General features: G+C 34.9%; 1 protein-coding gene, 1 long non-coding RNA gene and 1 pseudogene across 17 annotated transcripts; all 3 read left to right on the top strand.

Annotated features, from left to right (window-relative positions):
• The first annotated feature begins 12,525 nt into the window (after nt 1-12,525).
• LOC127150825 (uncharacterized) lies at nt 12,526-16,806 on the top strand. The gene is made up of 5 exons (XR_007823416.1): nt 12,526-12,913; nt 12,989-13,942; nt 15,303-15,529; nt 15,880-16,030; nt 16,546-16,806. It is a non-coding gene; the product is annotated as an uncharacterized LOC127150825 (long non-coding RNA).
• Nucleotides 16,807-43,543: 26,737 nt separating this feature from the next.
• Nucleotides 43,544-49,234, top strand: LOC103503376 (pentatricopeptide repeat-containing protein At1g53600, mitochondrial). Of its 16 annotated transcripts, none has more exons than XM_051089511.1 (11): nt 43,544-45,753; nt 45,943-46,056; nt 46,268-46,354; nt 46,537-46,664; nt 46,737-46,796; nt 47,566-47,624; nt 47,707-47,856; nt 47,976-48,131; nt 48,266-48,477; nt 48,591-48,684; nt 48,759-49,234. In XM_051089511.1, exons 1-2 carry the CDS (start codon nt 43,571-43,573, stop codon nt 45,956-45,958), a joined length of 2,199 nt encoding a protein of 732 aa, XP_050945468.1. In that variant the 5' UTR covers nt 43,544-43,570; the 3' UTR covers nt 45,959-46,056; nt 46,268-46,354; nt 46,537-46,664; nt 46,737-46,796; nt 47,566-47,624; nt 47,707-47,856; nt 47,976-48,131; nt 48,266-48,477; nt 48,591-48,684; nt 48,759-49,234. The 16 variants fall into 16 exon arrangements, with proteins under 16 accessions (XP_050945468.1, XP_050945467.1, XP_050945461.1 ...); XM_051089510.1 differs by having other exon boundaries at nt 46,213-46,354; XM_051089504.1 differs by having other exon boundaries at nt 46,162-46,354.
• LOC103503377 (mitogen-activated protein kinase 18-like) lies at nt 46,192-49,849 on the top strand (annotated as a pseudogene).
• Nucleotides 49,850-72,089: the final 22,240 nt, after the last annotated feature.

The raw sequence follows: 72,089 nt of genomic DNA, 5'->3' as shown, positions 1-72,089 counted from the left end.
CGACTAAATAGGTGTATGTGATAAGAGGTGCCTTCGTATTCATGCGTTGCAAAATTTCTAATGTTCTGTATGTAATACAAGTTTTCCTTTATATTGTCCAAGTGTAAGCGAAGACAGGTTTCCTAGTAAGTCTAGGGCCAAATACATGGAACTAATGTTTCTAATAATCTTATTGCGCAACTAAATTCATACGGTATAATCTATATATCGTATGTATATATGAACAATATACTTTAACCTACTTATCTACACTAAGGTGCCTTTGGCGGTACAAGGTGAACATGACGATGAAATGAGATGGAAAGTGAACTCAGTTTGCAGGCATGGTAAGAAAGAATGCTTAATTAACTAATTGTGGTGAATTGTGCCTTAATAGTTCAAGGCGATACAAAGCATGATTAACTTCATAATTAAAGCGAGTGACCTTTTGACGCCTTCACCATAATTGCTCATCTTTCGGGATCAAAATACTCAAAGTTAAGCTATGATTTGCATCTAATCGACTTGTTTGTATACTAGTAATTTATCATTGATTAAGGCAGGCAACTTTTCGGTGCTTTCGTCGCACGCGTTAACATCTCTACAACATATATGAAGGATAAATTCGACGATAAGATTGTAGTGCTACAATCTCCTCACCGCTTACTTAGTTAAATACGTGCTCACACTTGTTAGGTGATTGCGATCAATACCATTGTCTTCCTCTCAAATACACAATGTGTTGACACTTGTGTTTAACTAAGCAAAACTTTTAAAACATACAATCATATTCTCTAGTATTAAAAATGATAGAATCGAGACATGCGCAGTGGAAATATAGATCAAATCTACTCTAATTGAATCTAACTAATTTAAGATTAACATGCATCAATCTACCATAATTAAACTAAATTCGGGTTAAAGTAAATATAACTTTGTAGCTTCCCTATTTCTCAATATCTCCTCATGAACACCAACTCGAGACCACCACTAAAGTTGACCTGTTATTCTCCAGACTTAGAACTGGGTTGTGTGACCCAATTAGAGGAAAGAAATTTAAAGAGGAATGGAAATTGGAGGTGAAGTTTAAGGGTTGAGATTTTTGTTAGAGAAAAAATAGTTTAGAAAATTTTTTAATTCAAAATTACTAAAGTTGCAAATTTTTTTGACAATTTAAAAAAGAACTTATTATAAGCAAATGACATGCAAAAATGTATGTAATTTGTTCATAAAATCTCGATACCTAATATTCTATAACAATTAGTGGAACTTAGTGGGCTAGTTGTTTACATTTTGTGTAACCACCTATCCCATCAAGTGTTAATGGGATTATCCAACAAAAAATTGGATTTTTCCACTAACTTTAGTCCAAGGGTAATATGGTCATTTGACCATTCAAGTCAAAGTCAAAATTTGACTTTTTAAAGCAAAAGTCAACATTATGAATTTTTACCGTTTTATTCGTCTTCACTAATTCCGACCTCAGTATGAATCCACACTTATTTTTTCAATATTCAAATCACATTTGAATATAAAGTCGGTCAAAGTTTGACTTTTCAAAGTAAAAGTCAACATTTTGACTTTTTACAACTTTGATCATTTTAATTAATTTCGAACTTTTGAATGTGAATTCGTATTCATATTTTTAATATTTAAATCACATTTAAACATAAAGCTCTATAACTGACAGCTATATCACATATATTCGTTGGTTTCTCTCTTTCTACCTAATTCGAACAATTCGAATTATTCCAATATATTGTTCTAAGTTAATTACATATGAGCTTGCAGGGGAACTTAATGGACTTATATATATGGTTAAATCCTTTTATATTGAGCTAATAATGAGTCATTTCACTAAAGTCCCTTAATTGCACTTCTCTCACTATAGATATATTTTTGTACATTTGATATAATCACGATCAGTATGTTAATCCTTCATAGGTTGTTTGTAACCTTGGTTGGGTCAAAATACAGTTTTATCCTTGAGATTACATCTTGTTCCTTAAGTCCCAGTGATCCACTATTGAACAATTGATTTAAAGTCCAACCTATAAAATGAATCCCTATCGCGCTAATGAGAGAGTGAGACCTCTTGTTCAAGACTTGAATTCAGTATTTAAAGGAACAACTTATCTACTAATCTTAAAGCGAGTAGAAGTGAATTTCTTTTTGGACCCTATGTCCCTAGTCATCCACCTAGTCTTACCGTTGAAATGGGAGGCTTGTAGGGCCATTGCCGTTAAGTTGTCCTCTCCTCTATACAAATCTAAGGATAATTCCATGTGAATAGAAATTCATAGTTAATTTAGGATTAAAATTAAGTTACCTCTAGGTTATCAATAATCGAAATAATCAGTTTTGTACATTCAACAGTGTTATAACTTAAAAGTGACTATTTCATGGTTCCAGTCTTATGTAAGCTCTTTACGTATAGGATGCACTCACTTCTATGTCTCTACATGAGCGATTCATGATCACATCATTTGTACTTAACTACAAAATGAGCCACATCCATAGTATCCATAGAATTAAGCGTCCAACCTTATTCATAAACTGTAGACCGTTTGGGCTATATACTTGAACTTTATCCACGTTTATGTCTCTATATAAAGTTCAACTCTACACTAGATAGCCTCGAGACCTTAGTTTATTGAATTCAAGATTATAGTATTCCATTTTCACTAATAAGTTCTCAATAACCACTTTATTAAATTGAATATAATTTTAAACTACAAACTATGAGTTTTAGGACATAAATTCCAACAAACTCCCACTTGGACTAAAACTCCTAGTGGGATAAAACAATGTTGAATTTAACCGTGAGAGAATTACTCATATGAGTACAATAAACATATGAATACAATAAACATATGAATACAATAAAATAGGGCATACACTCAAATATTCTCCCACTTGTCCTAGTGCACAAACTTCGTAGACCTAAACTATATAAGTGACCTTCGAACACTTTAGCTGTGAAAGACTTTGTAAACCAAACAACCACGATTTGCTCTACAAGTATTGGGGTTACGTCACTACCATGCAAAATTCCCAGATGAGGTAGTACGATTTGACTTACGCTTCTCACACTTATTACTCCTCCATTTATAGTGAATACTGATTCCGATGTTGACTTTTTATTATTTTGAAAATTAACCATGATTTGTAGCATGCGATATACAAGTTAATCAACTTCCATACTTTTTCCATGTTTTCTTCCATTCTTATGCGATAAGGTCTCATTATTTTGCATAAATGGCTACAATAACTTATATTTCTACAAGTTATCAACTTCATAGAAAGGAGAAAGATATCACCTTTCAGAGTGGTGTGGTGGAGGCAATGCACTAACAACAGAACAAAAGTTCTTCAACATGAAACATTTTTCTTCATGAAATGTGATTGAAAGATCGTTTTAGTTGTTGAAGGGTTGAGCAATTCTATGAGGAAAGTCATACTACCTTGTTCAAGTAAAATGTCGAACAATAATGGTTTGGTGTCTCTTGCACAACCTTTTAAATAGAAGTTGATTAACGCTAAAATCCCTGATGAAGTGGATGAGGGTGATTCAACCAACACTTCAACTAGAGGTGACGACATTCGCTACATTGAGACCTCAAAAGAATGGAGTCAATGGAGGGATGAATTGGTTCATCAAATGTTTAGTGAATGGGAGATGCGTAATCAATAGTGCCCTTACGGTTATTTAACTATTATGGGAATTTTTTTCATTCATTTTGAATTGCTAGTTTTTAATAAAATGTCTACAATAATAATGCAATTAATGTATGTTCATGTTTTGATGATCACTAGATAATAAATTTTGACCATTCTGCAATGGCCTTCAATTGATCATTCACAAATTCCATTACATTGCAAATGACCTCAACCGTTTTAGCCATATGTCCTCTCCATTTCCTCTTGCTTTCGATCGAAGCATTTCTCCCTCACTCGATGACCTGGTCGTGTATCGATGAGCTCATCAAGCGAAATGTCCAATCCTTGGCTAGACATCATGGGGATCTCTGAATCATTACCATCGTCAATGAGAAAACCATTAAACCATCAAACCCGCTTGGCACATTGGACCCTATATTAGCGAAGGTCTTTACTAATGGTCCTATAGCTCGATCATGCCCAAAAACATACGATAGGTCATCTTAATAAGGAAACGATTTGTTGAGGAGGCCCTTAGATGTAGGATAACTCTCTGTGCAAATATTTCAATATATTAGTCGTTGATTGTGATTATAGACCTAAAACAGTCGACAAAAGATACATACCTTCACCCAACTGTCGAATACACCGCATTTAGTGATGGTGTAATATTGTTCATCGTTCCAATCGAATCTACTGTATGTTGGGCCTCACATTTCTGAAATGGTCTGGGATGTTCTTTTAAGGGATTTTATCCGACAGTTTATTATTGGCGATCCCTGGACGTTTCAGCCCGATAGCTTTCATGCCATCATTCGTTCGAGGTACCCAGGTCTAAAAGTATCGTTGTCAAATTTCTAGCCACCTGTAGATACCAACTCTACAAGCATTCGACCATGCTCGCTTCTTCCTTTTTGGTCCAAATGTGTTTAGGTGCTTGGTTATAATGATAACTTCTAGTACAAGTTATTGTAGCCTTTTATGTAAACTACTGAAGTCTTAGCGCATAAAAATAATAGAAAAAAAAAGGAAAAAGTATATAATTTGATTAGCTTGTATAGCGCGTTTTGCAAAAGAACTTTATTCTTATTTTATCGTGCTTTTAATGTTTTTATTGCAGGATATAAGCAAAAAAGGTAGGGCTCAGCGATAGAATGCTAGGCGAGGAAACGTGTCCAACCAACACGGTGACAAACAATTAAGCTAGACGATCTGATGCACTAGCAGACAAATTGGGTTAACGTGTATTATCAAAAAAAGACTAAAGGATGTCTGAGCAGTGCTCATACATCCTATCAGAGGCATTAATGAAGCATGAGTTGTCTTGTCACATCAATCCTCGCATATAAATAGAGACCTTTACTTCATAAATAAGTGTGCAATCTTGGCTGGAGAGCAAGTCCATATCGTCCATCCTTTCTTCTTCCCTTGAAAGGTTAGAGCTTAGAACAAAAAGAGAGTTCCTCTTCCTCCATTTCCTTCTAAAATCAGAGCGAAGGATTATGAGAAATCAAACTCTGAGGATTGACGCATTTCTCTATATCCACTTTTTATTTATATTGTATTACTCTGTATAATGTAATCTATGGCCGAAAGGCCTAAAGTTTTATTTATAATAGTAATGAATTTCTTCTTTTATTCCGTCATTTCACTTGTATTATCTATGTTCAATCTGCTTAGTTAGTTCTTGAGTAATGAAATGTGTTTTTGATGCTAGAGAATCAAAGTGTATGCTTTATAAGTTTTGTTTATCTAAATACGGATGTTAAAGCATTGTGTATTCAAAAGAAAGAAAATGATGTTGATTGCAATCACCTGACAAGTGAGAACACGTAGTTAACTAAGTAAATGGCGAGGAGATTATAACAGTACAATCTGGTTGCTAAATTCATCCTTCGCAAAAGTTCAGAGATGTCAACGTGTGCAGTGAAAGCACCGAAAGGTTGCCCACCTTAATTAAGGATAAATTACTCTCAACGTATACAAGCTGATTAGATACAAATCATAACTTAATTTTAAGTATTTGAATCCCGAAATGTGATTAAGTATGACGAAGGCACTGAAGGGTCACTCACCTTAATTATGAAGTTAATACATACTTTGTATCATCTTGAACTATTGAAGCACAATACATTGCGATTAGTTAATCAAACTTTCTTTCTTTCCATGCCTATAACTGAGTTCATTTTCCATCTCATCTCATTGTCATGCTCACCTTGCATTACCAAAGGCACCTAGTGTAGATAATTAGGATGAATTTTATTGTGCATATTTTCATACTATATAGAGTATATGGCATGAATTTAGCTGTGCGATAAGTTCATTAGGAAAGTTAATTCTCTGTGTTCGACCTTAGACTTACCAGGAAACCTCTCTTCGCTTGCACTACACTTATATCATTAGAAGTTTAGCCACACATGAATAGGATTGCACCTTTTATCGCATTACTCTATTTAGTTGCCCACTAGTTGCTCAATTAGAGCCCCAATATGACTTATCCACGAGCTACTATACATGTACATAATTCAGAAGATAAAAAGAAAAGAACTTGCCATACTAGTAAATATACATACACATGTTAATGAAATGAGTAGGATAAGGCAGGAAATATGTAACATACAAAACTGTGTTTATTTTTATTTGTCAGTGATTGATCATAAAAAAATGCACATACAAGAATAAATAAATCAAAACCAATGAAAAAAAAGTAAGTGTGAATCATTAACTACCATTTGAGAAGGAACAAAAAAAAGAAAAAAAAAAGCTACGCATTTACAAAAGGTAAATAACCGTAAGGGTACTAATGATTTCGTAACTCCCATTCACTGAACATTTCTTCGGCCAGATTATTCCTCCATTGACCCGATTTGTTAGAGGCCATAATATAGTAAATGTCGTCACCTGTAGTTGTGTCGTAGGTCGAATCACCCTCATCGTAGTCCTCTGCTATTTCATCATTAGTCATCTCTTTGTTTATGGGGTTGTGCAAGAGACAACAAGCCATTATCGTGCAACATTAGACTTGGACTGGGGTTATGTGACTTTCCTCGTAGGATTTTTCAACAACCCTTCAATAGCTCAAACACTCTTTCAATCACATTCCGTTCAGAGGAATGTTTCATGTTGAAGAACTCTCGTGTTGTTGTAGGTGCATTACTCTTGCCACGCCACTCTTGTAGGTGGTATCTTCGCCTTTGTAGCCAGAAAACCCTCAATATTTGGGTAATCGACATCGCGTAGGTAGTAGTACCTTGTTGAGAGATATACTATTTCAAAGGCCTAATTGCAGAAAAAAAAACAAATATTTCCAAGAAACTAGACTATGTTGAAATGAGTTGAAATTGTCTCACTAGACCGCACGAACTTCCTTTGAATCATTCGATTATTCATGTCCTGTGCTAGTTTGTGAAGGAACATGACAACCATCTCCTCCGCATCTACGACTTTCGTTGATGATAATCTGTCAGTCGTCCTTAGTAGATGACATAGAATGGTGAAACATCTTCTATCCATTATAATACTTTGACGATAGACTAGGTCGGACTCATGGATTAGGTGGAAGTTATACACTTAACCTAATATCAATAGTTACGCGAAGCTATACAATGTTAAAAAATTTGTTTCTTTGAAAAAAGGTACAGACCAAATAACCTAACCTAATAGGACAAATTTTAAAATTTTTATTACTTTTTGAAATAAAAAATTATTAATAACCTAATAACCTAACCTAACCAAAAAATTATTAATTTGTGAAGTAACAACTTTTGAACAAAAGAAAAAAAACATAGAACTATATATTTAACTTAATATGAGAAAATTGAAAAAATATATTAATTTTATCAAAAAAAAAATTATAAAAAGATGTATTAATTTTGTCAAAATATATTTCTTTCTCTCTTATGTTTTGAGAAAAATAATGCTTCTCACCTCTCTTCTTCTCTCTTCTGTCTTGAACAAAATTGGTTCTTGTCAACTCTCTCTTTTCCTTTTCTATCCCTCACTCTTGTAGTCAAATTGTAATCATCCATTTTGTTAATTCTTTCTTTGTTTTGAATTTTAAAATACAATTTAGATGATGTCTTACGGATATTGAAATTGGATTGAAAACAAAATTAATTTGAAGCTTTAGAGTTTTTGAAGTACTAAACTACCAAAGCTATTTTTTTTCAGTAAAATTTTCCAACGTTATTTTTTCTAAAAAGCCACATTCCTAATTCATTTTTTGCAATTTACTTATTTCCTATTTTAGTATTCCTAACTTATTATCATCCATGCAAAGTCCTATCTCATGTTTCCGATAGAGTTTTGGTAATTTCAAAAGTAGCGCACCTTTTAAGAAAGTTACATTTTTGTTCTTATAGGAAAATCTCGGTTAAAATAGCTCCGAGATTTCATGTTAAATGACACAGTTTTGGTTTAATATTTTAATGTGCTTAGTGACTTGAGTTCCATTGTTAATTCATATTAATCTCAAGGGATCTCAGGACAACTTTGTCCCGAGCTTGTCCACATAAATCCTTACGTTTCCAATTTCGGGGAATCTCGAGGCAATTTTTTCCCGAGTTTGTCCACATTAATCCTTACGTTTCCAATCTCGAAGAATCTTGGGGAAACTTTGTCCCGAGTTTGTCCACATATATTCTTATGTTTCTAATCATGAGGGATCTCCAGAAAACTTGCTCCGGGATCATAATACATAATGCTTGGAATTGACAATATCTCTAAGGTACCAGTTTTGTCAATTTTCCAATTTTTTTTCCTAAGCTAATTTTGCATAGTTATTCTTCATACGAAAAACTTTGAAATTAAAATTTCATAAGTTAATTTTCCAAGGTTTACATCTAACAAAGTAATACAAAACATATTAATATATTCATAAGAAAATTATAACAATTCATTGAAAAATAAACAAGAAAAAGTCCACATATAAAGTTCCGGTACAATAATGGTTTGTTTGAGAATACTTATATAATACAGGAAAAGTAAAAGCATTGTAACATAGGAAAAAACTAATGTAATACATTGCAACCATATCACCTTATAAAAAGAAGATATTGAAAAGATTAGGAAAAAAAAAACAAAAGTAATTAATCACGTGGACAAAAGAAGGGATTTACAAAGGCGAAGGGAATATGAAATTGAAATGAATTAGCCATGTGAATGAAGAATGGAAACATACCAAAGAAGGAAAGATGTATGTTAATGTGCAGACAAATAGGATCATATTTATAATAGAGGGATGAGAGTAATTAATGATGCACTGTTAATGGAGATTATGCACAGTATACCACCAACAAAATTCCAAGAAAGAAGGGATATGATATGTGGTTGGAAACATTCGGACCTAGTGTTTAATGTTGTATAGTGTGTGTCTATATCTTATTCTATGTGATGAGACATGGTCATTGCATGCTAGATGCTCTCTATGTCTTGTGTTCTCATGTGATTACTAAGTGCTCGTTGCGTACAAGTTTTCCTACTGCTTGCCCAAGTATAAGCGAAACAATAGGTTTCCTAGGTAATCTAGAGTCGAACACAGGGAATTGATATCAAAGTTTAGTTCTAGGGTTCACTCTTCATTCAGGCGGTATAAAAGAATCATCTATACAGTATGAAGAAGTGTAAGTTCAAACTATATCTACCATCTCCAATAGAGAATCTGTAAAAGGGTGGAATAAGAATGGAGGCGAGATGAGAGTGCGAACTAACCTGTATTAAAGAAATAGTGAAGGAAGATCTTTGCATTACTAGGCGCTTAAACCCTGTGGGGGCCTTGATGCGATGTATCTCAGATAACTAGCTTACGATTAAGGCGAGCACCTTTCGATGTCTTAAATGCCACACTTGCTCGTCTCTTGAGATGTAAATTACTAAACTTGGTTAAGCGAGATATATATCTAGAAGATTTCACTTACAAGACTTATAGAGCTTCTCTTTTAAGAGTGACAACCTCTCGGCACCAGATACCCACACTTGTTCTCCTTTTGAAATACAAATGATGGAAGTTATCTCGCCAAGGTGGAGTTTGTCTCCTAACTCCTCCTTGTGCGCTTTAGCCATATCCTTGCTACTTGCCCTTTTGGGTAGTTAGCGATAAACGTTGGCCAAGTGATAACTATAGCTCAACTAACACGATCAACTTTATAAGCTAAGCTTCTTATTAAGAAGTCATAAGATCAAACTACAGATAACACATTGATAGACAAACAGTAGAGAAATGATGAATTGAAAGGGTATAAACATGCAATGTATTAAAGAATGTAGGCCTTAGGCCATTATACAATATGAACATATACATTGCAAGAAATACACAAATGGAAAGTATAGAAATGAACATTAAGTTAGGAAAAATGAAAAATGACATTTTCTCTACTCGAACTCTAAGCTCTCACTTACAGACTGATTGGAGAAGAATAACTAATTTTACAGACGACGGAAAGGTTACTCCTTTCCGCCACTCTGTAGGGTTTCGTCCATTCAGGCCGACCATGGCTGGTCCATTCAAACATTTGACTTCTCTCGAAGTCGAGTAGGCCCTCTTGACTGATAGATATGGGATCTTTTATAGGCAACTTTCTGCGAAAAACTTCTATTCTTTTGGTCATGTCAGCGTCAATTGCAGCCTTTGTCAAGTCACGTCAACCCCTACTACCATTCTTGTCTTCAAGTAAACCTTTCTCGCATGATGATGTAGATCCTCGCACAGAAATTGTACTTGCGAGGTGAGCTCTCCTCGTGTAGATGTCATCTAAGTTGTATTTTAAGACACTAAAAGCACAGTAAAACATACGTGGCGACTTATGTACAATGCCTTTCCAAATATTTATGAATTTACAATAGAAGTTACGCATTTTGACACTTTTACTACGTGTTTTGGCTTCATTATTTTATCTAAATGGCTATAATTTGTATTTCTACAAGTTACTGACATGCACAATAGACATGGCAAAAGTCGGTAGCAAAGAAGGAAATGATTGTCAAAGGAGTGCAACAAACCTAATGCTATGATGTACATAAATGGTTCAAAGAAGTAGCACAATTATTTGAATCTCGAGGTCAATCTCATCGGGATCCACCTCAAGATTCTTCCTAAATTAAAAAAACTATTATGAAGGAAATTCTCGGTCTCTCTCAAAGGCAACTTGAGACAACCTTACCCTGAGATCATTTTAGGGTTGCTTATGTTCTTTAGCTCGGACATCTCGGGGCATCTCTGTTGAGATGAAGGAAAGAGTAGTTTTTCAGATGGAAGTTGGGCCAACTCGAGGAAGTTCCAAAGCGAGACTAGGAACAAAGAAGGATAGTTAAGGATTCTTGGGCAATCTCGAGACCTTGTCCAGCTAGATTGGAAGTAAAAAGAAAGTATAAGGAATCTTGGACAATCACAGGGCCAAGTCCGATCGAGATTGAAGGTAGAAAGAGGGGGAGTTGAACAGTGTGGCAAAAAGGAGAGGATGGAAGTTAAACGATGTATAAAGGGGAGTTACACAGTGCAAGAGGGGGAGTTCAATAGTGCAAGAGGGGAGTTAGATAACCCAAATACGAGGATTATGTTAATATGTGAGCCAAACGTGGAGTGACTTATAGTAACCTACTCCACCCCACTCTAATTCCCACCATAAACACCCCCTAATAGTATGCTTCTCAAACACATATTATAATAACACAAACTATATAGTAGTCTACACCCTAAACACATACTATAATAATTCGTACTATAATACTCTATAACCTCAAACGCAGACTATTGTAATCCACAGACTATCATAACCATAGACTATTATAACCCACTCCTTACCCTAAACACCCCAAGTATGAAACCTCTCTCTCAAATCTCTAAAATTCTATCAAATTTATCACTCATCTGATTCCATAGTCCGAGAGAATAGTTTGAAAGACACTTGTGGTGATCCATGAAACATCAAAATCATCAATAATTCAACTTCAATTTTAAGCTACAACAAGTATCACTTGCTCTATTTTTCCCATTTTGGTCAAGCATGTTTAATTCTGTAAAGTGATACATTTGGAGTGTTTTAGATCCTAATTGCTTCCGTTAGCATGTTATTTTCTCCTTCACAAAGATGTTAGAATTCATAACTTTCATTGTAAGCATGTGATCACATAACTTTGAATTATTCTCATGATTTATTCCTTAGTTAATGCATTTTCCTTTCATTTTTTTTTAAATATTCTAAATAAAAGACTACGATAACTTATATTTCTACCTAGCAAAACTCCAATAAACGACTTCTAATCAAACAAAAGTGTTGAAAAACATTTAAAAAAATATGAACTTAGGCTACTTTTGGGATTGCTTTTGGTGGGTGAAAAGAATTTTCGAAAAATTTTGTTTAGTAAAATCGCTTTCCAGTTTCTTTTTTCTATTCAGAGTCATCTACATGCTGGCTTTTAAATACAACTTCCTAAAATTGTACCATACTTTTTAATTAATTGTTTAAAATTAAAATTTCATTATTTTCCTTTCCATTTGTTTCAATTTTGTATCAATAAAGTTGGCCTGATTCAATATTGTATAATCATTATTATTCTAAACTTGATTAAAATAATTTATATTAAAGATATTGTATCTTTTTTAGAAGCTAACTTATAATAAGATACTTAATTACGAGAAAATTGATTTCATAGTTAGAAGCTTAGAAAGTCACTAGAAGAAATGTGGGCTTTAATGTCGGGTGGAAAAAATGAAAAATGAACTTTAATGTCGCTTTTCAAAAAGCGGATGTTTAATGTCGGTTTTAAACCGACATTAAAGCAGAAGCTTTAATGTCGGTTTTAAACCGACATTAAACATTCTCCCTTTTTTAAAAGTGACATTAAAGCTCATTTTTTTTTTTTTTAATATTGTAAAAAGTCAATGGTTTCTCTCTCTTTTTTTCCCCAATTTAATTCAGCAAAAACCCTAGGGTAGTCTTTCCCTCCCATACGTTCTTTCTTTTCTTTTTCCCATTCTTCTTCCTGTCCTTCCTCCACCCAAGCTCGTCGGCCGCCAATTTCACACACAGATGATGTTACGCACAAGCTTCGGCTGACAATCCACCACCAGACGTTCACGCACAGACGACATTTCCGGGTACATGTATGCATATCTGTGAGTTGAATATATTCCAATCTGAACAGGCCAAGATACATGCAGGTTCTCTTGAGGATGCTTCCAGCCTACTATAAGCACGTTCGGTCCTTTGAAAATACCCTCGTCACCAAATTTTATGGTCTTCATTGTGTGAGATTAACTGGGACTTCACAAAAGAAGGTATACAAGGATACTAAAGCAGTACAATGGTTGCCATGGATCCTTCAGTTGATCACAGATTTTGTTGATTTACAGGTGCGATTTGTCATAATGGGAAATCTATTTTGTTCTGAGTACACAATCCACAGGCGTTTTGACTTGAAAGGTTCTTCCCACGGCCGTATAACTGATAAACCAGAGGCAGAAATCGATGGAACGACAACCCTTAAAGATCTTGACCTTAATTATATATTCCGGTTGCAGAAGATTTGGTTCCAAGAATTTTGTAGGTATAAGTTATTAACATTTTTCCTTACCAGTTGTTTGTTATTCACTTTTGTTCATGATAAAAATTTGTATCTCACTCCTTTGCTCCCTGATGAATGACCTTAACGTACTCATCAAATGAATCTACATCTGAACTCATACTTGGAGCTGAGTTGAAATTTTTCTGAACTGGAATTTATTGTATCATGTAGTATAAACGTTGTTTGCTGGTTTTCTGCTTTCTTATACTTCATTACTTTTGATGAAGATACGGAACCCGAGTCTTTGCAAGTTTTTTCTTTTCTCATTCTTACTTTTTTTCTACTTTTGTTTCTTCCCATTTCGATTCCTTAAAGATCAATGACACCCAGGTTTGGTAACCGGTTCAAAACCCACATACCAGAACCCTCCAACAAACACACTACTCTGTTTTTACTGTGTTGATTGAAGGATCTGTGGCCTCTCATTCTGTTGATCCCTTTGGGTTTTGCTGATTAGGTTTTCTGGGTTTTGATTTGGAGAATGGCGGGGATTTGAGGGCATTCTGTTGATTGTGGATGGAGAATTGGAGGAGGATAAGGAAATGGGGTTTGTTGTTGCATTTAGGATCTGTGATTGGTGATTGTGTTTTGATTTGGTCTAAAGGGGAAATATGTTGGCTTTTCCTGGAACTCCAGGGACATTGACTGGGTTTGTGTTGAGAATTTTGCAATGTGTTTTTGCTGCTGGGTCTATTGCTTCCATGGCTACTTCTGTTGGCTTCTATAACTTCACAGCTTTTTGGTATTTACTCATTCTCTTCTCGCCCTTTTCTTCTTTTGGTATGATTAGTATTGATTGTATTTCGAATCGAATATTCTTCAAGGGGTCTTTTTTTTAGTATTGTATGACTGGTGAATCTTTGATTGAATTAGAAATTTAGGGAATGCTGCTGCTTAGTCTTATCCTATTTGTGACCCTTGCCTTTTACTGGTGGTTTGGCTGCTTTTGGTTATAGCTTTTGCCTTGCAAGTTTGAAAATAGCTGATTTGAATAGTCCACTCCGTTTGAGCTTTGATTTTATGAAACCTTTGAATAATTGTACGGGGAATTTGGGGTCTTAAGATAAGTGTGGGATTATTGCCTTGGTTATTTTCTATCGTTTGTGAGTATTCTTCTTCATTTTCTTTCATTTGACTTGTGTATTTTATGCAAGGGATACATATTTGGTTCTCTCGTTCTCTTATTCCCTTTGAGTGCTATTTGATTCAAGTGTGCCTATTCATAGTTAATAATATATGTATATATGATCAGTACAGTAGCGTAATTTCTTTGAGGGGAGGACGTTTCTGAATTTTGGTGCCTGTGTTTCTCTTGCTATGGATTCTGTTCTTGTCTGAGCCTTTTTTCCTTTACATTTGAATGTCATTAGGTGAAAGGGAAATGCTCAAATGCAGACTACAGCAATAATCTGCCATATTTTGGGGTAACCTTCTGATGTAAATACTTAAGGTGAAGTTTTTTGGTTGATTGAATCTTTCATTACTGTCTTTTTTATAATAATTTGATGATAATGGAAATTAGTTAATAAAGATACTTGTAATACTCTCTCTCTTGTGCTCATAAACAACCTCTTTAAGGGTCTCACCCGTTACTTCAGCAAAAATAAGAAGGCACACCTAAAACTCTTTCCCGAATTTGGCGTAAATAAACATTGTAATCTTTATTAATATTAGGAAGTTCGAATGCCACCTCCGGTGGTCGGCCACCAGGTTCCATTTCCGGCCAGCCTTAAAACATCATTCCAAATACTCTCTAAGTTGAAACGAAAACAATAATTTTCAAATACATTTTTCTTTCCAATTAATTTTTTTAATTATCACTTTTCTTTCCAATAATAATTAAATTAATTTTTCTTTCGTTTTGTTCTATTTTTTCTAGATTAAAATTGATGATCTATCTATGTGATCTCAAGTAATGTCATGGACAAATTTAAATCTATATTGTATGTGTGATGGTTTATTTTAGTTTAATAACATAACGAGAAGAACCCCCAAAACTTGACTTGGATTTTTCAATATCTCTTCTTACTTAACAGAATTCCCTTGTTTGACTTGGATTCTACTTTACTAAACTAATATATATATGTGTGTGTATAATGAAGGGACATCAGTGATATGTTAGTTTGGAGCTTAGTGCGCATATAATAACAGCAGTGATAGGGTCGGGGGTTCTATCGTTGGCGTGGGCGATAACGCAGCTCGGTTGGGTGGCTGGACCGAGGGTATATACTGCAGGAGGTAACAATGTTAAATTTTGTGGGTTGGCTCAGTATGGTAATCTGGTTGGTGTTAGCATTGGTTACACCATTACTGCCTCCATTAGCATGGTGTAAGTCTTCTCTCTTGACATAACTTTAAGCATGGCGTGGGCGATAATTTTTTCTCACCTTGCGCACAGAGTTTGGCTTCTTAACATTCTTGACAAATATGTTCTGTATGAATTAAACCTGGTTATATAAATTTGGTGCATCTCTCCACATCCATATGACATTCTATGGTTAGCTATAAACATCTCACTTTGGCAAGAGAAGTCTCGCTCATGTGAGTTCAAGTATTGTTTAGCCAGACTGGCCAGAATTCATTTTAAATTGGCTCTTTGACCAAATGGTTCACATTTTACTTATTGTTTTACCTCGTTACATTTTCTGATTGCTTTCTAACTTGAGTTTCAATTGTCAGCAGCCCAATGTGCAATCTAGATCACAAAAGGAAGGCTTAGAATCTGAACAATTTTGGAATTTGCTGGGAGGCAAATCTGAATATCCTAGCCAAAAAATCAGTCGAGATGCTGAGAGTGATCCTCACCTATTTTCTTGTACTTTCTCAAGAGGTCTGTATAATTCCTCCTGCTAGTGAAAATTTTATGCTTTATCTTGTAAACTTTGCTATACTCCTAATTCTAAATCTGACCCCCTTTCCTGTGAACTTTTTGGGTGAGCATAGGCTCCTTGGGAGACCCTCCAGAATGTGTCCTGAGGAGTTTTGGTTATTAAATTCCTTTCTTGCAATCGGTCCTAGCTTGATATTGTTGTTTTTTATTTTTCTTCCGAGTTATTGGATATTTTTCTTCTTGTTGGGATCATCTGTTTGCGGAAAGAATAATCCTATTATTATCGTAACAATATGTTTTCTTTTATGCTTTACATGTTCATGAAAAGATTCCTTGCTTTGTTGTGACCATTTATATGGGGTTGTTTTGAGAAATGGCAGGTCCACATCGACGAGATGTTAATGAGAAGAGAGATTGTTTGTTCTGATATTTTGATATTTTGATATTTCTACTAGCAACTAGGTCATAACATTGTTACTTATCAATTCAACCATCCATCTTCATGTCTTTTACAGGGAGTTATCACTAAACAAATGACTGCAATAGAAGAAATGGTTGCAAGTGAGTACAATTAGCCAGACCCTCATCTTTGTGACAAGATCTTGAAGTTGGTCATTTGTGAAGCGTTCTACTTTTCTTTCTTTCTTTTTTTCCAAAGGATGATCAGTGTAATAATTAAGCTTCATAATTTCTGTGTTTGGATCCAAGTTGTATATAAATGTCACATTATTAAGATTTCATTTTGTATATGTACAAGTAAAAGATTTCGTTTTTAACTATTTGGTGTCATACAAAATAAACAATAATGCAAGGATTTAATAAAAATAAATTTGAAAAAACGACATTAAAGACAGCTTTAATGTCGGTTAAAAAAAAATTAAAGACATCTTTAATGTCGGTGGAAAAACGACATTAAAGATGTATCATAAGTGACATTAAAGGCATATTTAATGTCGGTTATCCACCGACATTAAAGATGAACCGACATTAAAGGCCTTCAATAACACCTTCAAAGATGTCGGTTTATAACCGACATTGAAGGGCTTTAATGTCGGTTTATAACCGACATTAAAGATGTCTTTAATGTCGGTTATAAACCGACATTGAAGCCCAACCGACATTAAAGCCCTTTAATAACGCTCGCAAAGATGTCGGTCGCCAAGCGACATTAAAGGCCTTTAATGTCGGTTTTAAACCGACATTAAAGGCCAAATTTCTTGTAGTGAGTTTTTTTTTTCACTTCCCTCCGCTCTCTTATTTTCAAATTTTAATTTCAATTATAATCGATTTAAATTATTTAACTTAACTTAAACATATCTAACTTAAGATTTTTGAACTTTAACTAACTGAAGATTTTCTTGGGGAATTTTGAGATGGAGCACATTTTTTATTTTACATTTCAAAAGTAGCAAGTTTTTAGAAAATTCATAAATTTGTTTTTCTCATTCTATCTCGGCTGACATCGACATCGAGATTCTATTCAAATTATAAAAAATCGTCTCAACATGATTTCTCGGTCCATCTCGACCGTGATCGTCATTGAGATCATTAGTTTTTGTTTTTAAATTTCAAAACAAAGGGTATTCTTAAATGACCAAAACACTCTTGGAAGATCATCACCAACACCATGATTCAGGGCTTTGGTGGCTCGAGATTCTTCGGGATTGACCAAATTATGATGATCACAGAGAATCTCGGACCACCAAATCATCAGGATCATGGTTGCACTTAGCGAAGACCATCACCAATGTAATTTTGCTAAGTGTGACCATGATCCTGGTGCTTTGGTGGTTCGAGATTCTCTGAAATCCAACATAATTTTGGTTAATATCGATGAATCTTAGGCCACCAAAGCACAGGGATCATGGTAGTAGTGATGGTCTTCCAAGAGTATTTTGGTCATTTGAGAATACCATTTCTTTTAAAATTTAAAAACAAAAACCAACTATCTCGATGACGATCAGGTTGTGAGATGGATTGAGAAATCATGTTGACATGATTTTTTATAATTTGAATAGAATCTTGGTGTCGAGGTCGATCGAGATTGATTGAGAAAATAATTTTACAAGTTCTCTAAAACCGTGCTACTTAATGTAAAACTAAAAGTGTACTACTTTTCAAAATTTTCCTTGTTATTCTAATCATTAAGTTAATATATTTTTGCTATCTATTATAATTAGTCTCTAAAAAGTATATAGGTCTATCAAACATTTTTTAATACATACCACATTAAAGGTATTTCATATTCATCGTAAAAGTAACTTAAAATAAGGAATATTTGTTTTAGGCACTATTTCTCTAAATTAATCCATTTATTATCAAACATTTACCAAATAAACTTAATATTATAACTGCACCATCGAGTATCACTATGGTAAGACCAATGTCATGGTTGATGCGCTAAGCAAGAAATCTAGTCACTTTGGTGATGCTCTGAATTCAGGTAGTTCTTCGCTATTGAGAGAATTGAAAATGAGTGAGGCAACGGTGTCGATAGGCAAAATGGGTAGTTTAATTGCACATTTTCAAGTAAGACCTACCTTGATAGACCGTATTATTCAAGCTTAGCCTGGAGATACAGTGGTTAAGAAGTTAGCTGAAGAAGTAAGACTAAACCTTCGAACAAATTATAGCAAGAGGGATGATGGTGAAGGAAAACGAGACAAGCATAGTGGAAAAACGAATCAATTCTACTCTAATTGCATCAAAACTAATTAGAGATTAACATGCATATATTACCCTAATTAAACGAAATTAGGATTAGTAGGAAACGTGCCTGTGAAGCCTCCTAATCCTTGTAACCTCCTCGCGAACTTGAAGTCGGGATCACCACTAGAATTAACTCGTTATTCTTTGGATTTAGAACTTGGTTGTGGAACCTCTGAAGTGGAGGAAATTGAGATGGAGATAGAATTTGGAGGTGGAAATTTAGGGTTGATACAGGGAGAAAAAGAATTTGGTGTAATTTTAAAAATAATAAAATTTGTCAAAATTTCAAAAGTTCTCAAATATTTGAAAAAGGGCATTTAAATAACCTAATTACATGAAAAATGCATGTAATTAATACATCAAATCTCAACGTCTAATATTCCACTAACAATTAGTGAAACTTAGTGGGTTAGGTGTCTACATCTCATGTAGCCACTGATCCCACTAAGTGTCAGTGGAATTGTCTAACAAAATGTTGGATTTTCATATTAACTTTAGTCCAGTGGCAATATGGTCATTTGACCATAAGTCAAAGTCAAACTTTGAGCTTTTCAAGTCAAAAGTGAACATTTTTACTTTTTACCATTTCATTTGTCTTGACTAATTTCGATCCCTCGAGCATGAATCCATTTTTATTTTTTTGAAATTTAAATCACATTTTAATATATAGCCAGTCAAAGTTTGACTTTCCAAAGTTAAAAGTCAGATTTTGAATTTTTACGACTTTGACCATTTCCATCAATTCTGAGCTTCTAAATATGAATCCATATTCATACTTTTAATATTTAAATCATATTTAAACATAAAGCTCTACTTATAACTGATAGTTAATCACATATATTTGTCGATTTCTCTCTCTTTACTTAATTTCAACGGTTCGAATTATTACAACATATTGTTCTAAGTTAATTTCATATAAGCTAGCAGGGGAACCTAATGGACCTTTAGATCATGATTCCAACGATTTGAGATTAATTGGCTAAACCCTTTTAGACCGAGCTAATCAACATTCGTTAACTAACAGGTCATTTCACTAAAGTTTCGTAGTTGTGCTCCCCTTACTATAGATATATTTGTGTCCATATGATATAATCATGATCAGTAAGTTAATCATTCACATGTTGTTTGTAACCTTGGCTAGGTCAAAATATAGTTTTACCCATTAGACTACATCTTGCTCTTTAAGTCCTACTGATCCACTATTGAACAATTGGTTTAAGGTCCAACCTATAAACTGAATCCCTCTCTGAGAGGGTGGGGTTCCTTGTTCAAGACTTGGATTCGATCCTTAAGGAAACAACCTATCTGCTGACCCTAAAACGGGCAGGAGTGAATTACGTCATGCACCCTATATCCTTAGCCATCCATCTGATATTACCCCTAAAATGGGAGGCTTCTTGAGCCAGTGTTGTTGAGCTGCCCTCACTTATGTAGATTTAAGAATAATTTCATTTGAACAAAAGTTCATAGTTAGTTTAGGATTAAGATTAAGTTACCTAGGTCATCAACAATCAAAATACTCAGTTTTATATAGTCAATAGTGTTCTTAAAAGTAACTATTCCATGGTTCCAGTCTTATATAAACTCTTTACATAAGATGCCCCCACTTTCCTGTCTCTACATGAACAGTTGAGGATCACATCATTTTTATTAACTACAAAGCGGATCGCATCCATCGTGTTCCCAGAATAAGGCGCCCAACCTTATTCATACACTATAGATCATTTGGGCTATATACTCGAACTTGATCCATGCTTATATCTCTACATAAAGTTCATGTTACAATAGATAGTCTTGGGATCTTAACTTACTGGATTCAAGATTATAGTATTCTATTTTTCACTAATAAGTCCTCAATAACCACTTTATTGAATAGAATATAATTTAAGCTATAAATTACGAGTTTTAGAATATAAAATCCAACAGATGGATACTTGATGAAATATGATAGGTTGTGTGTACCTAAAGATCAAATTTTAGAAGCAGCACATAATTCTGCATATGCAATGCATCCTGAAAGTACAAAAATGTACTTAATTTTGAAGAAGTATTATTGGTGGTTAGGTATGAAGCATGAAATTGCAGAAGTGTTTGATTTATCAACAAGTTCAACCGGAACATCAGAGTCCAGCAGGACTTCTAAATTCATTTCCAGTGCCAGGGTGGACATGGGAGCATGTTACAATGGACTTTTTATTTGAACTTCCATGCACGTCGAGTGAGTATGATGGCATTTGAGTGATAGTTAACAGACAACGTATCCACCAAGGTCACTTTTACTTTAGATAAGCTGGTCAAGCTATATGTCAATAGAATTGTAAGTGCATATTGAGCTTTGGTATCTATTGTTTCTGATAGAGACTTCATGTTTACTTTTAAGTTTGGTCGAGTTTACAACAAGTTTTAGATACCAAGTAACATTTCAATATCCCATTTCATTCTCAAACATATTGTTAGTCAAAAAGAATCATCCAGACCTTGGAAGATATGCTTCGAGCTTGTGTTTTACAGTTCAAGGGTAGTTGGAATTCTCACTTACCATTAATAAAATTTGCATATAATAATAGTTACCATTCAAGTATTGGAATGACACCATATGAGACCTTATAAGGTAGATGGTGCAAGACTCGTGTATGTTGGGATGAAGTTGGAGAAAGGAAGCTAGTGAGCCTTGAATTAGAGCAAACTACTTATGAGAATGTGAAATTATTATAGAGATGTTGAAAATAGTTCATGATCGTCAAAAAAATTATGTAGATAAATGTCGATGAGACTTGGAATTCATGGTTGGTGACAAGGTCTTTCTCAAGTTATTCCTTTGGAAAAGCATGCTTTGTTTTGGTAGAAAATGGAAATTGAGTCCAAGATTTATTGGACCCTATGAGATACTAGAACATATTGGACCTGAGACTTATCGTTTGTTGTTGCCTATGGAACTTTCTAGGATGCATGATGTATTTCATATGTTGATGCAGCGTAAGTATGTTCCTGACCCATCCCATATTCTCGAGGCACGACTGATTCATTTGAAGGAGAACTTGTCTTATGAAGAGGAACCAATACAAATTTTCTTGACAAGGAGCAAGTGTTAAGGAACAAGGTTAGACCATTAGTAAAAGTCCTTTAGAGGAACCATACTACGGAAGAAGCAACATGGGAAAGTGAACAGTTGATGAAAACTCGATACCTATAGTTTTTCACTTCATCACCTTGACCAACTTTTAAGGACAAAATTCTTAAAAAGGAGGTAATAACTTGTAAGCTCTTATTTTACTCTCTTTTATTTATTTTAACATCTCCTAAGTTGTGAAAAACTAGTTTGAATATTTTTTATACTCCTTAAAGGTCGAATTGTTTTGATAAGAAAAATCAGAACCAATTTAGTTAGGTATAAGACTTGAATGTTATTTAATGTTGAAAAGAATGAAGATAAAAGCAAAAGGGAAGTTAAATATGAAGTCAGGGACATAATGGTCTTTTACTAAGATCTTTTTATTAATAGTTTCTTTAAAAGAAGGTTAATTTTCTCCTCTTCTTCTTGAGCATGCCAACTGCTCCCCGTTCTTAAAATTTCTTGCACTGTCTTATCCCTCTCTTCCTCTCTTTTAGTCGACACCACCACCCAACACCTCTACGTCATTCGACTCACAGGATGAAGATAGCACGTTCCGCATCGCAAATCTAAAAGTCCTACGCGTCGTCGCTCTCCTAGGTTGTCTCTAAATTGAGTCGTGTCGTCATTTAGTTTTTAGTCGAGTTGTGCCGATGCGTTTCTTTCACGGCTTCTCAGTTTTGGCACTATGAATTGAAACCTCAACTCACATCTCTCTCTTGCGTTGCTCGGTCATTGGTGTAACTCGATGTACACCATTGGAGTTGTGTGGGTAAGTTTTTGTGAGAAATAATGGAATTCATAGAAATATTGAACACCCATAAGCTTTTAACCCAAATTTGTTGATACCCATCATGTTTCGTTGTTAGATTTGAATTACTAGACGATTTTGATCGTTGTCTAATCATTAGGGAGCTCGGAATTGGGTGTCTTGGCAAAACTTGGGTAAGTTTCTAAGCTTTTTGGAGCGGGTTTTGAGTACCCATTTAACTTTAGTGATAATATTGAGTAACCCCTAAAGTTGGATGCTTAATTTCGAATTTAGAAGGTATTTAGGGTACTGTCCGTTAAAGGGTACTTTGTTAACTTCTTGCTAAGGTTTGAAATAACTTTATTGAACTTTCTTAGAGTTGTTGAATGTCCATTGTTTAAGTAGTAAAATGAAATTATCTATGATCCTAATCCCCTTTATCCCATTTCAACCCCCATAACCCCTTCCATAACACCCATTTGTCTTTATTCATTTATTTTCACAACTCTATTATTTTTGTATTAGTGAGATTTGTATCAGGGAGATTTTGTAATGATTAAGAAAGGGTACACATTTTTATTTTTCCTTCTTAGAAAAGTATTGAAATTTTAGTTTTATTTTTAGTTTTTTAAACTCGGTATTGTATTCCAAAATATTAGTAGAGGGTCGACAGTAAAATTTTAAAAAATAAACTTATGAAAATTAATTTTATAAGATTATTTTTTTAAAAAAAATAGAAAGTAAAAGATTTTGAACATTTCATACAAATAATCATTTGGGTTTTATTTTTGTTTCTTTTATAAAAATTTAGCTTATGAACATTTTTTTATTAACTAGTTACCTACTTTACAAATATTTTAAAAAATTAAGTTGAAATTCGAAGAAAAATATAGTTTTTAAAAATTTGTTATTATTATAATTATTAAATTTTGGTTATTAATTTCATTCTTGTAGTTAAGAAACATGACTTAATTTAAAAAATAACAAAATGATTAACCAACTAAGATTTTTTATTTATCTTTTAAAATTAACATTTAGTTGATAAACATTATTTGAATACACAAGCTTCGATAACTTATTATTACTTTTTACTATTGTTTTACTAAATCAAAATTGAAAAACTACAAAAAAAAAAAAAAAAATGAAAGGGCTGTTTTCATTTTTATAATTAGAATTTACTTAGAAATTTCAATTTTAGTTAATGTTGAATGTTTGGGAGGAAAATAAGCATTAAATTTAATAAATATTATAAGAATTGTAAAAAAATAATTTTAGTAGAAAATGGAAAACAGAAAGTTACCGAATGAAGGGTGGTTGTTTTAAGCACAAAGAAGCTCAAAGACCCAAAAGAATTTTTTTAAAAAAATAAGATGATTTTTTATGGCTAAAATTACTTCATAATATGATTTATTCAAATAAATATATTGAATTCTTTTATCGGATATACATTAAATATATATATGATTAGTCTAGGTTCCGATGTGTTGTGTTGCATGTATAATAGTTTATATACTAGATTAGCAAGTTTATTAGGTTCAAAAGTTCAGAAGAGTCGACAGATATCGTTAGAAGAGAGTGTTGAATGAGAAATTTTGGAACCAATCACAAATTGCCACATCATTTACTAAAATAATTATATTTGAGATTAACTTAAAATTGACATGTGTCCCAACTTAAATTTAAAGACAAATTGGACAATTCTAATGATGTCACGTGTCTTTATTATGACAATTGGATCAAATTAATTATTTTGGTTCAATTAAATATTATTTACTTGGGCTAAAATTCAATTGAGCCAAAAAATAAGCTTAATTTAGCCTAAAATAAAATATGACCAAAATCCATGTGATTGAGCCCATGGGTATGGTCATGGACCAGACCAGGCTCAAGTCCATAAAAACCCACCAGGGAACAATATAAACATAACAGTTCTCTTTGGAACTTCAGAAGCTCTAAAGGAAAATTTTTTACTTCAGAAGGTCTAGAGAGGATTCTCCCAAGAGATGAAAACTCCTCAATTCCTGAAGTCGAACACCCTTGAAGATTGAAGCTCCTTTGAAGATACAAGCTTTCTTCCAAGACTCTAACTTCAAGAACACCCTCAAAGATTGAAGCTCCTATGAAGATACAAGCTTTCTTCTAAGACTCTAACTTCAAAAACACCCTCGAAGATTGAAGCTCCTTTGAAGATACAAGCTTTCTTCCAAGGCTCCAACTTCAAGAACACCCTCGAAGATTGAAGCTCCTTTGAAGATACAAGCTTTCTTCGAAGACTCCAACTTTCAAAAACACTCTTCAAGATTTAAGCTCCTTTGAAGATTCAAGCTTTCTTCCAAGACTCCAACTTCAAGAACACCCTCAAAGATTGAAGCTTCTTTGAAGATACAAACATTCTTCCATGACTCCAACTTCAAGAACACCCTCGAAGATTGAAGCTCCTTTGAAGATACAAGCTTTCTTCGAAGACTCCAACTTCAAGAACACCCTCAAAGATTGAAGCTCCTTTGAAGATTCAAGCTTTCTTCCAAGACTCCACCTTCAAGAACATCACGTGCTTCGCTTCCTCAAATCAAGCATATGCATCCAACCGAGAGAAAATCAGAGGATCAAATTCTAGAGATCAGACCACATCGTATCAAATCAACATAAATACAACATCAACACAAGTTTAACTCCACGAACTAATTTCTTTTGAAATCTGGTGTGAACAAATTGGCATGTCCAGTGGGACATCTCTACCTTTCATCTCCCTCTCGTCATCCAAATTTACAAGAAAATCAATGGCATCAAATAAGGTTGCATCCAAATTTTCTGCTGCAAGTGACTCTTACACTGGACTTGTCACCCAAAGTCACTTAAAGAGAAGCATGCAAGAACAAGAACAAGGTCCTGTCCTCAAGAAGAAAAGTTTGGAACAACTGATAGAATCTCCTAAAGGCGGGATCATCATCAAAGATAATCCTTTATTCAACAACTCTACGTCTGCTTCTAATCTATCAGACAAAGAATCACACCTTGAAGTAGTGTCTGTCATGATGGCAGATGTGACAGCTGAGGCAACCATGGCAGAGATGGAGAGAAAAATAAATTACCTAATGAAAGTTATTGAGGAGCGAGATCATGAAATCGCCGCATTGAAAGATCAAATAAAGGCTTGTGAAACTGCTGAGTCGAGTAAAACTCCTGCTGTCAAAGCTAATGATAAAGGAAAAGTTGTGTTGTAGGAAAACCAGACGCAACAGTCTATGTCTGTCACCTCCCTATCAGTCCAACAACTATAGGATATGATCGCAAATTTCATAAGAGCTTAGTATGGAGGATCACAACAAACTTCTTTCATGTACTCCAAGCCATACACCAAAAGAATCAATGACTTATGAATGCCTATTCGGTACCAACTTCCAAAGTTTCAACAATTTGACGGAAAAGGCAATCCAAAGCAACACATTGCTCACTCTGTTGAAACATGCGAAAACGCAGGATTAAGAGGAGACCAACTAGTCAGACAGTTCATTCGAAGCTTAAAAGGAAATGCTTTCGAGTGGTATACTGATTTAGAGCCAGAAGTAAATGACAGCGGGGAACAACTGGAAACAGAGTTTCTCAACTGCTTCAATAGCACTAGGCGTGTCGTCAGCATGATGGAGTTGACGAACACCAAACAGTGGAATGAGAGCCAGTCATTGACTACATAAATCGATAGAGAGCTAGCCTCGATTGTAAAGACAAGCTCACAGAACTGTTTGCAGTGGAGATGTGCACCCAAGGTATGCATTGGGAACTTCTCTATATTTTACAGGGAATAAAACCTTGCACGTTTGAAGAATTGGTAACTCGCGCCCATGATATGGAGCTAAGTATCGGCAACAGAGGAGCAAAATATTTCTTAGTTCAAAGAACGAGGAGTGACAAGAATGAAATCAATGACACTAAAAAGATTGCAATTAGTGTCCTAAACGAGTATATGGTTGTTTAAGAGACTTCATTCAAATATTTCTCTAAAAGAAAAGAAACAAAACTTGAAAGAAATCATAATGGCGATGAAAAGCGACGCCCAACTCTTAGAGAAAGACATAAAAAAGTTTATCCCTTTCCTGACTCTAATGTTGCAGACATGTTGGAGCAATTGATAGAGAAACAACTTATTCAGTTGCCAAAATGTAAACGACCAGAGCAAGTAGGAAAAGCAGACGATCCTAACTATTCCAAGTATCATTGGGTCATTAGTCACCCTGTTGAAAAGTGCTTCGTGTTGAAGGAGCTAATTCTAAAGTTAGCATGTGAAAATAAGATTGAGCTAGATATTGATGAAGTAGCTCAAACGAATCATGTTGCAGTCAAGATGACTTCAAGTGTTATGCAATTAATGTTGCTTTATGATCAAAGGAAAGTTTGATTCAATTTAGGACTTTCGAACCTATACTTGTTCGATTCCAACAAAAGATCATGATGACAAACTCTAAAAACAAAGAAGAGCCTATTGAGCATGATGACAAAGAATGGATAATCATGGCTCGTCAAAAAGGCAGACAAAAAAATTTCATTCAAACGAAGTCGCACTTCCATCAAAAGCAAGGAAGCATCTCTCATAAAAATAAGGGAAAATGAAACAAGAAGATGTCAAAGCCTAGGCCTATCAAAGGAAAAAATTAGGACTTCCTTCGACCTTGACGGTCGATAATTTTGGCAGAATTCTTTCTAAGAAGCTTTCTAGAGAATAATCCAAAAGAAATATTAGAAGTCACTACATGTCATGCTGTCAGCATAGTAGAAGTTGACAACAACTATGCATCTTCTGAAGAAGTCGACAATTCAAATGAAATTAAGCAAAGGACTTCTGTCTTTTATCATATCAAGCCTTCAACTACTCGATCATCAGTCTTTCAAAGATTGAGTATGGTCACAAAAGAAGAAGAAAACCAATGTCCAACGTCTACTTCCACTCGAACTTCAGCTTTCAAAAGGCTAAGTATCTCCACATCGAAGAAAGATCGACCTTCAACATCTGCTTTTGATTGTCTAAAGATGACAAAAGATCAACAACAAAGAGAGATGAAAATTTAAAGACAAAGTTATTTCATGAAGAAAACAAGGATGACGGTAAGATTCACAATTGTGTCCCATCACGCATGAGGAGGAAGCTATCTGTTGACATAAGTACAGAAGGCTCCTTGATAGTGAAGCCAAGACTTATTATATTTTCCAATTCTACAAACAAAGAAAGTGAACAAATCCTTGATGAAAATATGAGCTAATAAACATGCAAAGCTCCTTGTCGCAAAAGCCTAAACTGCATGGTGCTCTTAGCCCACAAGAGCTTAAAAGGTGAATGACAAAAAAATAAAAAATAAAAAAAATTGAACTACGTTATGACTTGATCCCTATATTATAAAGGGTACGTAGGCAGTTTAAGGGTAAGTTCAGTCCAGTAAAAGAAAAAATCAATTGAACTACGTTATGACTTGATCCCTATATTATAAAGTGTACGTAGGCAGCTTAAGGAAAACTTTAAGTTCAGTCACACGTAAAAAAAGAAAAAAGAAAAATCATGTTTCATTGTCATCTCATATGTAAAAATTGAAAGACAGATGTAAATGTAGTCACACTAGAATATATATATATATATATATATATATATATATATATATATTTGCATTATCATTTAACAATTTTTATTTACAAGGATTGCAACAAAAGAAAGGGGGTAAATGGGGGGCATAAATCAAAGCTTCCACTTGAAGTTCTTAAATTCTTCTTATGCAGCTTCCAGGCTCCTGCGAACCGTAGCCAGAGCCTCAATCGCTTCTTCAGTAATAGCAGGGGTGCCTTCAAGGGTGTTAACTTCATCCTGGAGCTTGGCAACTTCTAGTTCTTACTTATCTATGGCCTATGTTTTCTCGCAAGATAAAATTGGCAGTTGTTCAGATTCATCATTTACGCTCTAAAGTCTCCTCTCCAGTTCCTTCTTTTCTAAAGATAACTGCGTGGCTCTTTCTTGAATAATTTTGGCATCCCCTCGTAGTTGTTCCATCAAAGCTAAAGCTTCCTCAATGGCAGAGGTCTTCTCATCTAATTGACGAGCTTTATCTGTTGATAACAACTGTGCAGAATATGAAGATTGCACATTGTTGAAATTGTTTACCCTTTTAAGATAACTATTTAGATACTCTTCAAAAGGAGTCGAGCCATCTGCATGGATCTTCTCAATCCCTGAGAGAACTGTTTCTATTTTTGGTCTAAGTCTTGGGATATATTCAAAAGGAGTTCGCATGATCTTATCTTGTATATCCTCTCACATACATAAGGCTGTTTTCTTGAACAAGTTTGAAACCACCTTTTCACCAACCCACTGAGAAGGTTTAGGGCTTCTCGTAATATGTCTATTAGAAGCGTCTAAAGGCGATTCAGAATACTTAAGGGGAGCATGTGTCGAGCTGACCTTCTGTAAGGGTTATTTAGGACAGACATCTCCTTTGGATGGAGGACTCCCAATGCCTTTTTCTTCTACTGTCATCTTGCTTCGACGAATCTTCTCGAGAAGAGAAAATGGACGTAAGGACTGTTCGGCTGATTTAGAGACGGGAGTCTCTGAGGTACCAACTCCCTCAATGGTCAAATCAACTACATAAGGTCTCGTCAAAGATTCATTGTTGTCTAGTTCTACGAGGCCTTCAAGATGAGCGTTCAAAGGCAACTGCAGAAGTAAACAATTAATAAGTCATTTGTGAAGAAGATGAACAAAAAATTTTTAAGAAAGAAAAATATGTAAACCAGTGGTGGAACATTAGGGACTTCTAAAGCACTTGAACCCCTTTCATCGGAATCAGCACCTGATACCTTTGCTTTCTTCAAAGGTCTCTTCTAATGAGGATCATTTTTGCTGCTAACGCTCTCATCTTTATGCTTCTTTATCTCCTCTTCGAGAGTAGCAACCATCGCCTCAACCAGGCGAATTTCTTTACCACCCAGGTTGCTCCCTCGGTTCTTGGGTAGTTTGGGTTGTGAAGGGGGAGGAATGACACTACTCACCAAATAATGTATGTTATCCTAAAAATAGGTCCCGTGCCCAAGGCCCACCAGTCTGTGAATCGCTGCGTCACATGCTTGCAAGGCTCTAACGAATGAGCGGGCAAGTATAACTCAGATAAAGTATTACGCCTCATACATATTCTCCAGTGATGTAACATATTATCTGGTGTGATCGCAAGTGACATGCCCCCTATAGCATTAGGGATATCCTGGTAAAAGCCAAATTGTCATCCAATGATACGGACTATATGATGTTATGATCCAAATATTTCCACAGCGAGAGGACAAGTAGCAGGAACACATGCTCACAAAATAAGAAGTCTGCAGAAACAATGAATCATGGGTATCAACCATGCGTTCATGTTTATTCCTGTTCTGGAGATTAGCGTGCCATTGAATTTTTGCACCATTATGGATCAGTTATCGTGCCTCATATTCGCCAAAATAAATAGCCGCCTTCGCTGGAAACATTAGTCATCTTGGGTCCTCGAACTTCTATGGGAAGTGGATAATGCGTGCCAAAATAATGGGCTAACCAGCCATGGACGTAATGCATAGGAAAGTGAAAGTTCATGCATCCTATCGGATTGGAGGCTTTGGTTATCTGTGGATAGGGTCTTTCACTCTTTCTTCTTTGAATTGCCCCGGTAATTGAAATAGTCAGATAGATCCCTTTCTTTGGTCTAGCTATTTCATCCCTCTAGGTCTGTCTATTCTGACTCTTTGGCTCTCCTTGCTTAGTAATCCCCTGCCTCAACGGAAAGAGAGAATTCTCTGTCTCGCAGGAAGGGCTCCCGCGCCCTAATTTCTGACCTCTGCGCCCTAGAAGAATCTGAGGATAGGCTTTCTTTGAAGAATGGCTTTCCTCTATCTACCTTATCTTATAATGAGGTTATCATCTCCTCAGAATCGGATCTCATTCTCTGCAAGCCTTGCACCAGATTGAGGAGACCGATCGAGTCTATTCTGGTCGACCCCCACTACACGGGAGAGGATTTGCCCATGTGTAATGACTGCAATATCGCTCCGTGGGGCTAATACCTCCACATGAATGAATTAAACCCCGGATTCGGGATTTCTACTATTTTTTCGAGTCAAAATACCTTGAGAGAGTTGAATAAACCCAGTAAACCGGTAGTCCTCCATTTTTTAGATTCAAGGTCTTTTCTAGAACTTCTCGACGGATAGGTAACCCACGTAGCGGCGCGGGAAGAAGGCGAGATCTAAGAGAGTACAAGAAAGAGACGAGCTTGAGACTGAAAATATCTTATTATATCTTTTCATTCGTAGAGCTTGAATTACTACTTTAAGAGAAAGAGAAGAGAAGGTGCTTAAGTCCTTCGGACTCTTCGGATCGCTGCTACTCTTTTGGGGTGGATTATCTTATCAAGGATATTCCTAATATCAGATACCCTCTACAACCAACTCAGCTGCTGCCGACCCAACTTCAAGATCGACTGCTTCCGATCTGGCTTCTGCAACATCTACTTCAGACTCAACTTCTCTCTCTTTTCCTATGGGGACTACTTCTACTTTATGTTCCAAGTCTGAGTGGATAGTGGATATATTTTAATTGCTTGGCCCGATATCATATCTTTCCTCTCTCGAGCGGTGAGCACCTCTCCTCTTTCGCTTACTCATTTCTTATTCAAAGGATTCCATGAAAGACAAACTCCTCTGGGCCTAGCCCGATCCTCAGAGCATATTCTCTAACCGGTCTGTGGTAGTTTCATTCCCGCTCCGTGGGTGTCTCAGCCATAGAGTTGCCGTAGGTAGCTCTGATCATGGGGAATTTTGAGTGAAATAGCTCGCTTTGCTCCGATCCTTCTCATGAATTGCACATGGAAGACTAACTGACCACTAACAAAAACATAGAATTAACAGAGAATTCGACTACTTCTCTAACATTTTCTTTATCGAAAAAGTAAACACAGTCTCGCGCCTTTCTTCTCTCGTTCGTAACTGCGTAGTCGGTCTTTTATCTTATCTAAATAGAACTTGACTATTAAAGGACTCCTACTAAGTCGCTTGGCTTCGCCCCTTGCCTACGACTAAAGCTTCGTGCCTTCTCGTAGGTTCCTTGCCTCCAGTTCCTTGCCGTAGGTGGTCTTATCTGTATTTATTTCTTTCATGCTAAATAGTAGGTTAGCTTTCTCTGAATTCATGTCTTAAGCAAATGATCTGAGATCTAACTCATCCTTTCATTCATTGCCTTTTCTCGGTTCTTGCAAAATGTGAGTTTTTAGACTAATCTTATCATACGATAATAGTCGTTTTTTGACATCTTTTTTGTCTTTTTTTCCATCTTCCCTATGTCAAAACCTAGCTTTATGGCATCCCACGGAGCGGTACTAAACGACTGATTTCTATTAAAAAACTAATTGCATAAAGAAAGAAGAAATTTCTGAACTGCGGAGACTCGTCTGAAGGAAGAACTACTTCAAGGGATGCCTCTGACTCCCCCGAGGGCTTGGGGGGAAAGGTTCCATATTCTTCCTCTTAGTCTGACTTTGGTAATTCGGGGCTTCCTCTTAGTCTGACTTCTTAAGACGAGAAGACGAGAAGACGATTCCATATCGTCGTCTTGCCAAAAACGACTTTTTCCCCTTTCTTTCTCTTCCCCGCTTTCGGATATGCAAAACAGAGCCAGTCGTCCGTCTTGCTGGTCTCGCTTTCCTTCCTTGGCTTGCTTTTATGAGCACCGGCATAAGAGGGATCATGATATGAGGGGTAAGAAGACCAATTCTCATCCGCCAATGACCCCACTACGCAGTAGAAGGGAGGAGAGTGAATTCATCACAAGGGCATTTGCTAAGGAACTAAGCTGAAGTCATATACCCGGATAAGTCCTATCTCCGAATAAAGGTAATGAAGAAATGAATTGCTAAGAACTCAGAGTTGAGTTAGTAGGCTCAGGGGAGATCTTCTATTCAACCCATTTTCTTTCATACTCCTTGCCTGGGGCTGTGCCCTATGAGCAGTCCCCCAAGGCTTGAACCTTGCCTTTGCCAGCTCAGAGATCATCTCAATCTCCCTCCTCGTGGATGAAAGGAAGGAATGCTGTCCTGGGAGTCTCTAAAGATCCACTACCACTCTCAGACTCCTAACTACGGCTCCTCTCCTGACAGTCGAGCCGCTTTCGCTCGTCTTGACCCCTCCAAAACAAAGGTCCTCAATGAGAGGATTTCTGACTTGTCCTACGTAGCTTAATTAGGCATTTGAGACGAGACTGAATCAATGAATAAAGTCAAAGAATTTGCGAAAAACCCGTCAAAAGGACCAGTGGGCTCCGTTAGTCTTGCTTTTTCCGTCGCAGTAGCATAAGGAGCCCTTCTTCTTGTCGTTGAAGAAGTGGTCGGTAAGCTTTGAAATGAACTAAGGCCCCTTGGAGGCGCTTTCACTCTATTTCATAACCTAGGCTTTTCTTCTTTTGATTTCTTATCTTTTTGTGATGTTGCTGCCCGGCGGCTACATAGAATTGAGTTCTTCTATTTATCAAGATATTGCAAATTGAGTTTCATAGTTAGGAAGTGAGACAGCAATGGCCGGCACCAAAGACGCTTGTTTTCATCCCCTATCCTCTCCCTCTACTCCTCTTAGAAAGAAGAGATAGGGTCTCATTCTACAAGGGCTTTTGACTTCATGGAGTAGGGATCTTTAGACTGAAAAGCTTGAAGGTTGCGACTAGAACCTCAAAAATACCGTAAGGAGTTAACCTATCTCCGCGTGGGATTTCATGTACTTGGATTGAGATAAAAAGCTATGCCCATGATTTCGCCTTTCTCTTGGTGAGCAGGTTAGTGGTCTGCAAAGAAAAGGATTGCAAATAAAGCAGGCTGAATTCAATATTCTAAGCGACTCTTAACCCACCTCTCCTTCCTCTATCCTCAGGTTGATGGGTTGAATTGGGGAAGTAGCCCTCTCTTTCACAATGATTTCATGGCCATTTCATCAATCCTTCAAATCAAGGGTTCGGACTAGCTTAATTAGGCATTTGAGACGAGACTGAAAGGATACAAAGGTTAGTCGAGCTGCTTCGCTCCTCTCCTTCTTAGTCGAGCTGCTTCGCTCCTCTCTTTCTTAGTCGAGCTGCTTCGCTCCTTCAAATAGTTCAGGGATCAGGACTTCGCAAAATAAGAAGTCTGCAGAAACGATGAATCATGGGTATCAACCATGCGTTCATGTTTATTCCTGTTCTGGAGGTTAGCGTGCCATTGAATTTTTGCACCATTATGGATCAGTTATCGCGCCTCATATTCGCCAAAATAAATAGCCGCCTTCGCCGGAAAAGTTAGTCATCTTGGATCCTCGAACTTCTATGGAAAATGGATAATGCGTGCCAAAATAATGGGCTAACCAGCCATGGACGTAATGCATAGGAAAGTGAAAGTTCATGCATCCTATCGGATTGGAGGCTTTGGTTATCAAACCTACCCATGATATATGTTTGCCAAAACTAGAACTGTAAGACTATAAATAGCGCCAGTGGCCATTAAGCTTGCAGCCATAAATACTCCAAGACGAAGAAATGATCCTTTCTGTAGAAATACGAAAAGACATAACCAGCATGATAAGAAAGCAACTAAATATGTTTCATCCTTCAGATCATTCCTGATTCCAAGTTCCGCAAATAACATGTTCTCCTTAGAGGACCAATCATGAGCCTGGATCTTTGAACCATCAGGGTTCTTAGTAGATTTGGAGCGTGACACCTTCTTTTGTTTCCATGTGGTTGGCTTATCATAGCTTCTGGACCCAAGGTACCAAAACGAAATCCATGAGCTAATAGTCACTTGGGAGTTGTTCTTAGAGGATGTCATGCGATCCTTCCTCTGTGTACAAACTATTGAATAATACGCCTGGAAAAGATATTGACAGAGTTGCATCGTCTATCATGAACAAACTCTAAGAAACAAGAGAGCGTCATGATAGAGACTCATCGGCTATCATGAACAAACCCTAAGAAGTAGGAGAGCGTCATGATAGAGATTTATTCGCTATCATGAACAAACCCTAAGAAGTAGGAGGGCGTCACGATAGAGTTGCATCGTTTATCATAAACAAACCCTAAGAAGTAGGAGGGCATCATGATAGATACTTATCGGCTATCATGAACAAACCCTAAGAAGTAGGAGGGCATCACACTAGAAGAAATTTGGCCTTTAATGTCACTTGGCAACCGACATCTTTACGAGCGTTATTAAAGGCCTTTAATGTCGGTTTATAACAGACATTAAAGACCTTCAATGTTGGTTATAAACTGACATCTTTAATGGTGTTACTGAAGCCCTTTAATGTCAGTTGGGCTTTGATGTCATTTTAAAGGCGATATTAAAGAGGCCAATAATAAGTTTAAAACCGACATTAAAGCCTTGTTTTTTTATCCATTTTTATAAATTTATTTTTATTTAATTGTTGTATTGTTGTCCATTTTTTATAAACCGACATTGTGTCCATGTAGATAAATAATTTTTTCTCAGTCTAACAAATCAATAAAATTAATATTATTTTAGAAACCATAATATTTTTCTTTTACATTTGTATACACAAAATACAATCTTAATATTGTATTTATATATACATTCTACGTACAGCAGTACATGCATGAAACAAGATCCTAATATAAGACTATAAGCAATCCTAAACGTCTTCTCAGTCTTCAACCTTCAATGATTTTCTAGATATCTACACAATCGCTTAGCTTTCAATCTGATACGGCTTTAATCATTCTACAAGCAATATCAAAATAAACTATTTAATCTTTAGAATTCTAAGACAACTTCGAAAAAAATGTGACATCTTAGCAACTTTAATGCACTAAATATTTCAATGGTTAAAGCTAACCTTCCCTATGTTCACGATAATAAATCTTACACATCTGATGCTTGGAAAGTATTATGTGCATGAATGAGTTATAAAGTATTATGTGCAATATATACAATTAGTGGGCTAACCTTCACATATGATGAAAAGCTTGTAACTTGTTTCTAATAGCCAACTTTTTCTAGATGAAAATGCATCCATTTGAGTAAGACTTCCTCTAGTGGTAGCCCTATGAGTTCTTTCACTTCCTACCAAGTTATTGATAATATTTGTTTCAAATAAATCATCTATGATAATAGCTTAAAAAAGGTTACAACCGAACAAATCAACTCTTATCATGAAGACATTAAACCAAAAAAATCACCTTGCTATCATCCACCAGTTCCACAAGTTGAGGAGTTTCTTTCAGATTAAGATCAGCTAGCACTTGAATCTACATTTTCAGCATAGTAAAAGAGATAAATAAAGCTAACTCCCAATAGTGAAGAATTTGGAAAACCGAACATTTTTACTACATATGTTTCTCAACAAAAAAAAAAACATTCAAAAAGCAAAATGACATCCTTCCCTATAAAAGTACTTCATAGGGAAAATGTATTTTGGTTAGAAAAAGGTGAGAGGTTTTTTTTCGTGATATCAAGGTGAAACAAAACTTTTGTGCCAAATGTAAAAATGGGGGCTGGTTGGAATCAACACAAAACAAGTTATTTGAGTTTCATTCCTCTATCTGTAACTCTTACGAAACCAAGCTATTAAATGGATGACTTTTTAAACTTTATATAACTTTACATATGTACTACATGGATGGATAGTTCTTTTCCTTTCAAGAAAGAGGATAATGTAAGATGTTTAATGCAAGTTGATGGATGAATGCTAATCATTGTTATCACATTAAATTTTGTTATACACCATGAAAAAAATTGTTTATAAGAACAAATTTGGTTGAAATACCTACCATAAACTGACATTTGATTTAAGAGTTGTTAGCTAATGCTTTTGTAGCTTGGTTTTTGTTTTTTCTTTTCAGAAAAAAAAATAAAAACAAATTTGGTAGTTAGTATCAAGCGGACCAGTAAACTATCATTCCCTTAGGAAAATATTGATTTCATATAGTTTCATGAAATAAATACTTTATCAATAAAGTTAGGTTTGTGTTAGATGTATATTACTCAGTATAATTTGCTTTAATCGTTTGATGTTTTAGTTATATATATAGATGACTTTTTTTTTCTGACTCTTTATGAGTGTACTCAGTTAGGTTTTTTTTTAATCCCTGCAAACAGAAAAACCCAACAAATATTCAAAAACAGGGGAATAGCCACCTTGATCTTGTGATATATTGTAGATAAACTAAATTACAAGCAAATAAGAAAGCTCTTGGATCAAGAAATAAGAACAATGCAATAAAGAAAACAAAACTATCCATCTCTTTTGAAATTTACAACTTGTTGAAAATCACATATTAGATTAACATTCGAGCAAGTGCTAGAAGATTATATTTAAAAAGGAAAATTGAACCAACCAACCTTGTTGTTCCATCGAGGTTTTGAAACTGAAGTGAGGCCTGAAGGAAGAATTTTCTAGAAAGCTCTTTCACACAAAACACAAAAAAGTGAAAATATAGAAAGAAAAACTAGAATGCTAATCAAAATGGAAAATGAAAAGTGCACAAATTAGAGTTTCATATTTCTACAACAATTAAAGCATTAAATCTCCAAATGAGAAAAGAAAATACTCACAAAAAATGAAAATCAACACCACTTCAACACCATACAAAAGAATCTACATACACAATGTAAACTCAAAAAATTGAAAGATTTCTTCTTACTGGTGCAACAAAAAAGTAAAAAAATTATTGAAATGACTTGCTTATTTAGCTTGGTGCAAAATGGCTAGGTTTGTTAAAATCTATGAATAGCCATCTCCATTAGCAGAAGCTTGAAGTTTAAAACTTCACGTGAAGAGCAAAACTATACACAAAAGCAAACTTATGAATTAACACATATAACATAAATAAGACATTGCATGGAACATTCAATCATTTTAGGGGTTAAATGAAGAACAAACAATGTGTAGAGAATTATATTAATTCACTCTGCATTTGTGTGTGATTGCTGAAATTAATGGCATGATGCCACATTTAGTTCTCATAAGGTTACTGTATAAAGAACAACAATCTAATGAAATTAGACAATTCCTAATGCTAATAAGTTGAATTAGAGATTTGGGATTTATAACAATGAACTATCATCTACCAAGCAATACAATAAATTACTAACAAATTTTTCAGGTGGCAAACCATGGCAAAAAGTTTAATCAATCAAATGCATCAGCACTTATCAAAGGCTAATAAATGAAAGGTTGCAAATAAGTGAACCATGATCCTATGACAACACATGAATATCAATCTTTGTGTCTTTTTCGGATATTTATTATAAAATTATATTGGACTAGGAAAACAAAACAAACATAAATGATACACCTTTCAAAGCTCATCCCAAAGCTTGTAGGGATTGACATTGTGAGGATCATGAAGATTATGGCAAAACTCGTGTAACATTGTATCAAAAACTTGATTGAATGGAAGAAATTTCCATCTCTATTTGGCCTTCGAAGCCTTTAACTTCACACGAATTCCACATCCCACATTTAACCCTAAAAGTGTTGGATTTTTTGGGTTGCAAATTTATCGACAAACATAATGCACAACAACAAAAATTCATTACTTCCTTAGTTCATAAGACTAAAAAAGCACAGAGATAAACCAAGAATAAACATTTTAGGGAATTTGACTTGGTTAAACAAATTCCTCCTTTCATCATTCCTTGCAACAAAAAAACTAAATGATATGAGAAATGATATCTTCAGTTTTTTATTTCAAACAACCATCAAGAATAATGCCAAAAATGAATAGAAAGTTGAGTGCCTTGTAAGTACATTATATTTACCATTATAAGCAACAAGAAACAAAGTGACGGGAAACTTCAGACTAAAAAAAAAGAAAGATAAAAAAGAAAGTTGAGTGCCTTGTAAGTACATTATATTTACCAAAACTCCAAAAACCTTGACTCACCATTTATGTTCGACGGTGGTGGCGAGCACAACGAAGGTCGACGGATTGTTCGACGACGACAAGGTACGGGCTGGACACGAGGGACGATGGTGGTGGGTTATACGACGACTGGGCATGGTTGGATACAAGAGATTTATTCTAGTGGTGGTGGTGGCGGCGGTGGCTATTTGGAGAAGAGAGGGAAGAAAGTGAGATGAGATTGAGGAGAAGAAAAGAAATTGAGAGGCATTGTGTGACTTGGAGAGAAAAGAGTAAAGTAAGAGAGAGAAACCATTAATTTTTTACAAAATTAAAAAATTGAAAAACAATTAAAAAAATAAAAATGAGCTTTAATGTCGCTTTTCAAAAAGAGGATGTTTAATGTCGGTTTTAAACCGACATTAAAGCACTCTTTAATGTCGGTTTAAAACCGACATAAACATCCGCCTTTTGAAAACCGACATTAAAGCTCCGTTTTTATTTTTTCCACCTGACATTAAAGGTCAAATTTCTTCTAGTGTCATGATAGAGTTGCATCGTCTATCATGAACAAACCTTAAGAAACCAGGAGGGTGTCATATGATAGAGACTTATCGGCTATCATGAACAAACCCTAAAAAGTAGGAGGGCGTCATGATAAAGTTGCATCGTCTATCATGAACAAACCCTAAGAAGCAGGTGGGCGTTATGATAGAGACTCATCGGCTATCATAAACAAACCCTAAGAAGTAGGAGGGCATCATGATAGAGTTCCATCGTCTGTCAAGAACAAACCCTAAGAAACAGGAGGGCGTCATGATAGAGACTCATCGACTATCGTGAACAAACCCTAAGAAGTAGGAGGGCGTCATGATAGAGACTCATCGACTATCGTGAACAAACCCCAAGAAGTAGGAGGGCGTCATGATAGAGACTTATCGACTATCATGAATAAGCCCTAAGAAGCAGGAGGGTGTCATGATAGAGACTTATTGGCTATCATGAACAAACCCTAAGAAACAGGAGGACGTCATGATAGAGTTGCATCGTCTATCATGAACAAACTCTAGAAGTTGACGGTCAAAGAAGTAGGATGTTGAGGAGACTGCAACCTCATATATACTTGCATGAGACCTTCAAAGGCTTGCAAAAAAAAAAAGAAAAAAAAAAGAAAGAAAAAAGGAACAGAGAAGTTGTTTCTCTCATGCCTTTGTTCTGCTTGATGAGTAAAGAATGATCAAGGTAGGGGTCTATTTATAAGGCTAACAAGTCCAATTCCTAAGAGGATTTGAAATTATTAAATAATAAAAGAAAATTAAAAGTGAATTATCTTATGTTATTTTATCTTGGAATAAAATCTCGAATTTCACTTTTGAGATATTTAAACATGTTTTAATAATTTAAGTTTTTAAATAAAATTAAAGTTCAATTCTCTTGTGTTATTTTATTTTGGAATAAAATCGAATTTCACTTTTGAGATATTTAAACATATTTTAATGATTTTAATTTTTTTTTAAATTAAATTAAAACTCAATTATCTTATGTCATTCTTGGAATAAAATCTCGAGTTCCACTTTTTGAGATAATTAAGCATATTTGAATATTTCAAAGTTTAGATTTTACCCCCAAATTAAAATGTAAATTTAGATTTTATCTTCATTTGTTTTTATCTGGAGCCATAAATCCAACTTTATCCCAAGATTGAGATTTCATATTTATCTCAAAATTAAATTTGACCATTTTATCCCAATATTAAAATTGGTCATTCCAAATTCTTGTCCATACTCAAGACAAATTAGGGTATGATAGAAACCTCATTCTTATCTAAAACAAAAAAAGTCAAATCATCATCAAATTTAAATTTTTATCCTCAAATTAAAGTAAATTCAGGATAAAACCTTAAACTTTTCTCATATTAAGGATTGGCCATATCCCAACCCTTATTTCAAATTTAAATCAAACTCATGTACTAAATTCATAATTTGATTAATTGGATATGTCAAATTGAGCAAAAAAAAATGCTCGTATTTGGACTTTAAATTTATATTTTCGAGATTCACCCCACCCATACACGTGCATAAATCTCGAAAGGTGGCATTTGTTGAATAAGAAATTTTGGAACCAATCACAAATTGTCAAATCATTTACTAAAATAATTGTATTTGGGATTAACTAAAAATTGGCATGTATCCCAAATTAAATTTAAAGACAAATTTGACAATTCTAATGATTTCACGTGTCTTTATTATGACAATTGGATCAAATTAATTATTTTGATTCAATTAAATATTATTTACTTGGGCTAAAATTCAATTGAGTCAAAAAATAAGCTTAATTTAACCCAAAATAAAATATGACCCAAATCCACAAAACAAAATATGACCCAAATCCATGTGATTGAGTCGATGGGTATGGTCATGGACCAGACAAGGCTCAAGTCCATAAAAGCCCACTAGGGAACTCTGTAAATAGAGGAGTTCTCTTAGTAGAGAATTTAGAACTTTAGAAGCTTAAAGGAAAATTTTTGACTTCAGAAGGTATAGAGAGAATTCTCCCAAGAGATAGAAAACTCATCAACGCCTGAAGTCGAAGATTGAAGATAGAAGCTTTCTTCCAAGACTCCAACTTCAAGAACACCCTCAAACATTGAAGCTTTTTTAAAGATACAAACTTTCTTCCAAGACTCCAACTTCAAGAACACCCTCGAAGATTGAAGCTCCTTTGAAGATACAACTTTCTTCGAAAACTCCAACTCCAAGAACATCACGTGCTTCGCTTCCTTAAATCAAGCATAAGCATCCAACCGAGAGAGAATCAGAGGATCAAATTCTAGAGATCGGACTGCATCGCATGAAATCAACATAAATACAACATTAACACAAGTTCAACTCCATGAACTAAATTTCTTTTGAAATCTCGTGTGAACTGAGAGCGGTCAGTCAGCTTCACACCATCTTTCGGGCTAAGCTAGCAAGTAGTTTGGGAGGGGGTGTGACATAGTCAATCCTCAACTTAAGTTGCTTTCTTTCTCCTCCTCTAAATTCAGACCAACTGACTCAAATGTGCCTTTTATGCGAGGTACATTGAACTCTCAACAAAAGTGCGAGCAAATTACAAGTAAGGTGTAATATGAGATTGCTAATCCACATGAAGATGGCAGTCTCGTTGTTCAAGAAGCTCAAGACTCAGATGTTGAATCAGTCCCAAGTGTAAGTAGTGAGGAATTAGAAGAGGTTGAAGATTATGAGATTTTGAAGAATATAATCTGCGATGTCCACGAGTTGTTTGTGAAGGAAGGTGTAGAAGAAGAACAACCTTCTCTTAAGAAAATAAGAGAAGAAACCGTATAGCATTTGCATGACATTATCGAAGCTTGTGGTATATCTTTCCTTTGAGTTCCTTAAACTTTATCTCCAGCATTAAAAGTAGTCCTGGATGTGATAGTGCATCAAAAGTACTTTTAAGTATAGAAAGGAGCTAGGAGTATATATATATATATATAAATGGTAGTTAGGAAGCAAATTAAGTCGATATCCCCGATTCTGGTTTTGCTACAAGTACCAAAAAAAGTAAAGTTTTGATCAAGATTCTTCAAATCCATCTAGAGTTCTCTTGTACATTAATACTCATGAACTATCTACGTAAAGATTTTTGGATCATAAATGATTATGGTTTGTATGATCATAGAGAGATTGTGTATTTAGCTAGAGCTTATTTCTTTAACAGAGTTCATATAGAAGCCTTGATCTTTTGGAGGTAATTTAGTATGGCAAGCCGATTTCCAGCAAACAGTATGCCATGTAAAAGAAGAAGTTGTTTAGATTTATAGCAGAAAGTAGTTTGCTCGGATTTTTTATTTTCTAGAAAACTTGAAGGTTAAAGAAGTGAGTGAGTTTTAAATTCTTATGGGGCTTTAGTTACACTGGAAAGAAAATGTTATAATTGACCAAAGTTAGCAAACGTTGGCTCTGATTGGAAATTTTTTCTGTTAATTAATTCCTCCAAATTTTTGTAATTTGGAAAATGGCTTTTGGACACTGTTTGTATCCTTGAATATGTAGTTTTACTCTGTCACTAGTGATTCTTCACAGAACCTGGTTTTGATTTGCTTATTTTCAACTTGTTTGCATTGTTGTCAGAATTGTGTTTGGGAAGTTTTTAGAGATTTTTTCAAAGCAAGCTTCTCAGCATAAGACCTCGGTGGAGCCATCAAATTTTAGCCTCCTTGTGGTGTTCCTTCTCCAAGGATTTCGAGTTTGTTCCGATGCAAGTTTTTAAGCTTATTTAGTCGCCTTTTATTTAGATGGTTGTTTAGTTTGATTTAGTCTTTTATTTGTATTTGTATCTCTTTGTACTTCTTTTGGTTTAGTTTTTCCTTTAGACATTCCTCATTTGATTTTGGTTTTTAGCTTGTTTGGATATGATGAGGGTGTAATGGGGGTGTCAACCTAGTTGAGATGCCCAAGTGACCCATTGTTACATGTTCATTGTATAATTCTCTTGTACTATGAGTTTCTATCTCATTATTAATATATTAATTAAGAGGTCATGTCCTTTTCAAAAAAGTGTCCCAAGATGTCCTAGGATGAAGAACACAAGCCTTTATATTTTTGGATCTCGTGTCTACATTGTCCCAAGATTCCTTGGGATGAAAAACATAATCCTTTATGTTCTTTGTGTTTCACATGTATTTTGTGAGGTAATATTGGGGATGATTTCACCTGAGATTGGACTGAGATATATCATAGTGTTGCTTAAGTTCAATGATGAGTTCATGTTTTTCTTGATCGAGACTGCCTCGAGATGGTACTGAGATTCAGAATAGGTTAACTATTTTGCTTTGTCACGTTTGTTTTTTGTTTTGCAGATGCCTCTTGTCACCAAGATTAACTTGAGAGACATTTAAAATATAAAACTAAAAGTGTGCTAGTTCTCACAATTTCCCAAAAAAAAGAAAAATCTTGAAAGGGCATTCTAAAAGTAAAATAAAATAATAAACAATTACCGTAGAAAGTAGGAAAGGTTGAAAAGTTTGCCGTTAAAATAAACGGGCACCTCCAAAATGGACTCTCGTTTGAACGTTGGATGGTAGAGTTTATGTTCTCTGTCGCCAAATGTGAAGCTTTTCAGAGCATGACACCCAAATCAATGGCCATCTTTGTTTTCAAGCAATTGCCAACGTTTCCCCCTCCCAATTTCAAGCCTTTTTCTTTCAATTTTTCCAACCAAGTACTTTCAAAGCGGGGAAATTTTGACTCTGCTACAAGGCAGAAAAGCAACAAGTTTCTCGTCTACTGCAACTCCCAAATCACAAAATTCGGTAGGAATGGTTGTATCAAGGAAGCAGAGTCCATTTTCAATCGTATGCCTAACAAGAGCACCGTCTCTTGGACTGCTTTGCTCACTGCATACGCTGAAAACGGCGAAATAAATAAAGCCTGTGAAGTGTTCTACAAAATACCTGATCCAAATGTTGCATCCTATAATGCGATGATTACGGCATATCATCGGAGAAACATGGTAGATGAGGCTTTTGAGTTGTTTTCTAGCATGCCTCAGCGTAATTCTGTTTCCTATGCTACCATGATCACTGGGTTTGTGCATGCTGGAATGTTTGATATGGCCGAGAAGTTGCATCGTGAAAAACCGGTTATCGTGTCCTCTAATGTGTTAATTAATGGGTATTCGAAGGTGGGGAGAATAGAAGATGCGGTTCGGATCTTTGATGGCATGGAAGAAAAGGATGTGGTTTCTTGGAGCTCAATGATTGCTGGGCTCTGCAGAGTTGGGAAAATTGTTGAGGCTAGAAAGTTGTTTGACAAAATGCCTGACAGAAATGTTGTCACTTGGACAGTAATGATTGATGGGTATATGAAGATGGAAAATTTTAGAGATGGTTTCATATTGTTTCTAAATATGAGAAGGGAAGGGGTGGAGGTTAATGCAACTACCTTGACGGTTTTGCTTGAAGCCTGTGGTTCTTTTGATCGATATGGAGAAGGAATTCAAATCCATGGGTTGGTTCTATCCTTGGGGTTTGACGTAGATCCTTATCTAGCCAATTCTATGATCACAATGTATTCTAGATGTTATTCTATCGATGCAGCTGCTAAACAATTTGATTTAATCGTCAAGAAGGATATAGTTACATGGAATTCTTTGATTACGGGTTATGTTCAATCTGGAAACTTGGAAAAAGCTGTCTTTCTATTTGAGAAAATGCCACAAAAGGATGTGGTTTCCTGGACAACTTTGATTTGTGGGTTTGCCAGCAAGGGGAGGATTGATGAATTCATTAGTTTGTTTCAAATGACGCCTGAGAAGGATGCTATTACTTGGACTGCTGTAATTTCAGGGCTCGTGAGCATAGAGGAATATGAGATAGCTTTCCGTTGGTTTATTAAGATGTTTCAGAGTGTAATCAAGCCAAATGCATTCACATTGAGTTGTGTGCTTAGTGCGGCCGCCAGTATGGCAATATTAAACCAAGGGTTGCAGATCCATGCTATTGTGACAAAGATGAGTTTGGAAAATGATCTATCAATCCAGAATTCTTTAGTTTCCATGTATTCAAAGTGTGGAAATGTGGATGATGCATTGAAAATGTTCTATTATATCAAGGTTCCTAATGTTGTTGCTTACAATACCATTATCACTGGGCTAGCTCAAAATGGACTTGGGAAAGAAGCACTTAAGTTATTCACGAAAATGCAGGATGATTACCTTGTACCTAATCATATTACATTTCTAGGTGTTCTTTCCGCATGTGTCCATGTGGGACTTGTGGAAGAGGGGAGGAGATACTTTGGTCTAATGAGATCTTTTTATGATATTCAACCTGAGCCTGATCATTACGCTTGCATGGTTGATCTTCTTTGCCGAGCTGGAATGTTCGACAAAGCAGTTAGTTTGATTTCTTCAATGCCATTTGACCCTCATCAAGGTGTTTGGGGAGCATTGCTTGGGGCAAGCTGGACCCACCTCCGTCTTGATGTTGCAGAGCTTGCAGCTCAAAATCTCTTTGAACTGGAACCTAATAGTGCAACACCTTACGTGATTTTATCTAATTTACATTCTATTTCTGGTGATAAGAGAAAACATGAGCTTATAAGGTTGATGAAGAAATCAAGAGGGTTAAAGAAGAGTCCAGGTTGTAGTTGGATAATACTTAAAGATGAAGTCCATCTATTCCATGCAGGACGTCAATCCATCAAAAACATCAAGGAGATGACAGAAATTCTATGTGCACTGGCAGCAGAAGTAGGAAGGTGGAAAACATCATAAGAATGAAAAAATGGCAGAATCAGATTGGTTCCTTGGAAATTACCATTACAATTATTGGATTGTATTTGTTCAATTTTGTATGATTGGTTTTGTGCAAAAGTTAAATATTTGGATTACAGTGATTTTTGGTATTCTATTTCTGATGTCATCAACATAATTCATTTGATCTGTAGGAAGCCAAAGAAGTAAACTTTTTTACTGAATATGGGAATGCTAACAGATAGAAGATTCTTGAAGTTGTTGGAAGGGGAAGTTATGGAGTCGTTTGTTCTGCTACAGGCAAACTGGTGAGGAAGTTGTAATAAAGATTAAAGAGAATTCATGATATTTTTTATCACGCATCTGATGCTATTCGAATCCTTAGTGAAGTTAAGTTGCTTAGATTGTTTCAGCATCCCGATATTGTTGACATCAAGCATATTATGTTACCACCTTCTAATAAGGAATTTAGGGACATTTATGTGGTTTTTGAGCTTATGGAGTCTGATCTTCATCAAGTTGTTAAAGCAATTGATGACTTGACGCGTGAACATCGTCAATTCTTCCTCTATCAAATGCTACGTGCATTGAAATTCATGCATACAGGTACTTCAGCTGTTTCTGTTTTTGGTATAATACATGTGACTGCATGCTTGTATTTTATCTGTGGCAATAGAGTTCACGAATATATTTCTTTTTCTTTCTTATCTTTTGGTATAAATGGTATTTGGATTTTTTTGTTTTGTTTTAAATCGGGTATAATGACCTGGTAAAAATCATGTTTGCAGCGAATGTGTATCTTAGAGATCTGAAGCCAAAGAATATATTAGCAAATGCCAATTGCAAGCTTAAAATTTGTGATTTGGGACTTGCAAGAGTTGCTTTCAGTGATACCCCAACTACTGTATTTTGGACAGTATGTTCTTTCTTCTACTACTTGTAAATTATTTATTTGTTTTTTGGTGTTTCTAACTGATGACGTTTGCAGGACCATGCTGCTACAAGATGGTACAGAGCTCTGGAGTTGTGTGGATCGTTCTGTTCCAAGGTAGGCAGCAAACTAATTCACATTGGAGGACACTATCTTTGTTATCGATTTTTTTTTACTAATTTTTGAAATTTCTTGACGTAACTGTGAACTTGTTGATGGGATCCGGTAATGTAGAATGAAAATATAGATTTTATTTATGAATTGAAGTAAGAAGTACAGAGTAATTGCATTGAGAGAATCTCAATTCAATATGCTAGGGCTAATCCTCTTGCTCCCCTCTCTTCCAAGGATGAACAAGCCTAACAATGTTCTTTCTCAAATGCTAACTCCTTTCCCGCCTAATAGCAGAAGCTATTTATACCTTCCCCAACCAACTTCCCCTAACTAACTCATTACAGCTAATTAATAACTACTTCACACTTTTCATCCCCTTTCACACGTGCGGTACTCCTTCTCCTCTTCTGCTATATTGTAATATAATAGGAGGTCTATCACTTGTTTACTTTGAATTCTTTCCTGGACATTTAGTTTTGATGGTTATGTAAAATTTCAATGTATAGCGAATCAATCTGGTAATGCATCATTACGATGACTTATGTTACCTATGCTGTTATTGATTCTCTCAATGTTATAAGCAAAAAATTTTCCCCCAATCACCTTCACTCACAAGGAAAGGGCACAAAAAGGGAGAAAAGGTCAAATTTCCATCTTCTAGTGATTTACTGGCCATGGTTCAGTTTGAATTACTTTTGCTTTCATCATCCATGAATAGTATGTAATATAAATAGTGCTTTATAGGAAACAATAATGCACAATTCTTGTTCAGGGGGCACTACGGAACTGTCCTGGAAGTTGAAATATCTTTCATTCATGTAACTGTGTCAGGTTATCTATGTTTTTCTGAAATTTTTTTTTCAAAGTTACTTCTTTTTTTGGTTATCTAATGTTTGTTATCTTCTGTTTATAGTATACTCCTGTGGTAGACATTTGAAGTGTTGGCTGCATATTTGCTGAGGTTTTGATGGGGAAGCTACTGTTTCCGGGTAAAAGTGTTGCACATCAGTTGGATTTGATTACTGATCTTCTTGGGACCCGCTCATTGGAAACCATTTCAGGAGTTTGTTCCTTGCAACTTCTCTCTCCTCATTTATTATCCCATCCCCTCTTTGTGTATTGATGTCTTGTTTTATCCTTTTACTTTGATTATAGTAGTCATGTTTTATTGGTACTGTTTAGGTTTGAAATGAAGAGGCCAGAAAATATTTGACAAAAATGAAAAAGAAATCTGCAGTGCCATTTTCACGAAGATTTCCCAAGGTGGATCGTACAGCCATCTGCTTATTGGAAAGACTATTAGCATTTAATCCAAAGGATCGACCATCAGTTGTGGAGGTAAAAGTTCTCTATTTTGATTGTTATTTCGCAGATGTGAATCTGGGATTATGAAGTTGTGGTAAAAGAAATTACTTACCTCTTTTCGCTATAATTTAATTAAAACCCCCTTTCTCATATATATATGTTGACAGGTTGTGGCTGATCCTTGTTTTAAAGGCCTAGCCAAAGTTGAAAGAGAACCTTCTTGTCAGCCAATCTCAAGATCGGAATTTGAGTTTGAGAGACGGAAATTAACAAAGGATGATGTTAGGGAATTGTTGTACAGAGAAATATTAGAATATCATCCTCAAATTCGTGAAGATTATTTGAACGGAACTGAGACTACAAAGCTCCTCTATCCTAGGTTCATATCCATTTTCCTTTTCGACCTTGCAATTTTCAAGTGATTCTTGAGTTCATTTTTGGTGATATTTTAGTACCTAATATGACAGTCTCCTAACGTCGTCAGCATTACAGGTCATTTTAAAAGCCAATTCACCTTCCACAAGGATAATAACGGTAAAAACGCGCCTGTTTTGCCTCTAGAATGGAAACACTTCTCCCTGCCACGGTATGAGGCTAAATTTTAAAGAAAGTATTTTTTTTTTCATTCAATTTTTTCTCATGCCTCTTAATCATTCGCAGGAGCAAGTGTGGAGTTCCTCTTTCCTGCAGGGAGTCTTTTCATGATTGTGTCATAGCAAAGATAGCTAAGGAGTCCACATTATTACTATAGCATATAGTTAGGTTGGGGACAGGTGTAGTGTAATATAAGTTTTTAATCCAAGGTTGTGTTCTTACAGTGTCAACCATTTTGTTAACCGTTGTTAGGTCCACTGTTTGCTCAAATTTGGTTTCACCTGACCATGAACACGTTCGGCAAAATCCCAAAGTTTGTAATAATAGTATGGGATTACCGGATAGCACCTTTGGGAATCCATCAAAAGGGCTCATCCTCCACCTAAAGTGCCTACTGGTATGAACATATTTCTCATGGTTTTCCCCCTCAAAGTTTCTCTTTTTTTTTTCAATGGACAAATTCTGTTAAGAGTATCTCTTTTGAATGAGAATCTTGTAAGCTTGTATAATGCAAGATTTTACTTAAGCTCTTTCAAGCTCAACTACCACTGTGTATACTGATATACATCTTGCTTTGGTTTTGCTGCAAATCTAGGACTAGTTGCTGTACCTATTCTCCCATATGAGCACCGAAACATAAAAGATGTTTATTCAAAGCTAACGTCACAAATTAGAAGTTTGGATTTCTGAATGAGGAATTTCCTTAATTTAATCCCTGATTTCCCGGCATTGTAATTTGATGAGATCCTTGCACAGTTGTTCGTTCGCTCTGAAACTAACCATTATTACCTGGCACGAACAGCAGTAGATCCATAGGTCTTGCTTTGGTTCCATTAGAGAACCTAACAGAAGCTATTGCAGGCTGAGGCTTAGGTTGGGAGTGGCAGCCATTGCCACTGCCACTGCTGCTCATTGGAGTAACTGAGATAGGCATAACCAACAGTAGTGTATTTCTGATCGTCATGGAATTTCTGTAGTTGTAGGCTTATGCCTTCTTATAATGGTCTTTTTGTTAAATGCATTTGCTTCTTATCATGCCATGTAATTATGACTTCTTAATTGTATTTACATTTGAATGAAGAATTGTATATTGTAATATGAGCAAACTATGTGAATCATAATCAATAAAATGGTGATAAGTTGAAACGTTTTTTAAATCGAACTTAGTTCGGTGGTATTTGACACGATTTTCTATCTTAGAGGTGAGACATTTAATTTTCATCACATTGTGTATTGGAAAAGAAGTATAAATTTAGTTTTATAAATTAGTTATTAGACATCTAATACTACAATATTTAGTAAAAAATCAAGGTCAAAATGGGACGAAGAATTAGATTTAGAAACACCTAGACAAAGATAAAGGTAGGACCTCTTGAAAAAAACTAGATTCAAAATATTTTAAAGACTAGACTATGGGCTAATTCTTAAGCTTTAAAATATTTAGTCAGCCTTAGGCAGTGTATCATGAAAAAAAGGCAACACTTGATATTAGAGTGATTGAATGTTTCTTGTAATCTACATAGGAATGAGCAAATGTATATGACATTATGTATCATCAAATTTAGAGGTTTGTAGTCGATGAAACTATTCAATAACATTAGTGGCTATAATTGAACAAAAAATACAAAAAATTTGTAAAAAGACAATAATTATTAAAAAGACTATACCCACAAAAACAAAATGCTCCAGAAAAAATTTCCTTTTTTTTTTATCTTTAAATTGAGATTATTATATTATTACCAGGGGTCTTTTCAAAAATATAAAAAAGTGGCAAAATATTTACCCTGTATAAAACAATTCCAAAAACGGAAAAAGCTCAAAGGCCCACTATGTAAAATACCAAAAATACCCCATCAACCACGCTGCAAATTAATATATTTGCGATCATTTAGATATGGTTCAATATATACACGATCGTTTAGATATGACTATAATTGATCGTTTAGATATGACTATAAGACGATCGTTTAGATATGATTATAATCTATACGCGATCGTTTAGATATGATTCAATATATATGCGATCGTTTAAATATACTTTAATTTATACACGATCATTTAGATATGACTATAATTTATACGCGATTGTTTAGATATGACTACAAGACGATCGTTTAGATATGATTATAATTTACACTCGATCGTTTAGTTATGGCTACAACGCGATCGTTAAGATATGGCTACAATTTATACGCGATCATTTAGATATGGCTACAATATATCTTTTTAATTCCATTGTTTAATTTTGTTACACGATCGTTTAGATTTGGGGACCCAAATCTAAATGATTTTTTTTTAATATTTGGTACATGCTTTTTTTAATTCTTTTGGTACACGATTGTTTAGATTTCTTTACACAATTGTTTACTTTTTTTACACGATCGTTTACATTTGGCTACTCCAATCTAATTTTTTTCAAGATTCTTTATACACGATCTTTTACTTTTTTTATACGATCGTTTACATTTGACTACTTCAATTTAAATGATTTTTTTTCCAAGATTTTTTGACTTATGCACAATCGTTTAGATTTGGTTACTCAAATGTAAACGCGTAAAAAAAAAAAAGAAAATAAGAAAGACAATGGAAATATTAAACGATGTAAAAAAGAATCAGAAAAGAAGAATATGTAAATATTAAACGATGTAAAAAAGAATCAAAAAAGAAGAAAGACGGTTGAAAGAAATTACAAAATCAAAAAACAAGAAATATGATGGAAAGAAATCGCAGTGAAAAAAAAAAGAAGAAGAAATACGATAGAAAGATTTAACGACGTAAAATAATTGGAAAATAAGAAAGATGATGGAAAGAAATCGCAAAAAAAAAAAAAAGAAGAGGAAAAGAAGAAAGACGATGAAAGAAATCGAAGAGAAATCACGAGAAAGAGAAGGGCAAACCTGGAATATTTAAAAAATGGCTAACTTTATGGGCTTTATTACACGGGTCGTAAATAGTATGGTGTTTTGTTACTTTTATGTAAGTTTCCCTTATTATTATTATTTGATAGCAAAATGTTGTGTTTGTACCAATCATTATTATAGAATAAAATACATCACAAGTGACGCTTGTCGAAATGAGTATATTAAAGTTAAACAAGGTTAATAATTCAAAATTTACCGTTTGTACTAGAAAATAAAATCGTAAATTTCTTACCAAATCTTTTATTACTAACGAATAATTATCTCAACCAAAAGATTAGAGGGTTGTTTATTATTCTTAAAACTAACTTAAAAAACACAAATCAAGCAATATTTACGGATTAAAGACAAAAAAGTAGGATAAAAGTTAAATGTTTCCAAGTTTATCTAAAAATACATGTCAATCTTTGAAGTATCGATTGGTATGTTGGAATTTGTGTCCTAAAACTTGTACTTTGTTATTTAATTCAATAAAATTTATTATTGAATACTATAATCTTAAAACCAATAAATTAAGGTCCCGAGGCTATTTTAATGAGTTTGGCAAATACACTTGAACTTTATGTTGAGACATAACATGGATTAAGTTCAAGTTAATAGCCAAAATAGTCTATAGTGTATGAATAAGATTGGGCACCTTGTTTAGGATAAACACTATGGATGCGGCCTGCTCCGTAGTTAGTACAAACGATGTAATCCTGAATCGTTCATGTAGAGAAATGGGAGTGGGGGCGTCCTATGTAAATGGTTTACATGAGACTAGAACCACGAAATAGTCACTTTTAGTTATAACACCGTAAACTATAATCTGACTATTTCATTTATGACGACCTAGGTAACTTCATCTTAATCCTGAGCTAACTATGAACTTCTGTTCATTTGGTAGTATCCTTAGATCTGCATAGGTGAGGGCAGCTTAATATCGCTGGCCCAATAAGTATCTCATTTCACGGGTAAGATCGAGTGGATAGCTAGGGACATAGGGTGCAAGATGGAATTCACTCCTACCTACTTCTGGGATAGTAGATAGGTTGTTCCCTTAAGAACTGAATCCAGGTCTTAAACAAGGGGCCCCACCTTCTCATTGGCACGAGAAGGATTCTGATTTATAGGTTGGACCTTAAACCAATTGTTCAATAGTAGATCAGTGAGTCTTAAGGAGCAAGATGTAATCTCGGAGGTAAAACAATATTTTGACCCAGCCAAGATTACGAACAACCTGTGAAGAATCGACTTACCCATGATGGTTATATCAGGTGGACAGAAATATATCTATAGTGAGGGGAGTGCAACTAAGAGTCTTTAGTGGAATGACTTTTTAGTTAACGAATGTTGATTAAGCTTGGTCTAAAAGAGTTTAGGCAGTTAATCTCGAATCGTTAGAGCCCATGATCTATAGGTCCATTGGGTTCCCCTACTAGCTTATATGGAATCAACTAAGAACAAATATGTTGAAGTAACTCGAATTGTTTGAATTAAAATAAGAGAGAGAAACCGACAAATATATAAGATATAAGTTGGTAGAAATAAACTTTAAGTTTTTGTTTAAATATGATTTAAATAAATATGAATATAGATTCATATTTAAAAGCTTGAAAAATTTTTGAAACGGTCAAAGTTGTAAAAGTCAACTTATTGACTTTTAACTTTGAGAAACAAAACTTTGACCGGGTTTATATTCAAATATGATTTGGATTTTAGAAAAATGAATACAGATTCATAATCGGGAGGTTAGAATTAGTCAAGACGGAAAAATTAATAAAAAGTCAAAATGTTGACTTTTGACTAAGGAAAGTCAAAGTTTGACTTTGACTAAAATTGGTCAAATGACCAAAATACCCCTTTGACTAATTTCTTAATCACTAAATGTTATTGGGTGATGTGGCAGCCGATTGTTAATTAAAGGCCACTAATTTCATTAAAGAGTTAATGAAAAGATTAGGTGTTGAACATATATGCAATAAATTGCATGTAACTTGCATGTAAATTTCATATAAAACTTCTCATTACCGAATGAGAAAAAGATAAGGTTTTCTCTGAAAACACCACCTAAACGATACGCTCCCCATCTCTCTCTATATTGCACTTCACAAAAACCGAGACCCACAACTCCATTCTTGGTCCTGAGCATAGTAGGTCAGCTTGGTGGTTGTCGTTGTTCGTGATATTTAGGCAGAGATGGAAAAGAAGTCAAAGAGGAAGCTCAGAACTATAAAAGGTAAGTTCTTCGTTTACCTTTAAGACTCCTCGCTTAGGACCATCACATAGTATGTATTTGTTAACTTCTAAATTGTTTAGATGCATATAGAGTAAAATGTGATCTATATCTTCCGCTGTAGCATGTCTCTAGTGTTTTTTTTTTCTATCATGGTATCGGTATTATTACTTGGTACTTGACTCTTATGCCAGAAAATTGCTTGTTCTTCGTTTTGTTATTCGTGAATATGTTGTGCTGGATTCTAATTATGCGACTAATAATGGGCGTTTAGGTTAGAGTTATGCGATAAAAGGTGCATACCCTACCTACCCGTTGCTGCATGCATGGTGATTAACGTTTAATACAAGTTTTCCTCATGTTTGTCCAAGTGTAAGCGAAGCGAAAGGTTTTCTAGGTAAGCTAGGGTTGAACACAAGGAATTTCTATCAAAACTTAGTTATAACGCTTACTTCTCAACCAAGTGGTATAAACTCTATACAATGTAATTATAAAACTATGCTAATCTACTTATTTGCACAAAGGATCTGTAGAGGGGGATGGAATGAAATGATTATGGAATGCGATCTAACTTGTATTAAGAAGAATGAAGAAACGTCTCTACATTATAGGCGATTTAATTGTGTTATACGGCTTGATGTGATATAAATCACTTGACCATCTTATATTTAAGGCGAGCAACCTCTTAACGCTTAAACACCACACTTGTTCTTCTTTCGAGACACAAATGGTAGAGATAAATCAAGCGACATATATCTAGACTTACTTACTTATAAGCTTCATATTTACCTCTCTATTTAAGGCGAGCAACCTTCTAGTACCTAAACACTACACTTGTTCTTCTTTTAGGACACAAATGATTGAAGGTAAAATGCTAGAACGAAGTTTGTTTCCAAACTCCATTTTGCACGTGTTTAGCTAGGTCTTCGCCACTCACTCTCTTGAGCAGTTGGCAAGGAGCTAAGAGTTAGGCCTAGGTTAAACACGAAGACTCTTATACTCAAAGAACCTTTATCAAGCACATAATACATATTTAAACTACTTATAACACTTTAACACGATGAATAACAGAGAAATAGAATAGAAACAGTGGATGAGCATGCATTGTATTATTAAATATAGGACTCTCGTCCATAAAATTAATAACATTCAAACAATACATTCAAAAGCAACAAAATGTTTAAAGAGATGTACCGAGCGAAAAATGCACTGTTGTTGTTCGACTCATGACTTGACTTGTTTAATAATGAATTTCTTAATATGTCATTGAGGCTCTATGTCTAGGACTAAGCTACACGATATGACATGATCATCGCATACAATATGCTCTCTATATCTCTAGGTGAGGATTGCGCAACGAAAGGTACATATCCTTTCCACAAGTAACTACTTAATTGCGTTGAGTACAAGTTTTCCTATCGCTTGCCCAAGTGTAACTTAGTTATTATGTTTACTTCTTTATAGGCGATATAAATATCAATATAGTATAAAGTATAATTGTGTATGTGTGTATTAAATCTACTATTTACTCTAGGAATTCTGTAGAAGGTGACATGGAGTGGGGTGAATATGGAGAATGAACTAACTTGCATTAAAGAAATGCAAAGGTGTAATGTAAGAATCTTTTGAATCTTCTTTGCCTTTCTTTTTGAAATTGGTCCTTCAGGTACATGCAAAAGTTCCATATCGTTGAGTTCACATAATCTCCCATTTTCTTTTAGCAGATTTGTCCTCAAATCAAGGTTTTCATCTCCTACATTAAAAGGAGTCAAATCAGCCACATTAAAAGTAGAACTTACATTGTACTCACCTCGAAGATCAAGTTTGTAAGCATTGTCATTGATCCACTCTATCACTTGAAATGGTCCATCTCTTCTTTGGTGAAGCTTAGACTTTCGTTGATCCGAAAGTCTTTCTTTTCTTAGATGAACACAAACACAATCACCGAGTTTAAAAATCAATTGTTTTCTCCTTTGATTCTTTCTTTGGACAAGCTTTTGATTCTTCTTTTCAATTCTTTCTTTGATTTCCTTATGCATGGTTTTCCTGTATTCTACCCTTGAAATAGTTGCATCACTAGTAAACATATTAGTTGACAAATCTAAAGGAGTTAAAGAATTACAGCCATACACAACCTCAAAAGGTGAACAATTAGTAATGCTATGTCTCGCTCTATTGTAAGCAAACTCTACAAAAGGTAAAGTATCCTCCCAATACTTGAGATTTTTAGAAATGAGTGTCCTTAGCAAAGACCTCAATGTTCTATTAACCACCTCAGTTTGTCCATCAGTTTCTAGGTGACAACTTGTTGAAAACAAAAGCTTGGTTCCCCATTTTCCCCATAAAACTTTTCAAAAATGACTTAAAAATTTAGCATATCTATCACTAACAATGGTTTTTGGAATATCATGCAATCTAACCACTTCTCTAAAGAATGGATTAGCTATATTAGTAGCATCATCCATTTTGCTACATGGAATGAAATGTGCCATCTTATAACCCCATCAACTACCACGAAAATGTTGTCATGATGCCTTTTAGTTTTTGGCAATCTAAGAACAAAATCCATGCTAATGTCAATCCAAGGTTCACTAGAAACATCCAAAGGTGTGTAAAGTCCTCTTAGCTTACATTTAAAACATTGCTTGCACCCTTTATTCACATCTTTTCTTATCTTCAACCAATAAAAGTGTTCGCACAACATGCCATATGTTTTAAATTCCCCAAAATGGCTCATAAATCCACCCCCATGAGCCTCCTTCACAAGTAATTCTCGAATAGAACATTTAGGAATACACAATTTTCCTTTTCTAAAGAGCATTTCATCAAAGACAATATAATTATGCACATTTTTTCTTCTAAACATTGCATATATATATCATAAAATTTAGAATTCTCAACTTTGTAAAACTCAATCATGTGCTTAAAACCAAGAAACTTTGCATTAAGGGAAGAAAACAATGCATACCTTCTTGACAATGCATCGGCCACCACATTGTCCTTATCTTTCTTGTAGTGAATGACATATGGAAATGTCTCAATGAACTCAAACCATTTAGTATGTCTTTTGTTTGACTTGATTTGGATTTTGAGGTGCTTCAAGCTTTTATGATTTGTATGGATGATAAATTCTTTTGGCCACAAGTAATGTTGTCAAACTTGCAAAGTTCTTACAAGTGCATGTAATTATTCCTTGTCATATGTAGGATAGAACATAATTGGCCTCTTGCATTAAAAAAACTTCAATCCTCATTCCACTTGCATCACATTCAATCTCAAAAGATTTGTCAAAGTTAGGCAAAGCAAGACAAGGTGCATTAGTCAATTTATCTTTTAATTCATTGAATGCATTTTCTTGTTTTTCTTTCCATTCAAATTTCACATTCTTTTTCACAAGTTCATACAGACTTCACATTCGAGCGTGGCATCACATTCGAGCGTGGCATCACCTTCTATAAAAACTAGCCAAGCCATGAAAAGATCTCACCTCAGCGGTATTGGTTGGTGTGGGCCACTCTCGAATAGCTTTTACCTTTTCTTCGTCAACTTTAACACTATTCTTTCTAATAATGAACCCTATGAAGTCTGTTTGTTCAAGACAAAAACTACACTTTTTGAAGTTGGCATAAATCTTTTCTTCTCTAAGTTTAAGCAAAATTGTCTTGACATGCAAAATATGTTCATCCAACTTTTTGAGTAAACAAGAATATCATCAAAGTATACAACAACAAACTTTTCAATGTATTCTCTCAAAACATGATTTATTAGCCTCATAAAAGTGCTAGGTGCATTAATAAGACCAAAGGGCATAACAAGCCACTCATAAAGACCAAATTTTATTTTGGAAGCTATTTTCCACTCATCTCCCACATGCATTCGAATTAGATAAATAACCACTTTTAAGATCAATTTTTTGAAAACAAATTTGCACCATGTAATTCATCCAACATGTCATCTAATCTTGAAATAGGATGTCGATACTTTACCGTTATTTCGTTGATGGCCCGACAATCAACACACATCCTCCATGTTCCATCTTTCTTAGGTACTAAAATCACCAGAATCGAATAAGGAGTCATGCTTTTCCTCACATAACCTTTGTCCATGAGTTCTTTTACTTGCCTTCGAATTTCATTGGCCTTGGTTGGATTGGTTCTATAGGTAGCCATATTTGGAAGACTTTCCTTGGGTAGGAAGTCAATTTGATGTTTAATTCCTCTTAAAGAAGATAGACCCATTGGTGCATCTTCATATGGAAACATATCATTAAATTCCTGCAAAAGATACTTAAAAGCACTAGGCAAAGCATCATTAGAGTTAAGTTTAACCACTAAACACATTCCTTTGCACACAAGTACAAAGTTTGGTGCTTTATTTGAAAACAAGTCTCTCACTTCCCCCTTTCTTATAACCAAGCTCACATTCTTTCTTTTTTCCTCAAAATCACTCTTGTTTCCCTCTTGATTTTCATTCACCTTTTTCCCCTCGCTTTTTTTGCTTTTCTCTCTTTCTTTAAACTTGCTTTCTTCTCTCCTCTCTTGTTCTTCAAATTCTTTTCTTTTCTTTTCTAATTTCATTTGATCACATTAGACTTCAAATGGAGACAATGAAAGCAAAGTAAACTTCTTGCCTTTAAAAGTAAATGTGTATTTATTCAACAACCCATTGTAGGTGACCTCCTATCATATTGCCAAGGTCGCTCCAATAATATATCACTTGCATGCATTGGTACTACATCACAAAAGACTTTATCTTTATATCTTCCCAAGGTAAAAGATATAAGAACTTGGGAGTTTACCTTAAGCTTGTATGGTTTCAGATGTGGATGATTTGTAAGTTGATGTCTTTTTGCTAAAAAAGTACTTACCACATTGGTGCAACTTCCACTATCAATTATCAAGCTACATGGAGTTCTTTCAATCAAGCATCTTGTGTGAAACAAGTTCTCCCTTTAATATTCGACCTTTTCTTCCTTAATTTGTACGTTAAGTACTCGTTTTGCAACTAAGGATATGGAGCTACCTCCTTCAATGTACTCATCATCATGTGCATCAGATTCTTCCTCAAGTGGTACATCATACTTATCACATTCGTCTTCCGAATCAAATATCCCATTTCTTATCACCATGACTTTTTTATTGACACAATCTTTGCTCATGTGTCCAAACCCTTTGCATTTCTAACATTGAATGGAACTAGACTTCTCCTTTACCTCATTTGAAGTTTCATTCTTTTAGTGTTGGAGCTCTCAACTTCCATTCTCTTGGAAACCACAAACTTCCCTTTTGCTTCACTCTTATTTACAAAACCATTCCTTGTTCCAAACATTAGAATTTGAAAAGGTATTAGACTTAGAAGTATACCTCTTGGAATGCTCATTTTCTTCTCTTAATTGTTCTTCAATCTTAATTGCATAATGAATTCATCACACTTCTCACCAATTTCACTCAAGAACACTCATGTTTATCACTCAAAGGTAGGTTTTGGTATTAGGTCAAAGATGCAAGAGTTGACTTTTTTTTGTGCAATCTCACAAAAAAGTTTAATGTAAATCAATTCAAATGAATAACTCTCACAAACTAAAACTAGAATGTAACTCAAGCTTTAGGATCACAACATAAAAATTTTAACAAAAAAAAGAAAAAAGAAAAAAAAATGCTTTCGATCTTCCAATTTTTTTTTCTTTTTTGCTATTTTTTTTACTGATTTTTTTTAATGATCCAAAAGCGATTTGAAAAATATATCAAGACTAGTTGCAGTATATCTTGTATTACATGCAAAGAAAATTTGGAAAAAAAATTGAAACAAGTAAAGATAAATTCACCTTAAGAGTCGACCAAGGATGATAACCAAATTCTTTGATACCAACAAATAGTAAATAAGTTTGAAAAAAATAGTTTGATGAACACTAATCCAATGAATTGATTTTGAACATCAAATCTAAAGCAAGTTTGAAAAAAATAACACCAAAAGCGTTGAATAAGCACAAACTTTTTAATATTGATATTCTACTTTTTTAAGAGCATTACAAGCCATTTTATAGGCTAAATGGTCATACATTGGGTGGAAGCCCAATAGTTACACTTAACTGCTAATTAAAGAAAAAATATGCATGGGTGGAAGTCTAATAGCTATCCAAATACACTTAAATGCCTCTTAAAGAAAACAAAAACCTAGAACACTTAAAACAAGATTGCATAATAAATTAAAGGCGAAAGTGAAAAACTAAAAAAATGTAGAAAGTCTTCACAATGCCTTAAATAACTCTTCTAGAACTTTTCCCATGTCATCTTTAATCAATTTTCATCTTGACTCATTGAACTAACTTTGTAAATAATTTTTGGCTCAAAACTATTTGTTGCTTCATGTGAATTTGCTAGTTTTTAAAGGTGTAATGTAAAAATCTCATGATCTTCTTTGCCTTTCTTTTTGTAATTGCTTCTTAAGGTACATGCAAAGGTTCCATCGTGGAGTTTACATCACTTACTCTCTCGAACAATTGGCGAAGAATACTGGTCAATCGATGGAGTCAAGCTTAACTAAACGTGATGAACCTTATAAGTAAAGAGCCATTATCAAGCACTTATCATTAACTTAAACTACTTATAGCACTTCAACAAGATAAACAGTAAAGAAGTGACAGAAAGATAGTGAATAAAAATTCAATGAATTGATTGGTGTAGGCCTTTTGGCCATAAAAATGTATAAACGTCAAAACATTACAAAGAAAGTAAATATGAAAGTAAATAAGGGAGCCAAGCCATAGAAAGCCTTGTGAGCATTCCTTGGCTCTTTTACAAGTTAAGAGGAAAATTGAAGGTTTCTCTCTCTAATCTCACTCTAAACTCTCACTCAGAAGTTGACTTGAGAAGAAGGGGAAGAGCGAAAGAACTTCTACAAAAGGAAAAATACTACTCCTTTCCACCAGCCTTTAGGGAGACAGACCTCCCCAAAGCTCTCTAGTTTCGGATTCATCCAGACCTCCTTTACATGGTGAATATAAAGGTATTTTATAGGCAACGTTGGGTGAGAAGCTTCTATTCTTTTGCATATGTCAATGCCAAAATAGTAGCCTTGCCAAGTCGCATCAACTCCAACTATCATTCTTGTCTTCTAGTGAATCTCTTCGCGTGATGGTGTGGTATATCGACTAGTGAAGTTAATCGCCTAGGCAATCTTCTTATCGCAACAGCTTTTTGCATGTGTTCCTCTTGCAATTCACTATAATTCTTCTTTCTCTTATTATCCTAGGATAAAAACACTAAAAGCATGGTAAAACAGATGCGGAGACTTTCGTAAGTTGTATTCTCTTATCATTATAAATTTGCAGTAAAAGCTACCTGTTCTGACACTTTATCCTGCATTTAGACTCCATTGTTTTACTTAAAATGCCATAATAACTTGTTTTCTACAAGTTATCAATTGCATTCCTGGCTGTTTTACAAGTTAGGAAAAATGGTGGGAAAGTTTCTCCCTCTAATCTTTCTTAGCTCTCACTCAGACATTGACTGGAGAAGAGGATTGAGAAAGGAACACTACTATAGATGGTGAAGGACTCTAAAATTCACCCTTTCATCGACATCTTTAAGGGATGGCCTCCTCTATCTCTTTTTATTCAAGGTGGAGTTGGTTTCTTTATAGGTATACTTTAGGCGGTAAATTAATTATTCATGTGGCACATCCATCCTTGTCTATGTTGCGCATTTGTCATTGGCTACAAATGTAAGCGCAGAAAGTAGCGTTTCTTATCACATCAGCCTCAACTATCACTCTTGTCTCTTAGTGAATCATCATGCATAATATACTGGCATCTCGCCTTGCAACTTCCTTGATAGCTTTATCGCTGGATCAATTAGCGCGATCCTCGTTCCATTTCTTCCTTTCATCGTCCTACGTGGAAAAACACTTGAAAGCATAGTTAATCAAGGGTGATGGCTTATGTAAGGTGCATTCTTTTAATATTATAGTTTTACACCAAAAGTTACTCATTTTGATCATTTATCTTGCGTTTTTCCTCCATTGTTTTATCTAAAATACCACAATAACTTGATTTTTTACATGTTATCACACTCCCAAATTTAAAACAATGCTTGTCCTCAAGCATAGCTCCACACCTAAGTCTTACCTTCCTCCTCACACCCACTAACTCTTCATGATGCGATTTAGTGTTACTAGCCACTTAATTCCACTCTCATTGCATAATCTTTTCTTATGAAAATATTTCCAGGTTAAGAATGCAGCAAGCTTTAGTCTCAAAATATCCTTGTTCATTTTCCAAAAATTCTTATTTTTAATTTTTAGAAATGACTTAATTTTTTGAAAATTTTGATTCCTTTTTGGCAAAGAAACTTTTATTGTTACTTTATTTGGGTTTGATGTTGAGTGGGGAATCTTTTATATTCTATGAATTCGTTCCTCTTCTCAAGTATAACTCTTATTGCCACTTTTACTTTTATTCTCATATTTGAAGCTTTACTTGTTATTTTTGGGTTGAGAGGCGATAACATTGGAGTTTTATTTCAATTGAATTTGAATATTTTTTTTTAATTTACTTTATCTTTTTGCACTATTTTAACTTTTGTTAAACGCTTTATTTGAAACGCCTTGTCAAAATAAAATATTTCAAAAGCTTTACTCGGACCTCGTTGATAACTTGTAGAGATACAAGTTATTATAGCCTTTTAGATAAAATAATGAAGCCAAAATGCGTAGTAAAAGTGTCAAAACGCGTAACTTCTATTGTAAATTCATAAGTATTTGGAAATTCATTGTACATAAGCCTCCATACCTATTTTACCGTGGTTTTAGTGTCTTAACGCAGGAATAGGAACAAAAGAAGAAACTAGTGAATTGCAGAGGACCTCGCGCAAAAGCTATGCAAGAAGAGCCCATCTGACAAGTACAACTTCTAGACGAGGACCATCATCATGTGAGAAAGGTTCACTAGAACACAAGAATGATAGTTGGAGTTGATGTGACTTGACAAAGCTACAATGGACACTAACATGATCAGAAGAATAGAAGTTTTCGTTGAAAGTTGCCTATAAAAAGACTAATTCCCTACCAAGTAAAGGGGCCGCTTCGAGAGAAGTTTGATGTCTGAATAGAACAGCCAAGGTTGGTCTGAATAGGCTAGACCCTAAAGAAGGGCAAAAATGAGTAACCTTTCAGCCGCCTGTAAAAGTTATTATTCTTCTTCTTTGATTAGTTTGTAGGTGAAAGCTTAGAGAAGTAGAGAAGATGCCATTTTCCATTTCCCCTAACTTGTAATGTTCATTTCTATACTTTCCATTTTTGTATTTCTTTGCAATGTATTTTTTTCATATTGTACAGTGGCCTAAGTCCTACATTCTCTAATATATTGCATGTTTATATCTTTTCAATCCATCATTTCTTTACTACTCATCTGTAAAAGTGTTGTTCGTGGTTTAGATCTGTGATAAGTTCTTGATAAGAAGCTTAGCTTATAACTCTTATCACATTAGCTGAGTTATAGTCATCACTTGGCCAGTGTTTATCACCAACTACTCGAGAAGACAAGTAACAAGGATATGACTAACGTGTGCAAGGAGGAGTTTGGGGACAAACTCCACCTTGGCGAGATAACTTCCATCATTTGCACCCCGAAAAGAGAAGAAGTGTGGGTATTTGGTGCCGAGAGATTTTCACCCTTAAAAGAGAAGCTCTATACATCTTGTAAGTGAGATCTTCTAGATATATCTTGCTTAACCACACTTAGTCATTTGCATCCCGAGAAGCAAGCAAGCAGGCATTTAAGGGCCCATTTGGTAATGTTCCTATTCTTTATTTCTTGTTTCTTGTTTCTTGTTTCTTGTTCCCTATTCCCCATTCCTTCTTTTTTAGAACAAGAAACAAGAATATGTTTGATAACTATTTCTGTTTCTTTTTTTTTAAAAAAGAAACATAAACAAAAAATGTGTTTGATAACTGTATCTTGTTTCTTGATTCTCTTTTAGATTTATTTTTTATTTTTCACATTTACTTCAATTAAACATTAAACAAAAATATAGGTCATCCATCAAACATAAAAAATAAAATTATCAAAAGTTTATTCGTTTACGAAGAAGTACCAATGCACGAATAAAAATAATAGCATAAACATAAAATTGTATCTATCCTTCAAATGTTACCAAATTTAATTGGCAATATCATCTCTCACTCTGCTCATTTCTCTTGGATGATATCAACTCACTTCTTAATTCATCAATTTCAACAACCTCAACGATATTTTGGGACATCTAGAATCTAATATTAATTTTAAAGTAGGTTATTATGTCATCAATAAAGAAACAAATCAAAATTTAACCTTTAACTCTGATACCTATGATGCTTTAGAGAAAAACCCACAATGAAAACCCAGATTTGCACAAAGAGGAAGTTGAAAACTATGAATCCGGTGAAAAGGATAAGTTAGATGAAAATAATGGATCCGACGAAGAGGATCAGTCCAGCGAAGAAGAAGAGTTCGGGTCGTAGAGGAAGACGATGAGAGGCAAAGAGGAAGACAATGTACAGAGGAAGACGGTGAGTGAAATAGAAAGAAGATGATTATTGGAAGATGATGGAGATAAGAGGAAAAGGAAACCAATAAAAATAATTGAGAAATATAAAAAGAAAACAAATAGAAATAAATTGAGAAAAAGGAAACCAATAGAAATGATTGAGAAACGAAACGGAAGAAACTACATTTTTTTTGTTTCCAATAATTCCTCATAAAATGAGAAACATAACTTTTTTTTAGAACGAGAAACAAGGAACGTTACCAAACACCTCAGTTTCTTAAAAAAATAAAAACAAAAACAGGAAACAGGGGACGAAAACGTTACCAAACGAGCCTAAGACACCAAGAGGTACTCGTCTTAATCATACATCACATCAAGGCTCCTGCATGGTTTAAATGCCTAGTAACGTAAAGATCTTCCTTCACTATTTCGTTAATACAAGCTAGTTTCACATGTCTATCTTACCACCATTCTCATCCCCTTTTACAAATTTTCTAGTATAGATAAGTAGATATAGTTTAAACTTACACTTCTTCATACTATATAGATGATTCTTTTATACCGCTTGAATAAAGAATGAACCTTAGAACTAAGTTTTGATATCAACTCCTTGTGTTTGACCCTGGATTACACAAAAAACCTATTGTTTCATTTATACTTGGGCAAGCAATAGGAAAACTTGTATCCAACGAGGATCTAGTAACTATGCGAGAATGCGAGATATAGAGAGCATCTAGCATGCAATTACCATGCCTCATCTTATAGAATAAAATATAGACATACACCATACAACGCTGAAAGTGAATGATTGTTGTTATCAATCTTCAACTCTAAGTCTAGGATCTGCTTATCATGTGGTATGGTGCGTTCTTGTAAATCCACTTAGTTTTGGAACATACCTTCAAGTCCATTGCGTGGTTTTAATTTGGGATCATTTAGGATTTAGTGTTGTGTTTCATTTGTAGCCTTAATGCATGGGTTTGCGCAATTGAGATGTGTAAGTTAAATTCATATCGCAAAATTTTCTATGCAGCGAGTCATGGTCATTACATTCAAGATGCTCACTATGTCTCTAGGTTAGGGCTATGCAATAAAAGGTATAAGTTTCTATCCTCGCATAGTTACTAAATCTTCGTTGCATACAAGTTTTTCTATCGCTTGTCTAAGTGTAAGCGAAACAATAGGTTTCTTAGTTAAGCTAGGGTCAAAAACAGGGAATTGTTATTAAAGCTTACTTCTCATCTAGCCGGTAAACGAACTTTGTACAGTATAAAGTAAAATTATGACTAAGTGCAAAATCTAATATCTACACTAAAGATTCTGTAAAAGGTGGAAAAAAGTGAGACAAGAGTGGAAAGTGAACTAAGTTATGTTAAGAAAGTGTGAAGGAAGATCTCCGCATTGTAAGCGATTAAACTACACGGTAGTACTCAATGTGATAAAGATTAGTTAACTATCTTTTAATTAAGACGATACCTCTCAATGCCTTAAATGCCACACTTGCTTGTCTCTTGGGATGCAAATGATAAAGCTTAATTAAATGACAGTTATCTAGAAGTTGCTACTTATAGGACTCATATAGCTCTCCTTTAAAGGTGACAACCTCTCGGCATCAAGTTACCACACTTGTTCTCCTTTCAGGACATAAATGATGGAGGTTTAATCACCAAGCTGAAGTTGCCTCCAACTCACTATAAGAAATTGGGGGCTTCTCAACATACAAAGTGACATCGAAAGAAAGTACGTCAGGATAGATACCTTTTCCCAACGTCATTTTGTACACGTTGAGATATGAGAAACAAATTAATTTAATATTACCTTTTCTCGGCATCCTTCATGGGATGTCGAGAAACAAAAAGCCATTCCTAACATCTTAGACTAGAGCGTCAAAAATTGTTCGCAATTAAATTAAATATATAGCATCTCCTGATACCATGCATAGAGCATCGAAAATGGAGACCCTTGATCCCGACATTACTCGTCATGTGTCGAAAATAGGTAACTCAATTACTGAACACCTTGATGGGCCGTTGAAAACTATTCGAACATTTATGTCAAATCAAAATTCTCGACCCCCCATGCATGGCGTGGGGAATGGTTTTACCTATTTCTGAGGTCATTAGTGATGCATCTGGAATGTTTCTAATAATTTCTGGCAAATCACTAATGTCGTTGGGAATAGGGGAACTCTCGACATTAGGTGATGTAATTCACAGAATTGAAAACGATGAGAAATGAGAGGTTGGAAAGAGAAAAAAAGAAGAAGAGAACTTTGTCGTGCCACTGCTTCGCCCATTCGCGGTGCCGCCGCTCATCCCTATTCGGTAAGTTTCAGACCCTTTAGGATATTGTTTAGAGTTTCGAAGTTAGTTTAGGTTAGACTAGGTTAGTATATTTAGAGTTTTGTTTTTTGAAGTTAATTTAAGATTTGAATGGTGAATTAGTTTTAGGATATTGTTTGATTTTGATTTTTGAAGTTAAAATTTTGAATATGGGTTGAAAATTTGAAAGGGGGGTATTTGAGAAATTGAGTTGGGGAATTTAAAATTTGAATGTGTTGGTTGAAAATTTGAAAGTTTGAGGGGGAGGGGGGTTTAATTGAATATTTGAAGGGGAGGGTTTGAGAATTAGAGGGGAAGGGGGGAGGGGGGGAGAGAGGTGTTGAGGATGATATTTGAAGGGGGGAGAGACGTTAATTGAAAGTTTGAAGAGGGGTTGACTTGAACTTTTCAAGGGGGTGGGGGGTTTACTTGAATATTTGAAGGGGTGAGTTGAGAATTAGACGGGGGGGTTGAGGATGAAATTTTGAAGAGGGGTTGAATTGTAATTTTGAAGGAGAGATTGAATGAAACTTTTTAGGGGGGGGGGGGGCTTAATTAGATGTAGGAAGGGGTGGGGGTTTGAATTGAAAATTTGAGAGGTTAGGGTTAAAAATTTGAGGAGGGGCGACGATGGCGATTATTGTTTTAAAAATTATGTAATTTGTGGTTAAGATTCGTTTTGGCTATCCTGGAGTTTTTGTAGCCTTTAGTTCAATTTTAGTTGTTTATTTCTTAGTAGTTTTGAAATAATTTGTTGTTAATTTGGGACGGCTATCTTGAAGTTATGGTAGCCTTTTTTGTGCCAACATCATTTTGAATTTGTAAGTATTTCTGAGGGTTTGAAGATGTGGTAGGGTAACTTGTAAAGTAGCATTGTTGGAAGGGGTGGGTAGTATGCGAAGATTGAAGTTGTTTGTGGTTAATTAGGTTGTGGTGGCTATCCTGCAGTTATGGTTGCCTCTGTAGTTTAAAGTTAGTTTTAGTGAAAAGTTTAGGAGATTGTTTATTTAGGGGAGTAAGTTTAGGACGTGAGAGAAGGAATATATTTATAATCAAACTTATTTATGTTTTAAGGGCTTTAACAAGGGTTGGATGAAACTTAGGAATAAGTTCTCCATTGAGTATAGAGAGGGAGTGGCCCAATTTTTAGATGTTTTCAAGTTTCACGTTGATGATTATGGATGAATAAGGTGTCCATACAAGAGATGTATGAACTCAAATTAGAACTCATTAGAGGGTGTGGAACAACATCAACTTGTTGAGGTTGATACCCTAAAGCTCGTGGTCTTGTAATTTGTGATTGTATATAGTATACAAACATTTTATTTATCTAATAAAATATACATTTTATTTTATTTGACATTTAGTTGCATTAACCCACAAAACCAATAAACTAACATCCAAGGTTACCTTTTGTAACCTAAACATGTATGTGGAGACATATAAGTGGATCATGTTTAAGTGATAACCTAAATGGTCTATAGTAGATGGATAAGCCTGGATATTTTATCCTTGTGACACTACAAATATGGCCTGCTTTGTAGTTGTTACAATTGTTCTATAGTGCTAAAAATGATTTGATCCTAATCATTCATGTCGAGACATTAAAGCGGAGGTATTCTATACAAATAGATTGTATAAGACCGGACCATGAAATGAATAGTCTCTCTTATTAACACTGTTACTAGTTGAGAATACATTTCACCAGGATGACCATTTAGCATAGGTGAGAGCACCGATGAATAGTCTCTCTTATTAACACTGTTTTTAACACTATTACTAGGTGACTTGACCTGAATCCTGAGTGAGTTGTGAACTCCTGTTTGTGAAGACGATTCTTTAATTTGCATAGGTGAGAGCACCGACGGATTTAGCATAGGCCCAAGGGGGGCTCGAGCCCTCCCTCAACTTTCTCGTCTTTATATAATATATATAAAGAAAAGTACTTAATTATTAATATTTATCATTAGCTTAGTGGTTGTGAGAGTGGCCTATGTTGCCGACTCAATATGCCTACCATTTTGAGGATTTGTTTGATTAGGGAGCTGGGAACACAGTTACACAAGAAGGAATTCACTCCTTCTCTATTGATAGAGTAAGTAAAGAAATTGCTCTCTTAATAATTGATTCCAGGGCTTGAACAATGTGGCCCCACACCCTCTCTTGGCTCGAGAGAAGTTCAATTATAGTGGGACTATAACTTATTGTTCATTAGAGGAATCATAGTACTTAAGGAGTTAGATGTAACTACAGGGGCAATACGGTAACTTTTGGCCTAGCTGTACTTACGAGCAATTTGTGAAGAGTCATTGCACTGTTGATTGGTTATATCTAATGGACATAAAATATATCTACAGTAAGAAGAGTGCAACTATTAGTCTTTAGTGGAATGATTGATAGTTAATGAATAAAGAGTTTAATTAATTAATCTCATATCATTAGAACTTCAATCTGTAGGTCCATAAGGTCCTCTTGTTAACTCAATAAGTATAAATGAGAATCAAATTTATTTTGGTCTAATTTGAATTGCTCAAATAAATTGTATATGATAAAATTAATATAATGTATTTGATACATTATAATATAAAATTTTTATGAGAGAAGTTAATACTTGAATATGATTCAAATAATAATAATAATGTGAATAAGATTCCTAAATAAACTATAAGTCAAAATTAATATGGATTCGATTCATATTAGAACTATAAGTCATATGAGAGATATAAACCATTGGTTATATTATATATGACATAATATAAAGTTCATATTATATGAGATTAATATGGTTCAAATTTATGTTAATTTTATATTATTTTAATTAATATAATTTGAAATAAGTAGAATATCTCCTACGTGAGAAAGAGGGAGCAAGTTATTTTGATACCTTTCCTCTCCATCAATGGTTAATATTATAATTTTTAAAAATTAGGTAGATCTTTTTTGCGCTCTCTGTTTATTTGGACAATCTCTCTGTTCCAAAAAGAAGAAGAAATATTTTTAAAAACAAATTCCCTTACCAAAATCATAGAAGCCCACAACTCTCTATTGATTCTCACCTTGAGAATAATGAGAAAGACTTCGTAGTGTTCTTGGGAGATTCAAGAAGTTCTTAGGAGGTTCTACGAGGGTTAGTTTTTGTTCTCTTTTTCCTTCTTAACATGTTTAGTTTTGTTTTTCTCTGAATTTTTTGGTTTTACAAATTCAATTCCATTTGCACGACGTTCATATGCTTCTGCTTTGGGAATTCCATTCCTTCACTACTTACTATTGAAATGTATCATGGAGAGTCAGTTAGCCTTAATAGAGGTATAGAAAACTTTGATGAAGGAACTAGTAATAGGCAATTTCATGAAGAAGATGATATGTTTAGTATGTTGAATAATTTACGGGCTCCGATTGAATAGGAAGAGGAAACAGAGGAAGGTCGTTTGGAGGATGAAATATTCAAGAATATTGGGGTAGATATAGAATAAGATACAACAAACATATTTCATGACTTATTGAATAAAGCACGTAATGAGTTGTACCCCCACTTGTTTTGAATTTTCCTACTTGAATTTTTTGGTTAAGTTTATGCACATCAAGGTTCTAAACGGTTGGAATAACAAGTCCTTCTACATGTTGTTAGAACTCTTAAGAGCAGCGTTTCCAATGGATAGTAGTACTATCCCTAGTTCATTTTCTGAAATCAAACGAAAACTTCGTGACTTGGGCTTGGGATACGAGACTATTCACGCTTGCAAGTACGACTGTGTATTGTATTAGAAATAGTTTGTTGATTTACAACATTGTCTTACATGTGGCGAGGCTCGGTACAAGGTTAATCATAACAAGGAAATTTTTTTTTTGCTTGTTTGTCTCGCAAGAAGGGTCCCTTGGCATGAGATGGCATAGGGATAAATGTGTTGAAACAGATGATGTGTTGAGACATTCAGCTGATGCAAACGGAGGGAAGCATTTTGATTGTGAATTTCCTAATTTTTCTTCGGATCCATGGAACGTGCGTTTGGCGTTAGCTTCAGATGGGTTTAATTCATTTGGTCATATGAATACCTCGTACAGTATTTGGCCTATTGATTTAATTCCTTACAATTTTCCACCTTAAAAATGCATGAAAGAGACATATTTCTTCATGTCATTGCTCATACTCGATCCTAGATCTCCTGGTAGGGAAATCGATATGTATCTCTATCCATTAATTGAGGAACTAAAAGAGTTATGGAATTTTGGGGTGCATATGTATGATTCTCTTACTAGTCAGTTCTTTCAGCTACATGTAGCCTTGTTGTGGACGATTAATGACTTTTTGACATATAATGACCTATCAGGGTGGAGTACGAAGGGGTATCAGGCATATCCCATATGTATGGATGATAGATCATCTTTCAAGATACGAGGTAGAATATCCTTCATGGGACGTCGACGCTATCTTCCAAAAAACCACGTGTGGTGTAGAAGTAGGCTACATGATGGAAAGGTAGAGCGTAGGCTTCCTCTAGTGGTAATGAATGAGCATGAAATATTGGAACAACTAGATCAGTTGGAGTTTCCAGTTATAAGTAAACATCCTTCACTAAAAGATAAGAAATGAAATAAAGCTCTTAATTGGATAAAGAGAAGTATTTTTTTCAAACTTCCTTAGTGGCTGAAACTACTGTTATGTCACAAACTTGACGTAATACATATTGAGAAGAATGTTTTTCACAATTTGGTGGGACCTTGTTGGATATCGAAGGAAAAATCAAGATGACCACAAATGCTCAGTTCGACCTACAAGATCTGATGATAAGAAAGGATTTAACACCTTATCAAAGTTAGTAACCTTGGTCAAGCCACACGCGAGGTACACGTTGACTAGCAGAAAGCGAGTTGAGTTTTGCAAGTTCATAAAATCAGTTAGGTTTTTCGATGGATTTGTTTATAATATTTCACGATGTATGAATGAAAGAGAGGGAAAAATATCAGGTCTCAAAATGTATGATTGTCAAATTTTATTACATTGACTGCTACCTATTGGTATTCGAGCATTCTTACCGAAAAATGTACACTGTTATTACCAAACTATGTAGTTTTTTCCGTGACTTGTGCGTCAGAATGATAAGAGTAAGTGAGTTGGACAAATTGCAAGCAGATATCATAATCATACTTTGTAAGTTTGAAAGAATATTTCCACCTGTCTTCTTCTGCTTATGGTACACCTTGTTGTTCACTTACCATATGAAATCAAGGTTACTGGTCCAGTTTCTTATAGTTGGATATATCTAATTGAAAGAAGTCTACGCACTTTTAAATAGTATGTTCGGGACAAAGCACGTCTCGAGGGCTCTATTGCCGAAGCATATGTGATGAATGAATCGAGTACCTTTTGTTCGCGTTACCTAAGTGGTATTGAGACTCGATTCACTAGAGAAGAGCAAAAT

Source organism: Cucumis melo, chromosome 9, assembly GCF_025177605.1.
Source record: "Cucumis melo cultivar AY chromosome 9, USDA_Cmelo_AY_1.0, whole genome shotgun sequence".
NCBI lineage: Eukaryota > Viridiplantae > Streptophyta > Magnoliopsida > Cucurbitales > Cucurbitaceae > Cucumis > Cucumis melo.
The sequence above is the reverse complement of the archived record's forward strand: the minus strand, read 5'-3'. Positions and strand labels throughout refer to the sequence as shown.

Coding starts and splice junctions, on each gene's coding strand:
- LOC103503376 (XM_051089511.1), top strand. CDS start 43,571: ATGGTAGAGTTTATGTTCTCTGTCGCCAAATGTGAAGCTTTTCAGAGC.